Genomic DNA, 72,089 nt, shown 5'->3' with positions numbered 1-72,089 from the left:
AGGCTGAAGGTTTATTTAAAAAAAGGATGCCCCTTACTGGTGAACTAGCGGTACCCCCCTGATGGCCATGAGAGCTGCTAGTGACCTACTGCTGCTAGGGGGGCACAAGGGGGGGCCAATCATGATGTAGGGGGGGCTGTGGCCCCCTCTGCCCCCCCCCCCCCCCTAGCGACGCCACTGAACACGTGCCTCAAGCTGTTGCATAACTAGAACTCCCAGCATGCGCTTTAGCCATCAGTGCATGCTGGGAGTTGTAGTTTTGCCACAGCTGGAGGCACACTGGTGAGGAAACACAATTAGGTAACAGAACCTAACTCAGTGGTTCCCCACCAGTGTGCCTCCAGCTGTTGCAAAACTACAACTCCCAGCATGCACTGACAGACCGTGCATGCTGGGAGTGTTCGTTTTGTAACAGCTGGAGGCACCCTGGTGAGGAAACACAGTTAGGTAACAGAACCTAACTCAGTGGTTCCCCACCAGTGTGCCACCAGCTGTTGCAAAACTACAACTCCCAGCATGCACTGACAGACCGTGCATGCTGGGAGTGTTCGTTTTGTAACAGCTGGAGGCACCCTGGTGGGGAAGCACTGAGTTTGTCTGTTCCCTAACACGGTTTTCCTCACCAGTGGGCCTCCAGCTGTGGCAAAACTACAACTCCCAGCATGCACGGTCTGTGAGTCCATGCTGAGAGTTGAAGTTTTGCAACAGCTGGAGGTTTGACCCCCCCCCCCCCTAATGTGAACGTACAGGGTACATTCACACGAGCTGGGGTTTACAGTAAGTTTCCCGCTACAAATTTGAGCAGCAGAAAATTTTCCACCGCAGCTCAAACTCCCAGCGGAAAACTCACTATGAACCCCCGCCCGTGTGAATATACCCTAAAAACCCTACACTACGCTACCACAAAATAAAGAGTAATACACTACATATACCCTTACACAGTGTAAACCCCCCCTATAAAAATTCAAAACGTCTGGTACGGCACTGTTTGCAAAAAGGAGCCTCCGGCTGTTGCAAAACAACAACTTCCAGCATTGCCGGACAGCCATTGACTGACCAGGCATGCTGGGAGTTTTGCCACAGCTGGAGGCACCCTGTTTGGGAAACACTGCTGTAGGGTATTTATGGTAGCAGAGTCAATTGTAATGCTTGCATCCGGGTCCTCCCCTATGCAAATCCCTAATTTAGTCCTCAAATGCGCATGGCGCTCTCTCAGTTTGGAGCCCTGTCATATTTCAAGGAAACGGTTTAGGGACACATATGGGGTATTTCCGTACTCGGGAGAAATTGCGTTACAAATTTTGGGGGCTTTTTCTAATTTTACCACTTATAAAATGGAAAAGTTGGGGTCTACACCAGTATGTTTTTTTACACTAACATACTGGTGTTGTCTCATACTTTTTATTTTCAAAAAAGACCCCCAAAATTTGTACAGAAATACCCCATATGTGGGCGTACAATGCTCTGCGGATGCACAACAAGGCTCAGGAGTGAGAGCGCACTATGTACATTTGAGGCCTAAATTGGTGATTTGCACAGGTGGCTGATAGTTGCAACGGTTCTGACATAAACACACAAAAAAAAAAAAAACACATGTGACCCCATTTTGGAAACTGCATCCCTCATGGAACATAACAAGGGGTATAACAATCTAATTTTTCACTTTCAAGTCCAACTTCAATGCAAACCTGTCAAACACCTGTGAGGTGTTAAGGTTCGCTGTACCCCTTGTTACGTTCCTGGAGGGGTGTCGTTTCCCAAATAGTGTGCCATGTGTTTTTTTTTTTGTTTTTTTTTGCTGTTCTGACACCATGGGGGCTTGCTAAATGCAACATGCCCCCCAAAATCCATTTCAGCAATATTCACCCTCTAAAATCCCACAGTTGCTCTTTCCCTTTTGAGCCATGTTGTGGGCCCACAGAGCACTTTGCGTCAATATATGAGGTATTTCCATACTCAAGAGAAGTTGGGCTACAAATTTTGTGGGACTTTTTCGCCTAAGAACCCTTACAAAAATGTAAAAAAAATTTGGGCTACATGAACATGTTAGTATAAAAAATGGAAATCTTAATTTTTCTCCTCCACTTTGCTGCTGTTCCTGTGAAACACCTAAAGGGTTAACAAACTTTGTTAATGGCATTTGAATACTTTGAGGGGTGCAGTTTCTACAATGGGGTCATTTGTGGTATATTTCTCACAAAAAGGCCCCTCAAAATCCACTTCAGACTTGACTGGTCCCTGAAAAATTCTGATTTTTAATTTTTCGTGAAAATTTTGTAAAAATGCTGCTATACTTTGAAGCCCTCTAATGTCTTAAAAAAGTTAAAACATGAAAACTTTACGATGCAAACATAAAGTAGACATATTCGGGGACATTTATCATTGTTGCTTTGGTAATCGAGTTCTGTTGGCATTTTTTTCTTGCTTTTGGTTTTGCTTTTGTGTGACACATTTATTAAACTACCACAGGGGGTTGATAAATTTGGCTTACATAAGCAAAAACCAATAAATCACTTTTAAATACCATTTTTTTTTTGCACACATAAGCAAAAACCGATAAATGACTACAGAACACAATTTTTCAGCTTTGAATTTTTATATATATATATATATATATATATATATATTATATATATATATATATATATATATATATATATATATACACACACACACACACACACACACACACACACACACACACACACCGTATATACTCGAGTATAAGCCGACCCGAATATAAGCCGAGGCCCCTAATTTCACCCCAAAATCCCAGGAAAAGTTATTGACTCAATACATCATCCCCCTGTCATCATCCAGACCCCCGTCATTAACACCCCCTTCATCATCACCGCCTGTCATCATCCCCCCTTCATCATCACCCTGTCATCATCCCCCCTTCATCATCACCGCCTGTCATCATCCCCCCTTCATCATCACCGCCTGTCATCATCCCCCCCTTCATCATCACCCTGTCATCATCCCCCCTTCATCATCACCGCCTGTCATCATCCCCCCTTCATCATCACCGCCTGTCATCATCCCCCCTTCATCATCACCCTGTCATCATCCCCCCTTCATCATCACCGCCTGTCATCATCCCCCCTTCATCATCACCGCCTGTCATCATTCAAACTTCATCATCACCGCCTGTCATCATCCCCCCTTCATCATCACCGCCTGTCATCATTCAAACTTCATCATCACCGCCTGTCATCATTCCCCCTTCATCATCACCGCCTGTCATCATCCCCTCCTTCATCATCACCGCCTGTCATCACCCCCCCTTCATCATCCCCTTGTCATCATCCCACACCCCCCCCTTCATCATCCCCTTGTCATCATCCCCTTGTCATCATCCCCACCCCCTTCATCATCCCCTTGTCATCATCCCCTTGTCATCAGCCCCCCCCCCACCTTCACCATCACCGCTTGTCAAAGTCTGATACAGTGGTCTTCTGCGGACCTCCAGAGGTTTCAAAACAACAACTCCCAGCAAGCCCGGGCAGCCATCGGCTGTCCGGGCTTGCTGGGAGTTGTAGTTTTGAAACCTCTGGAGGTCCGCAGGTTGAAGACCACTGCGGCCTTCAATATCATCTAGCCCCCCCTCTCACCCCCTTTAGTTCTGTACTCCGGGCTGCCATCTTCACCGGGGGGGCCTCTTTTCCGCGCTTCGGGCCCGAAATAGAGGCGTTGCCTTGATGACGACGCAGACGGACGTTGGTAATGAACGTCCCCCTGCATTGTCGTCAAGGCAATGTGACTATTCCGGGCCCGAAGCGCGGAGAAGAGGCCCCCCCCCCGGTGAAGATGGCAGCTCGGAACCACTATCCCACCGGACGACCTCCCACCGGACAGTCCTGCAGCACCGGACCAGCGGAGCACCGTCCCGCCGAGCGGAGGTGAGTACAGAACTAAAGGGGGTGAGAGGGGGGCTGGATGATGTCGAAGGCCGCAGTGGTCTTCAACCTGCGGACCTCCAGAGGTTTCAAAACTACAACTCCCATCAAGCCTGGACAGCCGATGGCTGCCCGGGCTTGCTGGGAGTTGTAGTTTTGAAACATCTGGAGGTCCGCAGGTTGAAGACCACTGAGGGCGGAGAGGTCACTCGAGTATAAGCCGAGGGGGGTGTTTTCAGCACGAAAAATCGTGCTGAAAAACTCGGCTTATACTCGAGTATATACGGTATGTATGTTTTTTTTTTTACCCTTTTTACCACTTTTTTTTTTACCCTAAATGTACTAATTCATTTTTTTTCTTCTCATTTCAGATCCGTGTATCTTGTGGATTACTTTAGATTCAGGGGAGTGCAGTGATTAGCATTTTTTTGGTTTAATGTTAATAAAATGGTGAATGAGGACTTTTGGGGGAGTGTTTTTTTGGAATACATTTTTTTTTAAATGTGTTGTTTTTTTTAATTTACTTGGCAGGCTTAGTAGTGGAAGCAGTATTATAGACAGAGTCCATTATTAAGCTGAGGCTTAGCATTAGCCCCCAAAACAGCTAGCGCTAACCCCCAATTATTTCCCCGTTACCCACCACCACAGGGGTGCTGGGAGGAGCCGGTACCACCAGGCCCAGAGGCTCAAATATGGCGCTCCTGGGCCTAGGCGGTAACAGGCTGGTGTTATTTAGGCTTGGGAGGGCCAGTAACAATGGTCCTTGCCCACCCTGGTAACATCAGGCTGTTGCTGCTTGGTTGGTATTTGGATAAAAATAGGGGGAACCTTATCTTTGTTTTGCATGAATAATTATAAAAAAAATAAAATAAACGCATAGGGTTCCCCCTATTTTTATTTTCAGCCAAATACCAACCAAGCAGCAACAGCCTGATGTTACCAGGGTGGGCGAGGACCATTGTTACTGGCCCTCCCCAGCCTAATTAATGCCAGCCTGTTACCGCCTAGGCCCAGGAGCGCCATATTTGATGCTCCGGGCCTATTGGTACCGGCTCTTCCCGGCACCCCTGTGGTGGTGGGTACCGGGGTAATAATTGAAGGTTACGCTAGCTGTGTTGGGGGCTAACACTAAGCATAGGCTTAGTAATGGATTCCGTCTATTAGACTAAGCCTTTCAAGTAATTAAAAAAAAAAAACACAACACGTTTCAAAAAATTTTATTCCAAAAAACACTCTCATTAACATTAAACAGGTTTAAAAAAGACGCTGGTCATTGAAGCAGTCCACCAAATCCGAAATAGTCCACAGGATACATGGATCTGAAATGAGGAGAAAAAAAGAAAAATAGGTTAATACATTTATTGTCACCCGTCCGCGCCTGACTACAACTCCCAGCATGCCCTTACAGTAAGAGCATGCTGGGAGTTGTAGGGGGGGGGTGACAATCTCCCGCACCACATGACTACAACTCACAGCATGCCCTTACAGTAAGGATATGCTGGGAGTTGTAGTCATGTGGTGCGGGAGATTGTTACCCCCGCCCCCCCCCCCCCCACACACACACACACTACAACTCCCAGCATATCGTTATTGTAAGGACATGCTGGGAGTTGTATTTGTGCGGCAGAGGGCAGATGACAGGCTTGTCACCCGCCCCCCTACAACTCCCAGCATGCCCTTACAGTAAGGATATGCTGGGAGTTGTAGTGTGTGTGTGGGGGGGGGGGCAGGGGTAACCATCTCCCGCACCACATGACTACAACTCCCAGCATATCCTTACTGTAAGGGCATGCTGGGAGTTGTAGGGGGGCAGGTGAAAAGCCTGTCACCTGCCACACAACTACAACTCCCAGCATGTCCTTACAGTAAGGGCATGCTGGGAGTTGTAGTCATGTGGTGTGGGAGATTGTCATCCCCCCCCCCTACAACTCCCAGCATGCTCTTACTGTAAGGGCATGCTGGGAGTTGTAGTTGTGCGGCAGGGGGGCAGGTGACAAGCTTGTCACCCCCCCCCCCCCCAACTCTCCCAGCATGCCCTTCCTGTAAGGACATGCTGGGAGTTGTAGTCGTGCCAGCCAGGGAAGAGGGTGGTAATGAGCTCCGCTCCTTGGCTGCAGTGATCAGAGAATCACTGTAATTTCATATTTCCTGCCGGGTGACGTGACACGGGACTCAGCGGGAAATTTGAAATTACAGCAAACTCTGTGGCGCTGTAGTAAGGAGCCCGGGCTGACATAACACTGCAGCCGCCCGGGACTCCCTCAGCCAGGCAGGGAGATGTGCAGAAGCCGTCCCTGCCATCTCTCGGTGTGTACCGCAGTGCTGAGGGATGACAGGGACGGCACCTACACATCTCCCTGACGGCTGTGGGAGTCCCGTGGGGGGCTGCTGAGTGAGGTTAGCCCGGGCTCCTTACCACGGTGCCGCAGGATATCTGAGGAGCCCGGGAGGGTGCAGACTGATGCCAGCCCGGGCTCCTTTTAACATCTAGCGGAACCGCGCAGCTTTTAGTCCCTAATGTAATATCAAATTTCCCGTGATTGGCTGCTCGGTCCTGGCCAATTACGGGACCCAGCGGGAAATATGAAATTACATTAAGGGAAATAGAAACTCCACTGCGCCGAGGTTTGTTAAAAGGAGCCCAGGCTGGAATCAGTCTTCAGCCGCCCGGGTTCCTCCAATTCTATCCCCGCTACCCTAATACAATGATGGGGATGGGGACACTGCTTTATATAACCCCCACCCCCCTTGTCTTCCACCCGCCCGCGCCGCACATTGTCCGCCCGCTACAATACTACAACTCCCAGCATGCCCTCACTGTATGGACATGCTGGGAGTTGTAGTCTTGCAACAGGTAGCAGACAGATGGCAGATATATTGAGTGACGCCATTGTTATCTCCTTATCTCACACATTTTCCACATTGTTGAGACTTTCTATATATATGAAGTTCTCCTGATGACGCTCTAGACTAGGGCAGAAACGCGTAGAGAACGATATATATCTGAGAACGGTATATATTCATATAAATCCACCGGATTGGTGGCGCTCTGAATACTGGTAAATCCACCATACGGGTGGTAACCTAGAGTGGATCCTGTGTATCAGTTTTTAAGATGGTATTGGTCCACAATAACTTCAGTGGTGTATTTTAAAATTATTATATTAAAAGTTATATTTTAGTAGCACTCCCCTCACACTTTTTTCTAAAAAAGTTTTTTTTTTTGCATTTCTGATGCTGGGAGATGATATGACCCCTTGTAGGTCAGCTAAATCATTCTACATACAAAATTTTTGGAATCTGTTTATGTGATGGCTAGTTTGGTCACTGGATCACCAAATTTGGCAGATTGGCTCACGGAAGCAAAAGAAGTGTTTTCGGAGCGAATGTACTCACAGCCTAAATACACACCCTCTCTGAAAGTAGCCCTTAGGGACCTTGTCTCTTGTTATAAAGATTATGCAGTTTCATTCTGGGAAATCCAAACATTTGAAAACTACTTAAGACATAACATAGTTCCCCGAGGTCTGAGAATTCCGGTGTTACCGGCACCCAGACTTAGAACAACAACAGTATTAAAAAAGTGGGAAACTGAAGCTACAGCCACCTCGCTGAAATTCATTCAAATATTGTTGGAGGAAGAAAAAACTAGACTAACGGTAGCAGAAGCTAAATTGAATGAGCAACGAGATACTGTATTAAGATTTAAGGACGACCCAGAATTTAATAACAAAGAAACACATACCAAAAATATATTGGAACGTTTTCAGTATCAATTAAAAGAAAGGAAACACTTACAATTCATCAGGGACTTACAGGAATTCAGAGATAATAGAGCTTACACCGTATTGTCCAGAGTACCCACACCTCGGGAGACTGAGACTGAGATTTCCTCCTCGGATACCGAGCCTGGTGAAGGAGACAGAGCTCCAGCACGCGGTAAACGAGGAGGAGCACCCTACCGCGCGCGAGGTACGCGGGGTAACTCCCGTGGACGTGGGAACTATAAAAAGAAATCTAACCACAATCAGGAATGGTCGGATACGGGCTCTTTGCCTTCATCCTCTGCTGGGCATTTTTTAGGGGGGGAATACAAGGACCAGAGTCGAGATCCTTACCCCACCCGAACCAGAGAACCCAGAGTCTAAATACAGGAGTTGATAGATCCTCATTACAAGTGGTGAATCTATCCAAACAACAACTATCCCAGGAACAAATCGGGGTCCTTGCACAGGGTCTCTCATTTGTACCCACGGTCACATTTGACCAATTCAATTTGATTAAGGACCTCCATCTGTTTGGGCGTAGACTAAAATGGCAAAAATTCTTTAAAACACGAGACAGAAAGGAATGTTTGGAGTTAGGTATCGGTATAAATGATCTACCAGCCACAAGAGATCTAGCATCATTATTAGATGACAACCATAGATCAAGAGGTGAAGGACCATTTACTACCTGTAAGTTAAAAAGTAAAGTATTCCCTCCTACAGGCGAAACATCCTGTATAGATGTGTTTCTGGATTTGGTGATCAGAGATATAGAGGACCTGAATCTTCCCTCCATACCTCAGGATCGGACCAACTTCTCATATCAAGAGAAGTTGGCTATCAAACAACTACAGAAGAATGATAAATTGGTCATCAAAGCCGCAGATAAGGGGGGTAACATTATAGTCATGGATCGTACACAATACATAGATATGTGCAATAGACTATTAAAAGATAGCCTTACTTATGAAACATTATCGGGAGACCCTACTTCCAAATATAAAAAAGAACTTACTAAAATACTATCTATAGCTAAGGAACGAAAACTCATCAGTGACTCGGAATTTCAATTTTTGCTGCCCAAATCCGTTACTGTCCCCACCTTCTATGCCCTCCCAAAGGTCCACAAAGGGACTAACCCTCTAAAAGGGAGACCCATAGTGGCGGGCATAGGAGGTCTGGTACAGAATCTCGGGATATATATTGATCAAATTTTTAGAGAATTCGTATTAGCCCTCCCTTCATACACGAGAGACACGATGGATCTCCTTAATAAAATGGAAGGAATAGAGGTGGAACAGGATGTGTTGCTGGCTAGCATTGACGTGGAGTCGTTATATTCATCTATCCCGCATGATATTGGACTAGCAGCAGTCTCGCATTACTTATCCCAACGGGGCATACAGATGAGATTACACAATGAATTTGTCCTGGAAATATTGAGGTTCACACTCACACATAATTATTTTCTCTTCGACAGGACTTACTTCCACCAGCTCAGAGGGACCGCAATGGGGAGCCCTAGTGCCCCCAGTTATGCTAATCTCACTCTGGGCTGGTGGGAGGCCACCCAAGTCTTTGTCGAAGAAAGGGAATATTTTAGTGAACGTGCCCTAGTTTGGGCGCGTTTTATAGATGATATTTTTATATTGTGGCAGGGCAGCACTGATGAGTTTAAAGAATTCCTGAGATTACTGAACCATAATAGTCTAGGACTTGCATTTACATATGAATACCATGACTCACATATCCCATTCTTGGACATCTCAATCCAAAAAACTCCTAAGGGTAAACTGCGGACCACCATACATAGAAAAGTGACGTCCACGAACAGCCTCCTGAGGTGGGAAAGCTGCCACCCGGGACCCCTCAAAAGGGGTATCCCGAGGGGGCAGTACCTCCGCCTCAGGAGGAACTGTTCTGACAAACAGGATTTCCTGAGGGAAGCAATGGATCTCAGACAGAGATTCAGAAATAGAGGGTATCCGGACTACATCTTAAGATCAGCTTATCAAAATGCCCTTAAAACTCCCAGGGAAAACCTGTTGACCCCCAAACAGACAGACCAGATGATACAGCCTACACGTGTGATTGCCACCTTTGATCATGCTTCTCCAATGATACGAGGAATACTTGAGAAACATTGGAGGATTCTACGGATGGATCCTGATCTGAGGGACACAGTATCGGACAAACCCCAGATCACATATCGGAGAGGTAGGAATATAGGGGATTTAGTAACACATAGCCATCTCCCCCCTATACCATCTAAAGGGAGCACTTGGCTTAATAAAACACCTATAATTGGTAACTTTCCCTGTGGACATTGTAAGGCGTGCCCTAACATGATAAAAACTAAAGAAATTCTCTATGAGAGGACAGGTAAAATACATACCATTCGTAGCTTCATTAACTGTAGCACTTGTGGTATAATTTACTTGGCAATTTGTCCATGCCATAAAAGATACATAGGGAAAACATTCCGACCTTTTAAGAAAAGAGTGTTAGAACATCTGGGAGATGTCAGAAACAATAGAGATACCTCCCTGGCTCGCCATATGAATTCCGTACATAGTGGCTGCTATGATCATCTTATGTTCATTGGATTAGAACAAATTCATCCATCTCCAAGAGGGGGTGATTTTGATAAACTTTTACTCCAGAAGGAGTGCAGACTTATATACGAAATGGGTACGATGGAACCTATAGGTCTCAATGACCAATTAAGTTTTGCTCCCTTTTTATAGGTCAGGCCATGTGGGGATGATACTGGTTATGGTGACCAGTAGGCAGTAAGTGGAGATCTTAGTAGATCTATCAGCTAGTGTCACCAAACTAGTAAGGGAGTGACAGGACAAGTAGGAGGTACGAGAGCAGGGTCCGCCCTTATTACGGCGATAACACTGCCTAGGGATCAGGGCATCAGTTAGCATAGGGTAAGATCAGGTTCCCTAGGCCCAGTTTTAATGCCACTCCATTATTCCCTGATAGCCTCCCCAACTGTATCATCCCCACTTTGTCAGGTCAATACCTAACTGTATCTTCCCCCCTTTATAATACAATTTTCTAAATTTATCTATTATTGCTTAGTTGGCTAGGAACACAATTCTTTCTCAGTTGGCTAATTGTATACTCTGGTCTGTTTTGGAGGTTCACAGATATCCACTTAAGAATAGGGGCATTCCCTGGGAATTTTAGTGAACTGAAACAGGGGCCTCACAACCCCTTGCCTTTTTGTTCAAAGAGAGGGGGGTTTGGAGATGAGCCATTCTTTAGGGAATCCCTTTGAGAATATTACATCAGTGGATTTGTCCGGGTTGTTTTCAAAGATTGAGGGACCCAGTGCCTGTATTATTAAATTAGGCACCTTAGCGTCCCGGTCCTCTCCACTGATGTTTATTTATTTATTAACCTAAATATAATATCTACCCCTCAAAGATGTATTCCGTATGGCTCCAACATTAAACCCCACCTCTCCACCATATAGGGCCACTTAGAGGTGCTTAGTAGCAATGAATTTATATATATTTGGGTAGCATCTCCTAATAAGCTCCAATTTTAGGCTGTCCAGTATTCTAGCATGTGATCATAATTGGTGCCGGTCACTGAGGAGTTAATGTATTTACTCCTCTAGCCGCAAATCACATTCTAACATACCTGGCCCCGAATACAGAAGTGACGAGCGGTACTTAGTCCCGCCCCCTATGGGCGTCAGAGAGAGGCGGGGACGGATGACGTCACGCTGGGGTGCCAGGATATGACGCCAGACGCCAAGGATCGCGGCATGGCAGCGCATAGAAGCCGGTCGGACTTTTACTGGCTCCCCGCCATTGCGGGTTTGCGCACCTTCCGGGATCCTGTAATTGGCGGTTACATCAGCGGACTGTGAGTAACGAGTGGCGGCGATACCGCTATTTTTTTGCAGGTGCCGCGCAGCAACTCCTTACAGGGATATTTGTTGTATTCTTTCTTTAGGTACTGGGAGACGGACCACGGACTGTGAGTGAGAGCCCTATACATGAAAGGATATTATATTGTACCTGATCATATGGTCTGACTGGCTTTATGTATCTTCTTTATAGGTTATCTCCTTTGGATCCGCTGTAATTACACCCGCATAGTGGCACCTAGTATCGGGGTGCCACATGCAGATCAATTACACCAGCATAGTGGCACTTATTACAGGGGTGCTACATGCATTTATCTATGTTTATATATTGAGTGACGCCATTGTTATCTCCTTATCTCAAACATTTTCCACATTGTTGAGACTTTCTATATATATGAAGTTCTCCTGATGACGCTCTAGACTAGGGCAGAAACGCGTAGAGAACGATATATATCTGAGAACGGTATATATTCATATAAATCCACCGGATTGGTGGCGCTCTGAATACTGGTAAATCCACCATACGGGTGGTAACCTAGAGTGGATCCTGTGTATCAGTTTTTAAGATGGTATTGGTTCACAATCACTTCAGTGGTGTATTTTAAAATTATTATATTAAAAGTTATATTTTAGTAGCACTCCCCTCACACTTTTTTCTAAAAAACGTTTTTTTTTTTCCATATGATGGCTTATTTTTTGCACGTATACCATTGACTGTGCGGTTTAATTAACTATATATTTTTATAATTCCGACATTTCTGTATGCGGCGATACCATATATGTTTATTTACACAGTTTTTGGATTTTTTTTTTACGGGAAAAGGGGGGTGATTCAAGCTTTTTTCACTTTTTTTTTCCAATGTTATAGCTCCCATAGGGACCTATAACACTGCACACACTGATCTTTTACATTGATCAATGGTTTCTCATAGGAAACCATTGATCAATGATTCTGCCGCTTGACTGCTCATACCTGGATCTCAGGCACTGAGCAGTCATTTGGCGTTCGGACAGTGATCAAGTTGAACGCTGCATCTAAAGGGTTAATAGCGCGCGAAACCACGATCAGTGCTGCTCGCTATTAGCCTCGGCTCCCGGCTGTTGTTAGGGGCCTGGCCCGACCCGCTATGATGCTGTGCCACGGCGTGGCCCCGCATTATAGAAAGGTGGTGGGCGGAGGGCGTATAGGTATGCCCTCCGTCCCCAACAGGTTAAAGGAGATCTTTAGTGCTTATAACTTATACCCCAACCTAAGGATAGGGGATGAGTTATAGATCGCGGGGGGGTCCGAGCACTGGGGTCCCCCGCGATCTCCTGTATGGGGCCGTGGCAATGAACAGGAAAGGGGGCATTCTGTTCCCGCATGACGCGGCAGCCGGCACGCCCTTCCATGACTTCCATAGAAATACATGGAGGGGCGTGCCCGCTGCCGCGTCAAGCGGGAACGGAATGCCCCCTTTCCTGTACATAACTGTGGCCCCGTACAGAAGATGGCGGGGGGCCCGATCGCTCGGACCCCCCCCCCGTGATCTATAACTTATACCCTATCCTTAGGATGGGGGATAAGTTATAAGCACTACAGATCTTCTTTAAATGTGAGTGCAGGTGCAGTGACCATGCCGGCGTATAAGATGACTTGGCGTATAAGACGACCCCCAACTTTGCCGTGCTGGGAGTTGTAGTTTCACAACAGCTGGAGGCACCCTGGTTTTTAGTATACAGTATTAGTTTTTACTTGCTCTGGCCGGCCCCCGCCTGCAGCTACACACAGGAGCCGGCCCGGGCAGATAATCAGAAGTTTTCCTATCCCGGACCTCAATACACGGCGTATAAGACGACCCCCGGCTTTTCAGAAGAAAATTTGGGGTTAAAAAGTCGTCTTATACGCCGGGATATACGGTATTTATATATTTTTAACCCCTTCAGGACAGTTTTTTTCATTTTTGCACTTAGTTTTTTCCTCCTCACCTTCTTAAAATCATAACCCTTTCAATTTTCTACATACACAGTCCTATAAGGGCTGTTTTTTTGTGCCAACTATTGTACTTTGTAATGACAACAATAATTTCACCACAAAATCTACGGCAAAACTAGGGAAAAAAAAACAACTCCATTCTGATTTTTTTTTTTAGGGGGTTCAGATTCTACACAGTGCACTTTTCGGTAAAAATTACACCTTATATTTATTCTGTAGATCCATACGATTAAATTGATACACAGCTTATTAAGGTTTGATTTTGTTTTACTTCTGTTAAAAAAAAATTATTACTTTTACACCAAAATTAGTACGTTTAAAATTGTCCTCTTCTGACCTCTATAACTTTTTTTTAATTTTTCCGTATACAGCAAACAATTAGCCCTCATACAGTTTAAAACATACTTATATTGTTCAAAAAGTTAGATATTTTTTTGAAGCAGTACAAAAAGAGTAAAGCGTTTACCCAAGCATTGACCCGCAGTATAAAAAGAACATGTCAGTGAATAAAAACGAAAACCCTCAAAAGTTGCCAAATTGTGGTTTTCTTTTCAATTTCCAGCCGTAAATAGTATATATATATTTTTTTATAGTACCGTACATTTTATGTTACCGTACATTACAAAGTACAGTTGGTCGCAAAATAAACAACAACTCATATTGGTCTTTGGGTGGAAAATTAAAATATTTATGGCTCTTAGAAGGGGAGGAGGAAAAAATGAAAATGTAAAAATGAAAATTTCCTTTGTCCTCAAGACCAAAATGGGCTGTGACCCTGAAGGGGTTAAAACTGTAATCGTCAAATCCTTTGTAAACCCCCAGTATAACTGTACATAGTGTAAGTAAAGTACAGTACAGCCATTACAATGGATACACATACACGTGATGTCATCTGCTGTGACATCACACATCAAAGAGACTTTCTCCAGGGTAGAATCCAATCCCTAACACTTATTTCCTCGGTTCGGCGGGTGAACACGTTCTCCTACTAGACCTGCGCTTATTTTGCAAATTGAAGAGAATTTTGTCTATTTAGGCAAAAGGATCCTGTAAGGACGGTGACCATGAAGCTAAGAGGTAGGAATAATGAAAACTTCCAAAATTTCAGTTTATAAATGGATTTAACATGAATGTATTAGTGTAAAGTTAATATAGTAGAGTGCAGTAAAGTTACTGATGTTCTCTTGTACAGTCTATCCTGGGTGGCTTTAAAGGGGGGCTTCCCCAGCGTTCGGCACTTTTTGTTCCAAACGCTTGGAGCGGGCGGCGGGGGTTGTGACATTAGGGCCACACCCCCTCAATGTAAGTCTATGGGTAGGTTGTGGTGTGACCTCACGAGGGGCGTGGCCATGAAGTTGCGACCCTGTCGAATGCTGAATGAACGCTGGGTGCTGCACAGAGATCGCTGAGGTACCAGCTGCGGGACCCCTGCAATCAGACATCTTATCCCCTATCCTTTGGGTAGGGGATAAGATGTCTAGAGGCAGAGTACTCCTTTAAGTCTCTTACAGCAATTGAGCAAATGTTTATTCCTGTGAGATAAATGATTTCAGTTTGTGAATCAATGCTTTAAGTATTTTGCCTTCTAAAAGAAAACATGGGAAGCTACTCTGATATTAGTGAAATAATATAATAATAGTAGTAATATAATTATAATAACAATGTTTTAGTCACACACAAGTTTAAAAAAAGCTTCATACAGTGACAATACAGTGATCCATGACATCTAATCTTCTAGCATATAGCCTATAAAATATTTATAGTTTGCTGTATAAATTACAGTTTTAACAAAAAAAGTATATATATATATATATATGTATATATATATACACACATATATATATATATATATATATACATATATATGAACATATGTATTTACATATATATATATACATAAATAAATGAATGAATATAGGTCTAATATATTGTATCCTGTCGCTATTTTGCAGATATCCCAGTTCTCTCGGTGCCTGTCGTGTGTCTCATACATTACGTGACGAGTTTCCTTTGGCGGTATACTAACCTATATCATTATAAGGTCACTCCACCATATTATGAGATCCATAAAATACCTGGGAAGAAGATTAAGCACCGTGGTCAGCGAGCAGATGTGGCTATTGACATGGCTTTAGGTGACAATTCAGACCCACATGAATCCAGGCACAGCGATCATGTGACAGTCACCATGGCGGATAACCAGATGGATTTACCAACAACCTCTGAAGATGCCTCGGAGCCCAAAGTGTCTTGGCTGCAGCGGACTTGGCAATATGCTAAAAGCAAACTGAAGTGGTCCAATTATGTATCCAATGTGTGGGTTGGAGCATGGGCCATGGCCAACCGCACACTAACCGGCATGATGACCACATTCAAGATGCCATTTTACTTCCTACATACAAAGCTAAGAAGTATTACAGCAAAGGCCATTGACGATCAATGTGAACCAGTTTAACAAGATGCTGATTGGGTCACACAAGGTCTGCATATGGTTGGGGGTGGGGGTGGGGAGGAGCCCGAAATGCAGCCACCTCCACGTGGTGGGCTCTGGGTCACTTGATACATTAACAAGTGAGCGAGGAGCTGCATAATTCAAGGCACATTTCCCATATTGGACATACAGCTTGTAATAGAGACAGAAGATATTGTCCACATGGAAACAAATTTTGCACATAAGTGGGAAAACAAGCCCCCCTATTGGATGATTAAGGAATCAGAGATCTGTAGAAGGGGAGAGGTGGATTCCCAGGAATGGAGGATGACAATATAACTTTAGCATAATATCTCTGGATAAGTGGATATGGTAGAAACAGTATCATTATTTTTATTACTATTATTATTATTAACCCCTTAACTCCTTAAGGACCCAGGGCGTATGGATACACCCTGGTTTTTTTTATCGTTAAGTATCCAGAGCGTATACATACGCCCGTGGGAATTCAGGTCCCCGCCGCGCACCGGTTGGGGACTGGACTGGGATGCCTCCTGAAATCATTCAGCAGGCATCCCGTGCAACATGTCGCCAATTCCGGGTCATATGGGTCTATGGTGACCCGGAATATAAGGGGGATATCGGTTGTCCGAGACATCCACGATCCCCCTGAAGGGATAGGAGTGAGGTGGCATGGGTGCCACCCCTCCTATCCCTACTATTGGTCATCAAGAAGCGACGACCAATAGCAAATTGGGGGCGGGGGGGTTAACTTTCGGTTTCCCTGTTCTGCCCACCCACAGTAGGCAGGGCAGAATGGGGAAACTGACAGGGACCGCCGCCGAAGTTTAATTACTCATGGGCGGCGGTAGAAGGCGGTGATCGATGGGGGTGATCGGCGGCAGAAGAGGAGAACGACGATGCGGCTCCTTGGATCCTACGGAAGCTGGTGAGTTGCCTGGCAACATCTGGAGGTCTACAGTCTGAGACCACTATACAGTGGTCTCTAAACTGGAGCCCTCCAGAAGTTGCAAAACTACAACTCCTAGCATGCCTACACAGCAGTTTGCTGTCTGGGCATGCTGGGATATGTAGTTTTGCAACATCTGGAGGGCCACAGTTTGGAGATCACTGTACAGCGATCTCTTAAACTGTGACCCTCCAGCTGTTGCAAAACTACAAATGCCAGCATGCCCAAACAGCAAACAGCTGTCTCGGCAAGCTGGGAGTTGTAGTTGCGTACCTCCAGCTGTTGCATAACTACGTCTCCCAGCATGCCCTTCGGCGATCAGTACATGCTGGGAATTGTAGTCTTGCAAAAGCTGGAGGCACACTGTTTGGAAAGTACTGAGTCAGGTCACAGAACCTAACTGAAGGTTTTCCAACCAGTGTGACTCCAGCTATTGCTAAAGTACATCTACCAGCATGCATGGTCTGTCAGTGCATGCTGGGAGTTGTAGTTTTGAAACAGCTGGAGGTTTAACTCCCCATGTGAATGTACAGGGTACATTCACATGGGCGAGTTTACAGTGAGTTTTCTGCTTCAAGTTTGAGCTGCGGCAAATTTTTCGCCACAGCCCAAACTCCTAGTGGGCAACTCAACGTAAACCTCCGCCAGTGCGAATGTACCCTAAAAACACTACACTACATAATAAAGGGTAAAACACTACATATACACCCCCTTACACTGTCTCCCCCCCCCCAATAAAAATGAGAAACGTATCGTATGGCCGTGTTTCCAAAACAGATCCTCCAGCTGCTGCAAAACAACAACTCCCAGCATTTCCGGACAGCCGCTCACTGTCCAGGCATGCTGGGAGTTTAGCAACAGCTGGAGGCACCCTGTTTGGAATCACTGGCGTAGAATACCACTATGTCCACTCCTATGCAATCCCTAATGTAGTCCTCAAATGCGCAAGGCGCTGTCTCATTTCGGGGCCCAGTCGTATTTCAAGGAAACAGTTTAGGGCCACATAAGGGGTATTTCCGTACTCTGGAGAAATTGCACTACAAATTTTGGGGGGCTTTTTCTCCTTTTACCCCTTATGAACAGGAAAAGTTGGGGGTTACACCAGCCTGTTAATGTAAAAAAATAAAAATGTTTACACTAACATGCTGGCGTTGCCCCCTACTTTTTATTTTCACAAGCAGGTAAAGGAAAAAAAGACCCCCAAAATTTGTAATGCAATTTCTCCTGAGCATGGAAATACCCCATATGTGGACGTAAAATTCTCTGCGGACGCACAGCAGGGCTCAGGAGTGAGAGCGCACTATGTACATTTGAGGTCTAATTTGGTGATTTGCACAGGGGTGGCTGATTTTACAGCGGCTCATTTTGGAAACTACACCCCTCACGGAACGTAACAAGGGGTACAGTGAGCCTTAATACCCCACAGGTGTTTGAAAATTTTTCATTAAATTTGGATGGGAAAATGAGAAAAAAAAAACTAAACATAATATGCTGGTGTTAACCTAAATTTTTCATTTTCACAAGGGAAAATATGAAAAAGCCCCCCAAAATTTGTAACCCCATTTCTTCTGAGTAAGAACATACCCCATATGTGGATGTAAAGTGCTCTGCGGGTGAACTACAATGCTCAGAAGAGAAGGAGCACCATTGGGCTTTTGAAGATAAATTTTGTCCGGAATTGAAGGCCACGTGTGTTTACAAAGCCCCCATAGAGCCAGAACAATGGACCCCTCCCACATGTGACCCCATTTTGGAAACTACACCCCTCAAGTAATGTAATAAGGGGTACAGTGAGCATTTACGCCCCACAGGTGTCTGACAGATTTTTGGAACAGTGGTCCTTGAAAATGAAAAATGTAATTTTTCATTTGCACAGCTTACAGTTCCAAAGATCTGTCAAACGCCAGTGGGGTGTAAATACTGGGTCTTCAATTTTCTCCTTAAACTTACTGCTATTCCTGTTAAACACCTAAAGGGTTAACAAACATTCTGAATATAATTTTGTATACTTTGATGGGTGCAGTTTTTATAATGGGGTAATTTATGGGGTATTTCTAATATGAAGACACCTCAAATCCACTTCAAATCTGAACTGGTCCCTGAAAAATTCAGATTTTGAAAATTTTGAGAAAAATTTGAAAATTGCTGCTGAACTTTGAAGCCCACTGATGTCTTCCAAAAGTTAAAAAAAAACATGTCAACTTTATGATGCAAACATGAAGAGATTGTATATGTGAATCAACATATAATTTATTTGGTATGTCTATTTTCCTCACAAGCAGAGAGCTTCAAGGTTAAAAAAAAAGCAAAATTTTAAAATTTTTGAATTTTTTACCAAGAAATGATGCAAGTATTGACGAAAACTTACCACTATGATAAAGTAGAATATGTCACGAAAAAACTATCTCGGAATCAACTTCATAAGTAAAAGCATCCCAGAGTTAGTAATGCTTAAAGTGACAGTGGTCAGATGTGCAAAAAATGCTCTGGTCCTTAAGGCCAAAATGACCTCGATCCTTAAGGGGTTAAAGCAGAAAAGTTTTCCCTTATGTAAATAGCTGAAGTTCTTTATCTACCCTTTATTACCAGTAGCATTGCTAGAGAGTGACAGGGGGGGGGGGGGTACCGCATCTGGTGACACCCTAACTAGCCTGCCTGGCACTAAATAGCTGCACTCCAACTATCCCGCAAAAACCCATCCACCGTCCTCAGAAATAAAAAAAGTATTAAAAACATACTATGCCGCACCATGAATATCCGTACTCTGGGGGCTTTTTTGCTCAATTTTGAGCCCACATTTTGTGACGTTGGCAGACCAGAGAAGTAGATTGTCGATATTACCGATCAGTATTAATTGATCGTCCTAATCAGCGAGTACTTGCCGCGTTAGATGAGCCGGCTCGTCCTGAAGCTAAACTGTCACAGCATGTAAACATGGAAACATGCTGTGACATTGAAGTGACTTCAGCTTTCATAGACAGCTGATCATCACAGACATCGTCCGCGGGTCTCCCCATGGCTGGCCTGGCCCCCTGATTGTTGTGATTGGTCAATCAATCCAGATTGACCAATCACAGCAGAGGCAGTTGAAAAAAACTGCCTTTCACAGCTCCGATCTCCTCAGTGTAGGGAGATCTGTGAGGAGATTGGAGCTGTGTGAGCTCTGTGTGAAATAAAACATCAAACAGACCCCTATAACCCCCCCATACCCATCCTAGTGCTCCTGTCTAGGGGACATCAGCTGTCTTGGACATCTGATTGTCACCATGCAGTGATTTCTGTAAACTGTAAGCCTCCTTATGTTGCTAAACTACAACTCCCAGCATGCCCAGACAGCTGTTGGCTGTCAGGGCATGCTGGGATTTGTAGTTTTGCAACATCTGGAGGGCCACAGTTTGGAGATCACTGTGCAGTGATCTCTAAACTGTGGCCCTCCAGATGTTGCAAAACTACAACTCCCAGCATGCACAAACAGCAAACTGCTGACTTGCCATGCTGGAAGTTATCGTTTATACATCTGCCATCTTCACCGGGGGGCCTCTTCTCCGCGCTTCGAGCCCGAAATAGAGGCGTTGCCTTGACGACGACGCAGACGGACGTTGGTAATGAACATCCCCCTGCGTTGTCGTCAAGGCAACGTGACTATTCTGGGCCCGAAGCGCGAAGAAGAGGCCCCCCCGGTGAAGATGGCAGCCCGGAACCACTATCCCACCGGACGACCTCCACACCGGACAGTCCTGCAGCACCGGACCAGCGGAGTACCGTCCCGCCGAGCGGAGGTGAGTACAGAACTAAAGGGGGTGAGAGGGGGGGCTGGATGATGTTGAAGGCCGCAGTGGTCTTCAACCCTTCGGACCTCCAGAGGTTTCAAAACTACAACTCCCAGCAAGCCCGGACTATACAAAAGGACCCCGACGTCCTAGGGACTCTGGCTATGGCTATGGGGACCTATAAACAGGCACCACACGTGCCTCAAGCTGTTGCATAACTACAACTCCCAGCATGTCCTTTGGCCATCAGTGCATGCTGGGAGTTGTAGTTTTGCCACAGCAAGAAGCACACTGGTGACGAAACACAGTTAGGTAACAGAACCTAACTCAGTGTTTCCCCACCAGTGTGCCTCCAGCTGTTGCAAAACTACAACTCCCAGCATGCACTGACAGACCGTTTATGCTGGGAGTGTTCGTTTTGTAACAGCTGGAGGCACTCTGGTGGGGAAGCACTGAGTTTATCTGTTCCCTGACACGGCTGTCCTCACCGGTGGGCCTCCAGCTGTGGCAAAATTACAACTCCCAGCATGCACGGTCTCTGAGTCCATGTTGAGAGTTGAAGTTTTGCAACAGCTGGAGGTTTGACCCCCATAAAAATTTAAAACGTCTGGTACGGCACTGTTTGCAAAAAGGAGCCTCCGACTGTTGCAAAACAACAACTTCCAGCATTGCCGGACAGCCATTGACTGTCCAGGCATGCTGGGAGTTTTGCCACAGCTGGAGGCACCCTGTTTTGGAAACACTGCTGTAGGGTATTTATGGTAGCAGAGTCAATTGTAATGCTTGCATCTGGGTCCTCCCCTATGCAAATCTCTAATTTAGTCCTCAAATGCGCATTGCGCTCTCTCACTTTGGAGCCCTGTCATATTTCAAGGAAACGGTTTAGGGACACATATGGGGTATTTCCGTACTCGGGAGAAATTGCGTTACATATTTTGGGGGCTTTTTCTAATTTTACCCCTTATGAAATGGAAAAGTTGGGGTCTACACCAGTATGTTTTTTTACACTAACATGCTGGTGTTGTCCCATACTTTTTATTTTCAAAAAAGACCCCCAAAATTTGTACGGAAATACCCCATATGTGGGCGTACAATGCTCTGCGGATGCACAACAAGGCTCAGGAGTGAGAGCGCAATATGTACATTTGAGGCCTAAATTGGTGATTTGCACAGAGGTGGCTGATAGTTGCAACGGTTCTGACATAAACACACAAAAAAAATACCCACATGTGACCCCATTTTGGAAACTGCATCCCTCATGGAACATAACAAGGGATATAAAAATCTAATTTTTCACGTGAGGTGTTAAGGTTCGCTGTACCCCTTGTTACGTTCCTGGAGGGGTGTCGTTTCCCAAATAGTGTGCCATGTGTTTTTTTTTGTGTTTTTTTGCTGTTCTGACACCATGGGGGCTTGCTAAATGCAACATGCCCCCCAAAAACCATTTCAGCAATATTCACCCTCTAAAATCCCACAGTTGCTCTTTCCCTTTTGAGCCATGTTGTGAGCCCACAGAGCACTTTGCGTCAATATATGAGGTATTTCCATACTCAAGAGAAGTTGGGCTACAAATTTTGTGGGACTTTTTCTCCTAAGAACCCTTACAAAAATGTAAAAAAAAATTGGGCCACATGAACATGTTAGTATAAAAAATGGAAATCTTAATTTTTCTCCTCCACTTTGCTGCTGTTCCTGTGAAACACCTAAAGGGTTAACAAACTTTCTTAATGGCATTTGAATACTTTGAGGGGTGCAGTTTCTACAATGGGGTCATTTGTGGTATATTTCTCACAGAAAGGCCCCTCAAATCCACTTCAGACTTAACTGGTCCCTGAAAAATTCTGATTTTTTATTTTTCGTGAAAAGTTTGAAAAAATGCTGCTATACTTTGAAGCCCTCTAATGTCTTAAAAAAAAATAAAAACATGAAAACTTTACGATGCAAACATAAAGTAGACATATTCGGGGACATTTATCATTGTTGCTTTGGTAATCGAGTTCTGTTGGCATTTTTTTATTGCTTTTGGTTTTGCTTTGTGTGACACATTATTAAACTACCACAGGGGGTTGATAAATTTGGCTTACATAAGCAAAAACCAATAAATCACTTTTGAATACCATTTTTTTTTTTGCACACATAAGCAAAAACCAATAAATGACCACAGAACACAATTTTGCAGCTTTGACATTTTTTATCTATATATATATATATATATAATATATATATATATATATTATATATATATATATATAAATATATATAAATATATATATATATATATATATATATATATATCTATCTCGTATGTACTCGAGTATAAGCCGACCCGAATATAAGCCGAGGCCCCTAATTTCACCCCAAAATCCCAGGAAAAGTTATTGACTCAAGTATAAGCCTAGGGTGGGAAATACATCATCCCCCCTGTCATCATCCAGACCCCCGTCATTAACACCCCCTTCATCATCACCCTGTCATCATCCCCCCTTCATCATCACCGCCTGTCATCATCCCCCCTTCATCATCACCCTGTCATCATCCCCCCTTCATCATCACCGCCTGTCATCATCCCCCCTTTATCATCACCGCCTGTCATCATTCCCCCTTCATCATCACCGCCTGTCATCATCCCCCCCTTCATCATCACCGCCTGTCATCACCCCCCCTTCATCATCCCCTTGTCATCATCCCACACCCCCCCTTCATCATCCCCTTGTCATCATCCCACACACCCCCCTTCATCATCCCCTTGTCATCATCCCCACCCCCTTCATCATCCCCTTGTCATCATCCCCTTTTCATAATCCCCACCCCCCTTCATAATCCCCTTGTCATAATCCCACACCCCCCCTTCATCATCCCCTTGTCCTCATCCCCTTGTCGTCATCCCCACTCCCTTCATCATCCCCTTGTCATAATCCCACACCCCCAAAACATCATCCCCTTGTCATCATCCCCTTGTCATCATCCCCACTCCCTTCATCATCCCCTTGTCATAATCCCACCCCCCCCTTCATCATCCCCTTGTTATCATCCCACACACCCCCCTTCATCATCCCCTTGTCATCATCCCCTTGTCATCATCCCACACCCCCCCCTTTATCATCCCCTTGTCATCATCCCCTTGTCATCAGCCCCCCCCCCCACCTTCATCATCACCGCTTGTCAATGTCTGATACAGTAGTCTTATGCGGACCACCAGAGGTTTCAAAACTACAACTCCCCGCAAGCCCGGGCAGCCATCGGCTGTCCGGGCTTGCTGGGAGTTGTAGTTTTGAAACCTCAGGAGGTCCGCAGGTTGAAGACCACTGCGGCCTTCAATATCATCTAGCCCCCCCTCTCACCCCCTTTAGTTCTGTTCCGCTGGTCCGGTGCTGCAGAACTGTCCGGTGGGGAGGTCGTCCGGTGGGATGGTGGTTCCGGGCTGCCATCTTCACCGGGGGGGGGGGGGGGCCTCTTCTCCGCGCTTCGGGCCCGAAATAGAGGCGTTGCCTTGATGATGACGCAGACGGACGTTGGTAATGAACGTCCCCCTGCGTTGTCGTCAAGGCAATGTGACTATTCCGGGCCCGAAGCGCAGAGAAGAGGCCCCCACGGTGAAGATGTCAGCCCGGAACCACTATCCCACCGGACGACCTCCCACTGCACAGTCCTGCAGCACCGGACCAGCGGAGCACCGTCCCGCCGAGCGGAGGTGAGTACAGAACTAAAGGGGGTGAGAGGGGGGGCTGGATGATGTCGAAGGCCACAGTGGTCTTCAACCTGCGGACCTTCAGAGGTTTCAAAACTACAACTCCCAGCAAGCCCGGACAGCCGATCCCCTTGTAATCATCCCCTTGTCATCATCCCCACCCCCTTCATCATCCCCTTGTCATCATCCCCTTTTCATAATCCCCACCCCCTTCATCATCCCCTTGTCATAATCCCACACACCCCCTTCATCATCCCCTTGTCCTCATCCCCTTGTCGTCATCCCCACTCCCTTCATCATCCCCTTGTCATAATCCCACACCCCCCTTCATCATCCCCTTGTCATCATCCCCTTGTCATCATCCCCACCCCCTTCATCATCCCCGTGTCATAATCCCACACCCCCCTTCATCATCCCCTTGTCATCATCCCCTTGTCATCATCCCCACTCCCTTCATCATCCCCTTTTCATAATCCCACACCCCCCTTCATCATCCCCTTGTCATCATCCCACACCCCCCCCTTTATCATCCCCTTGTCATCATCCCCTTGTCATCAGCCCCCCCCCCCACCTTCATCATAACCGCTTGTCAATGTCTGATACAGTGGTCTTCTGCGGACCTCCAGAGGTTTCAAAACTACAACTCCCAGCAAGCCCGGGCAGCCATCGGCTGTCCGGGCTTGCTGGGAGTTGTAGTTTTGAAACCTCTGGAGGTCCGCAGGTTGAAGACCACTGCGGCCTTCAATATCATCTAGCCCCCCCTCTCACCCCCTTTAGTTCTGTACTCACATCCGCTCGGCGGGACGGTGCTCCGCTGGTCCGGTGCTGCAGTACTGTCCGGTGGGGAGGTCGTCCGGTGGGATAGTGGTTCCGGGCTGCCATCTTCACCGGGGGGGCCTCTTCTCCGCGCTTCGGGCCCGAAATAGAGGCGTTGCCTTGCCTTGAGATGGCAGCCCGGAACCACTATCCCACCGGACGACCTCCCACCGCACAGTCCTGCAGCACCGGACCAGCGGAGCACCGTCCCGCCGAGCGGAGGTGAGTACAGAACTAAAGGGGGTGAGAGGGGGGGCTGGATGATGTTAAAGGCCGCAGTGGTCTTTAACCTGCGGACCTTCAGAGGTTTCAAAACTACAACTCCCAGCACGCCCGGACAGCCGATGGCTGCCCTGGCTTACTGGGAGTTGTAGTTTTGAAACATCTGGAGGTCCGCAGGCTGAAGACCACTGAGGGCGGAGAGGTCACTCGAATATAAGCCGAGGGGGGTGTTTTCAGCACGAAAAATCGTGCTGAAAAACTCGGCTTATACTCGAGTATATACGGTATGTATGTTTTTTTTTTACCCTTTTTACCACTTTTTTTTTTCCTCTAAATGTACTAACTCATTTTTTGTCTTCTCATTTCAGATCCGTGTATCTTGTGGATTACTTTAGATTCAGGGGAGTGCAGTCATTAGCATTTTTTTGGTTTAATGTTAATAAAATGGTTAATGAGGACTTTTGGGGGAGTGTTTTTTTGGAATACATTTTTTTTAAATGTGATGTTTTTTTTTTAAATATACTTGGCAGGCTTAGTAGTGGAAGCAGTATTATAGACAGAGTCCATTATTAAGCTGAGGCTTAGCATTAGCCCCCAAAACAGCTAGCGCTAACCCCCAATTATTTCCCCGGTACCCACCACCACAGGGGTGCTGGGAGGAGGCGGTACCACCAGGCCCAGAGCCTCAAATATGGCGCTCCTGGGCCTAGGCGGTAACAGGCTGGTGTTATTTAGGCTTGGGAGGGCCAATAACAATGGTCCTTGCCCACCCTGGTAACATCAGGCTGTTGCTGCTTGGTTGGTATTTGGATAAAAATAGGGGGAACCTTATCTTTGTTTTGCATGAATAATTATTAAAAAAAAAAACGCATAGGGTTCCCCCTATTTTTATTTTCAGCAAAATACCAACCAAGCAGCAACAGCCTGATGATACCAGGGTGGGCGAGGACCATTGTTACTGGCCCTCCCCAGCCTAATTAATGCCAGCCCGTTACCGCCTAGGCCCAGGAGCGCCATATTTGATGCTTCGGGCCTATTGGCACCGGCTCTTCCCGGTACCCCTGTGGCGGTGGGTACTGGGGTAATAATTGGAGGTTAGCGCTAGCTGTGTTGGGGGCTAACACTAAGCATAGGCTTAGTAATGGATTCCGTCTATTAGACAGCTTCCACTACTAAGCCTTTTAAGTAGTTAAAAAAAAAACACGTTTCAAAAAAATTTATTCCAAAACAACACTCTCATTAACATTAAACAGGTTTAACCCCTTCAGGACCAAGCCCATTTTGGCCTTAAGGACCAGAGCGTTTTTTGCACATCTGACCACTGTCACTTTAAACATTAATAACTCTGGAATGCTTTTAGTTATCATTCTGATTCCGAGATTGTTTTTTCGTGACATATTCTACTTTAACATGGTGGTAAATTTTTGTGGTAACTTGCATCCTTTCCTTGTGAAAAATCCTAAAATTTGATGAAAAATTTGAAAATTTTGCATTTTTCTAACTTTGAAGCTCTCTGCTTGCAAGGAAAATGTATATTACAAATAAAAAAAAAATTTTATTCACATATACAATATGTCTACTTTAAGTCTGCATCATAAAAGTGACAAGTTTTTACTTTTGGAAGACACCAGAGGGCTTCAAAGTTCAGCAGCAATTTTCCAATTTTCACAAAATTTTCAAACTCACTATTTTTCAGGGACCAGTTCAGGTTTGAAGTGGATTTGAAGGGTCTTCATATTAGAAATACCCCACAAAAGACCCATTATAAAAACTGCACCCCCCAAAGTATTCAAAATGACATTCAGTCATCATTTTAACCCTTTAGGTGTTTCACAGGAATAGAAGCAAAGTGAAGGAGAAAATTCACAATCTTAATTTTTTACACTCGCATGTTCTTGTAGACCCAATTTTTGAATTTTTACAAGGGGTAAAAGGAGAAAATGTATACTTATATTTGTAGCCCGATTTCTCTCGAGTAAGCACATACCTCATATGTCTATGTAAAGTGTTCGGCGGGCGCAGTAGAGGGCTCAGAAGGGAAAGAGCGATAAGGGAATTTTGGAGGGTAAGTTTTTCTGAAATGGTTTTTGGGGGGCATGTTGCATTTAGGAAGCCCCTATGGTGCCAGAACAGCAAAAAACCCTCACATGGCATACCATTTTGGAAACTAGACCCCTTGAGGAACATAACAAGGAATAAGGTGAGCCTTAATACCCTACAGGTGTTTCACGACTTTTGCATATGTAAATTTTTTTTTAGATTTTTCACTAAAATGTGTGTTTCCCCCCAAATTTCACATTTTTCCAAGGGTTAATAGCAGGAAATACCCCCCAATATTTGTAACCCCTTCTCTTCTGAGTATGGAGGTACCCCATAAGTTGACCTGAAGTGCACTATGGGCGAACTACAATGCTCAGAAGAGAAGGAGTCATATTTGGCTTTTTGAGAGCAAATTTTGCTCGGGGGGCATGTCGCATTTAGGAAGCCCCTATGGTGCCAGAACAGCAAAAAAAAAAAAAAAAAAACACATGGCATACCATTTTGGAAACTAGACCCCTTGAGGATTGTAATAAGGAATAAAGTGAGCCTTATTACCCCACAGGTGTTTCACGACTTTTGCATATGTAAAAAAAATATATATAATTTTTCCACTAAAATGTGTGTTTCCCCCCAAATTTCAAATTTTTGCAAGGGTTAATAGCAGGAAATACTCCCCAATATTTGTAACCCCTTCTCTTCTGATTATGGAGGTACACCATAAGTTGAACTGAAGTGCACTATGGGCGAACTACAATGCTCAGAAGAGAAGGAGCCATATTTGGCTTTTTGAGAGCAAATTTTGCTCGGGGGGCATATCGCATTTAGGAAGCCCCTCTGGTGCCAGAACAGCAAAAAAAAAAACAAATGGCATACCATTTTGGAAACGAGACCCCTTGAGGAACGTAACAAGGGGTACAGTGAGCATTTGCCCCCCACTGGTGTCTGACAGATCTTTGTAACAGTGGGCTGTACAAGTTTTCATTTTCACGGACCACTGTTCCAAAGATCCGTCAGACACCTGTGGGGGGGGGGGGTAAATTCTCACTGCACCCCTCATTACATTTCGTGAGGGGTGTCGTTTCCGAAATGGGGTCACATGTGGGGTTTTGTTTTTTTTGCGTTTGTCAAAACCGCTGTAACAATCAGCCACCCCTGTGCAAATCACCTCAAATGTACATGGTGCGCTCTCCCTTCTGGGCCTTGTTGTGCGCCCCCAGAGCACTTTGCGCTCACATATGGGGTATCTCTGTAGTCAGGAGAAATTGCGTTACAAATTTTGGGGGGCTTTTTTCCCTTTTACCTCTTCTGAAAATGTATAGGGCAACATCAGCATGTTAGTGTAAAAAATCAAAAATTTTTACACTAACATTCTGGTGTAGACCCCAACATTTCCTTTTCATGAAGGGTTAAAGAAGAAAAAGCCCCCCAAACCTTGTAACGCAATTTCTCCCGAGTACGGCGATACCCCATATGTCGCCCTAAACTGTTGCCTTGAAATACGACAGGGCTCCAAAGTGAGAGCACCGTGGGCATTTGTGGCCTAAATTAGGGATTTGCATAGGGGTGGACATAGGGGTATTCTACGCCAGTGATTCCCAAAAAGGGTGCCTCCAGCTGTTGCAAAACTCCCAGCATGCGTGGACAGTCAACGGCTGTCCGGCAATACTGGGAGTTGTTGTTTTTCAACAGCTGGAGGCTCTGCTTTTGAAACAGTGGCGTACCAGAGGGGGAGGGGGGGCTTATTGGGGGAGGGGGGCTGTGTAGGGGTATGTGTATATGTAGTGTTTTTAACTTTTAATTTTATTTTGTGTTAGTGTAGTGTAGTGTAGTGTTTTTAGGGTACAGTCACATGCGCGGGGGATTACAGCGAGTTTCCCGGCGCAAAATTTGCTGCATCTCAAGATGCGAGAAAACCACTGTAAAGGCCTCGCCCATGTGAATGTACCCTGTACATTCACAGGGGGGGGGGGGGGGGGGTGCACCAGCTGTTGCAAAACCACAACTCCCAGCATGCATGGTCTGTTAGTGCATGCTGGGAGTTATAGTTTTGCAATAGCTGGAGGCACACAGGTTAGGAAACACTGAGTTACAAACAGACAATGTTTCCCAACCAGTGTGTCTCCAGTTGTTGCAAAACTACAACTCCCAGCATGCCCAGACAGCTGAAGGGCATGCTGGGAGTTGTAGTTCGGCAACATCTGAAGGGCTAGATGTTGCTGAACTAAAACTCCCAGCATGCCTGGACAGTCAGTGCATACTGGGAGTTGTAGTTTTGCAACAGCTGGAAGAGCACAGATTGGAGACCATTATACAATGGTCTCCAAACTGGGGCCCTCCAGATGTTGCAAAACTACAACTCCCAGCATGCCCAGACAGCCAAAGGCTGTCTAGGCATGCTGGGAGTTGTAGTTTTCAGACTCCTAGAAGCAGCAGTGAAGATCTTCACTGCTGCTTCTGAGGACCATATACTTACCTGCCGGTCCCGTCGCTGCTTGTCCACGTGGCCGGTCCTGCCGCTGCTCCTCGGTCCCGCCAGGTAAGGCCGCCGGTCCCCTGATGTTCCCCCCCTATGCCGCAGGTCCCCGCGAGCCCCCGCAGCCATCGTCCCCCGTTCTGCCCGACTTCCATGGGCGGGCAGTGCGGGGGATCTGAACTTTCACCCCAGATCACTGTGATTGGTCCACAGGGACCAATCACAGTGATCGCTGACCAGGACCATCAATGGATGGTCCTGGGGGTGAAGCAGAAGTTGTCCCCTGCTGGAAACAGCGGGACTTCTGCCAGTTAACTCGTGCGATGCTGCGCATCGCCGGGTTAACTGATTGTCATTTATAAACGCCGGGATGCGCGGACGCACTGCACAACCCGGCGTTTATATATGACATTCTGCGGGAAGGGGTTAAAAAAGACGCTGGTCATTGAAGCAGTCCACCAAATCCGAAGTAGTCCACAGGATACATGGATCTGAAATGAGGAGAAAAAAAGAAAAATAGGTTAATACATTTATTGTCACCCGTCCGCGCCTGACTACAACTCCCAGCATGCCCTTACAGTAAGAGCATGCTGGGAGTTGTAGGGGGGGTGACAATCTCCCGCACCACATGACTACAACTCACAGCATGCCCTTACAGTAAGGATATGCTGGGAGTTGTAGTCATGTGATGCGGGAGATTGTTACCCCCCCCCCCCCCCACGCACACACTACAACTCCCAACATATCGTTATTGTAAGGACATGCTGGGAGTTGTATTTGTGCCGCAGAGGGCAGGTGACAGGCTTGTCACCTGCCCCCCTACAACTCCCAGCATGCCCTTACAGTAAGGATATGCTGGGAGTTGTAGTGTGTGTGTGTGTGGGGGGGGGGGGGTGCGGGGGTAACCATCTCCCGCACCACATGACTACAACTCCCAGCATATCCTTACTGTAAGGGCATGCTGGGAGTTTTAGGGGGGCAGGTGAAAAGCCTGTCACCTGCCACACAACTACAACTCCCAGCATGTCCTTACAGTAAGGGCATGCTGGGAGTTGTAGTCATGTGGTGTGGGAGATTGTCACCCCCCCCCCTACAACTCCCAGCATGCTCTTACTGTAAGGGTATGCTGGGAGTTGTAGTTTTGCGGCAGGGGGGCAGGTGACAAGCTTGTCAACCCCCCCACGCACACAACTCTCCCAGCATGCCCTTCCTGTAAGGACATGCTGGGAGTTGTAGTCGTGCCAGCCAGAGAAGCGGGTGGTAATGCGCTCCGCTCCTTGGCTGCAGTGATCAGAGAATCACTGTAATTTCATATTTCCTGTCGTCACGTGACACGGGACCCAGCGGGAAATTTGAAATTACACCAAACTCTGCGGCGCTGTAGTAAGGAGCCCGGGCTGACATAACACTGCAGCCGCCCGGGACTCCCTCAGCCAGGCAGGGAGATGTGCAGAAGCCGTCCCTGCCATCTCTCGGTGTGTACCGCAGTGCTGAGGGATGACAGGGACGGCACCTACACATCTCCCTGACGGCTGTGGGAGTCCCGTGGGGGGCTGCTGAGTGAGGTTAGCCCGGGCACCTTACCACGGTGCCGCAGGATATCTTAGGAGCCCGGGAGGGTGCAGACTGATGCCAGCCCGTCTCCTTTTAACATCTAGCGGAGCCGCGGAGCTTTTAGTTCCTAATGTAATATCAAATTTCCCGTGATTGGCTGCTCGGTCCTGGCCAATTACGGGACCCAGCGGGAAATATGAAATTACATTAAGGGAAATAGAAACTCCACTGCGCCGAGGTTTGTTAAAAGGAGCCCAGGCTGGAATCAGTCTTCAGCCGCCCGGGTTCCTCCGATTCTATCCCCGCTACCCTAATACAATGATGGGGATGGGGACACTGCTTTATATAACCCCCACCCCCCTTGTCTTCCACCTGCCCGCGCCGCACATTGTCCGCCCGCTACAATACTACAACTCCCAGCATGCCCTCACTGTATGGACATGCTGGGAGTTGTAGTCTTGCAACAGGTAGCAGACAGATGGGAGATGTGCAGCGCAGGCGGGTGGGAAACAAGGGGGGGATGTCATTATGTTAGGGTAGCGGGGTTAGAATCAGACAGAGCTGGGCGGCTGCAGAGTGATGCCAGCCCGGGCTCCTTTGTACAGTTGCAATATATTTCCCGCTGGAGCTGTGATCACGGCTGCCAGCGGGAAATATAAAATTTGCTCTCAAAAGCCGTTTTGTGTGCCAGCTCCGAGCTGGCTTATATTTATGCAGTTTTTGAGGGCTTGCGACTTTTTATGCGACTTTCGCACTTGATAAATCCCTGACCACTGAAAAGTAAAAAAAAAAATTTACTTTCGTATGCTTTTTTGTAGCTTTTTGCTTACAGCCAAAAGTCGCACAAAAAATTGCTTAAGTGCTAATGCGACTTTTTCTGCGACTTTTGTAAGCAAAAAAAGAGCTCTAAATCCCTTGATAAATGTCCCCCATTGTATTTGTGAATCAATATATAATTTGGAATGTCCATTTTCCTTACAGGCAGAAAAATGCTAAATTTTCTATATTTTGGGATTTTTCAACAAGAAAAGATTCAAGTAACGACAAAAATTACCACTATGTTAAAGTAGAATATGTCACGAAAAAACAATCTCAGAATAAGAATGAAAAGTAAAAGCATCTCAGAGTTATTCATATATAAAGTGACAGTGGTCAGATTTGCAAAAATTTTATTTTATTTAAAAAAAAATTTTTTTTTTGTAAAATGGGAAAAGAGGGGGAATTCATTTTTTTAAACATATTTGGTAGAATAGTCTGAATGACTAAAATATAACGTTAATGACTCCATACGGTGAACGACATAAAACATAAAAATAACAAAGTCCAATGCTGAATTGTGATCACATCCCGGAAAAAAAAAAAAAAAGGAATAAAAAGTCATCAAAAATCACATATACACAAATGTGGTACCGATGAAAACAACAAATCACAGATTAAGTGCCCATACAAGCCCGTACGTTTTCAGAAAAACGTACTCTCCAAAATCCCCTTGTCGCTCTTTCCCTTCTGAGCCCTCTACTGCGCCCGCCGAACACTTTACATAGACATATGAGGTATGTGCTTACTCGAGAGAAATTGGGCTACAAATATAAGTATACATTTTCTCCTTTTACCCCTTGTAAAAATTCAAAAATTGGGTCTACAAGAACATGCGAGTGTAAAAAATGAAGATTGTGAATTTTCTCCTTCACTTTGCTTCTATTCCTGTGAAACACCTAAAGGGTTAAAATTATGACTGAATGTCATTTTGAATACTTTGGGGGGTGCAGTTTTTATAATGGGGTCTTTTGTGGGGTATTTCTAATATGAAGACCCTTCAAATCCACTTCGAACCTGAACTGGTCCCTGAAAAATAGTGAGTTTGAAAATTTTGTGAAAAATTGGAAAATTGCTGCTGAACTTTGAAGCCCTCTGGTGTCTTCCAAAAGTAAAAACTCGTCACTTTTATGATGCAAACATAAAGTAGACATATTGTATATGTGAATAAAAATTTTTTTTATTTGTAATATACATTTTCCTTACAAGCAGAGAGCTTCAAAGTTAGAAAAATGCTAAATTTTCTAATTTTTCATCAAATTTTAGGATTTTTCACAAGGAAAGGATGCAAGTTACCACAAAAATTTACCACCATGTTAAAGTAGAATATGTCACGAAAAAACAATCTCGGAATCAGAATGATAACTAAAAGCATTCCAGAGTTATTAATGTTTAAAGTGACAGTGGTCAGATGTGCAAAAAACGCTCTGGTCCTTAAGGCCAAAATGGGCTTGGTCCTGAAGGGGTTAAAGATCACAACCCCACAAAATCCATATGATGGCTTATTTTTTGCACGTATACCATTGACTGTGCGGTTTAATTAACTATATATTTTTATAATTCTGACATTTCTGCATGCGGCGATACCATATATGTTTATTTACACAGTTTTTGGATTTTTTTTTTACGGAAAAAGGGGGGTGATTCAAGCTTTTTTCACTTTTTTTTTCAATGTTATAGCTCCCATAGGGAGCTATAACACTGCACACACTGATCTTTTACATTGATCAATGGTTTCTCATAGGAAACCATTGATCAATGATTCTGCCGCTTGACTGCTCATACCTGGATCTCAGGCACTGAGCAGTCATTTGGCGTTCGGACAGTGATCAAGTTGAACGCTGCATCTAAAGGGTTAATAGCGCGCGAAACCACGATCAGTGCTGCTCGCTATTAGCCTCGGCTCCCGGCTGTTGTTAGGGGCCTGGCCCGACCCGCTATGACGCTGGGCCACGGCGTGGCCCCGCATTATAGAAAGGTGGTGGGCGGAGGGCGTATAGGTATGCCCTCCGTCCCCAACAGGTTAAAGGAGATCTTTAGTGCTTATAACTTATACCCCAACCTAAGGATAGGGGATGAGTTATAAATCGCGGGGGGGTCCGGGCACTGGGGCCCCCCGCGATCTCCTGTATGGGGCCGTGGCAATGAACAGGAAAGGGGGCATTCTGTTCCCGCATGACGCGGCAGCCGGCACGCCCTTCCATGACTCCCATAGAAATACATGGAGGGGCGTGCCCGCTGCCGCGTCAAGCGGGGATGGAACACCCCCTTTCCTGTACATAACTGTGGCCCCGTACAGAAGATGGCGGGGGGCCCGATCGCTCGTACCCCCCAGTGATCTATAACTTATACCCTATCCTTAGGATGGGGGATAAGTTATAAGCATTACAGATCTTCTTTAAATGTGAGTGCAGGTGCAGTGACCATGCCGGCGTATAAGATGACTTGGCGTATAAGACGACCCCCAACTTTGCCGTGCTGGGAGTTGTAGTTTCACAACAGCTGGAGGCACCCTGGTTTTTAGTATACAGTATTAGTTTTTACTTGCTCTGGCCGGCCCCCGCCTGCAGCTACACACAGGAGCCCGCCCGGGCAGATAGTCAGAAGTTTTCCTATCCCGGACCTCAATACCCGGCGTATAAGACGACCCCCGGCTTTTCAGAAGAAAATTTGGGGTTAAAAAGTCGTCTTATACGCCGGGATATACGGTATTTATATATTTTTAACCCCTTCAGGACAGGTTTTTTCATTTTTGCACTTAGTTTTTACCTCCTCACCTTCTTAAAATCATAACACTTTCAATTTTCTACATACAGAGTCCTATAAGGGCTGTTTTTTTGTGCCACCTATTGTACTTTGTAATGACATCAATCATTTCACCACAAAATCTACGGAAAAACTAGGGGGGAAAAAAAAACTCCATTCTGATTTTTTTTTTTTAGGGGGTTCAGATTCTACACACTGCACTTTTCGGTAAAAATGACACCTTATATATATTCTGTAGATCCATACGATTAAATTGATACACAGCTTATTAAGGTTTGATTTTGTTTTACTTCTGTTAAAAAAAAATCATTACTTTTACACCAAAATTAGTACGTTTAAAATTGTCCTCTTCTGACCTCTATAACTTTTTTTTTATTTTTCCGTATACAGCAAACAATTAGCCCTCATACAGTTTAAAACATACTTATATTGTTCAAAAAGTTAGATATTTTTTTGAAGCAGTACAAAAAGAGTAAAGCGTTTACCCAAGCATTGACCCTCAGTATAAAAAGAACATGTCAGTGAATAAAAACGAAAACCCTCAAAAGTTGCCAAATTGTGGTTTTCTTTTCAATTTCCAGCCGTAAATAATATATATATATTTTTTTATAGTACCGTACATTTTATGTTACCGTACATTACAAAGTACAGTTGGTCGCAAAATAAACAACAACTCATATTGGTCTTTGGGTGGAAAATTAAAAGATTTATGGCTCTTAGAAGGGGAGGAGGAAAAAATGAAAATGTAAAAATGAAAATGTCCTTTGTCCTCAAGACCAAAAAGGGCTGTGACCCTGAAGGGGTTAAAACTGTAATCTTCAAATCCTTTGTAAACCCCCAGTATAACTGTACATAGTGTAAGTAAAGTACAGTACAGCCATTACAATGGATACACATACACGTGATGTCATCTGCTGTGACATCACACATCAAAGAGACTTTCTCCAGGGTAGAATCCAATCCCTAACACTTATTTCCTCGGTTCGGCGGGTGAACACGTTCTCCTACTAGACCTGCGCTTATTTTGCAAATTGAAGAGAATTTTGTCTATTTAGGCAAAAGGATCCTGTAAGGACGGCGACCATGAAGCTAAGAGGTAGGAATAATGAAAACTTCCAAAATTTCTGTTTAAAAATGGATTTAACATGAATGTATTAGTGTAAAATTAATATAGTAGAGTGCAGTAAAGTTACTGATGTTCTCTTGTACAGTCTATCCTGGGTGGCTTTAAAGGGGGGCTTCCCCAGCGTTCGGCACATTTTGTTCCAAACGCTTGGAGCGGGCGGCGGGGGTTGTGACATTAGGGCCACACCCCCTCAATGTAAGTCTATGGGTAGGTTGTGGTGTGACCTCACGAGGGGCGTGGCCGTGAAGTTGCGACCCTGTCGAATGCTGAATGAACGCTGGGTGCTGCACAGAGATCGCTGGGGTACCAGCTGCGGGACCCCTGCAATCAGACATCTTATCCCCTATCCTTTGGATAGGGGATAAGATGTCTAGAGGCAGAGTACTCCTTTAAGTCTCTTACAGCAATTGAGCAAATGTTTATTCCTGTGAGATAAATGATTTCAGTTTGTGAATCAATGCTTTAAGTATTTTGCCTTCTAAAAGAAAACATGGGAAACTACTCTGATATTAGTGAAATAATATAATAATAGTAGTAATATAATTATAATAACAATGTTTTAGTCACACACAAGTTTAAAAAAAGCTTCATACAGTGACAATACAGTGATCCATGACATCTAATCTTCTAGCATATAGCCTATAAAATATTGATAGTTTGCCGTATAAATTATAGTTTTAACAAAAAAAGTATATATATGTATATATATATATATATATATATATATACATATATAGGAACATATGTATTTACATATATATATATACATAAATAAATGAATGAATATAGGTCTAATATATTGTATCCTGTCGCTATTTTGCAGATATCCCAGTTCTCTCGGTGCCTGTCGTGTGTCTCATACATTACGTGACGAGTTTCCTTTGGCGGTATACTAACCTATATCATTATAAGGTCACTCCACCATATTATGAGATCCATAAAATACCTGGGAAGAAGATTAAGCACCGTGGTCAGCGAGCAGATGTGGCTATTGACATGGCTTTAGGTGACAATTCAGACCCACATGAATCCAGGCACAGCGATCATGTGACAGTCACCATGGAGGATAACCAGATGGATTTACCAACAACCTCTGAAGATGCCTCGGAGCCCAAAGTGTCTTGGCTGCAGCGGACTTGGCAATATGCTAAAAGCAAACTGAAGTGGTCCAATTATGTATCCAATGTGTGGGTTGGAGCATGGGCCATGGCCAACCGCACACTAACCGGCATGATGACCACATTCAAGATGCCATTTTACTTCCTACATACAAAGCTAAGAAGTATTACAGCAAAGGCCATTGACGATCAATGTGAACCAATTTAACAAGATGCTGATTGGGTCACACAAGGTCTGCATATGGTTGGGGGTGGGGGTGGGGAGGAGCCCGAAATGCAGCCACCTCCACGTGGTGGGCTCTGGGTCACTTGATACATTAACAAGTGAGCGAGGAGCTGCATAATTCAAGGCACATTTCCCATATTGGACATACAGCTTGTAATGGAGACAGAAGATATTGTCCACCTAGAAATTTTTTTGTACATAAGTGGGAAACAAGCCCCCCTATTGGATGATTAAGGAATCAGAGATCTGTAGAAGGGGAGAGGTGGATTCCCAGGAATGGAGGATGACAATATAACTCTAGCATAAAATCTCTGGATAAGTGGATATGGTAGAAACAGTATAATTATTATTATTATTACTATTACTTTTATTAACCCCTTAACCCCTTAAGGACCCAGGGCATATGGATACGCCCTGGGTTTTTGATCGTTAAGGACCCAGGGCGTATCCATACGCCCCTGGGAATTCCGATCCCCACCACACGCTGGGCGGGGACCGGACCGGGATCCCAGCCGAAATCATTCAGCAGGCGTCCCGTGCAACATGTCGGCGATCGCTGCAAATCGCCGGTGTATTTACACCGGCGATTTGCGCCGATTCCGGGTCATACACATAGGCGTGCGCACGGGGTGTGCCGGGTGTGCCTGGGCACACCCTAATCAAGCCCAGGCTCAGGGGCGTCACTAGGTCATTTTATTCGGGGCCTGGGCCCCGGATGTCAGCTGCTCCGGCTTTTTTTAAAATCTTCCTCCATTTTTTAAATATATTTGTAAAACAGTGGGGCCACTCTGGCACGCAGAAAGGGACCCCACTCAGGGCAGGTCCTCCGGTCCCAAGTTCCTTAGGCCGGGCCGGGGACACTGCTACTTTAGGAGTAGCACACTTCCGTGCGCAGGCACGCCCCCCTGCCCCGGCTGCTCCGAGCAGGACGGAAGCTCGGAGCTTAAACCACTGCAGAAGGCAGCAGCCAGGCGTGACCAGGAGGGGGGGTGGTTGTTGGGGTCAGGGATCAAAAGATTGTGAAGGAGGGGGTCTGTGGAGGGACAGTCACAGAACAGTGCGAAGAAGTGGTGGCAGAGGGGGCTGGGAAGGAGCAAATGTACAGGAGGAGGGGACAGAGGGGCAGGGGGCAGAGGAGTCTAAAGTAGGGTGCCACCTGGCCGGTATTTATATAACCAATCCACCAACTACCAGAATGTTGCACCATATACTATACCAGTGTTTCCCAACCAGAGTGCCTCCAGCTGTTGCAAAACTACAACTCCCAGCATGCCTGGACAGCTGTTGGCTGTCCGGGCATGCTGGGAGTTACAGTTTTGCAACAGCTGGAGGCACCTCTGGTTGGGAAACACTGATCCATACTATATTCTACTATATAGTCCAACATGCTGCTGAGCCACAGGCTGTATCAAGGCATGCTGGGAGTTGTAGTTAGTAACTAACTGCAACTCCAGAATTTAATCAAAAAGACAAAAGAAAGCAATCAAAAGGTCCCATCGAAACAAAAACGGAACCGTTAAAAATCACAGATCGGTGCGCAAATAAATGCCCCTCATACAGGACATATAAGGAGAAATAAAAAATAGGGGTCAGAATAGGAGAAAATATCCCCCGCATATGTGTATCCTGTGATGTCACGCATATATAATTAATTGTGTGTATATTTTGTGTGTTTTTATACACTGTTTTTGCCCTTTATATGGAGTTTATCCTGAGAGACTACTTATACTCAAGTGCAATAAGATAAATGTGTCCTAATCCATAGGTGATCGGTGGCAGCCTGTATATTTTGTAGTGTAAGTCGATATTTTATTGGAACATAATAAAAGGTATATTTAATTGTATGGAAGGTCCCTATTCAAATCAGTGTCTATATTATTAATGTACTGGGAAACCCATCATTTTAACCTGAAAAGTGTTAATTCCTACCTGCCAATCTAGCTAACAACCTACCTACCTGGTTTCCTACTTCCCTGGCTATCTAACTACCTGGCTACCTACATAGCAAGCTGGCTACCTGACTATCTACCTGGCTATCTAGCAACCTGAATATCTACCTACCTAACTATCCATCTACCTAACTACTTGGCTACCTACCTAGCTATCTATCTACCTAGCAACCTAACTACATGGCTACCTAGCTAGCTAACAACCTACCTAGCTAATTGCCTACCTGGCTACCTAGCTAGCTACCCACCTATGTTGCTAAGAACCAACCTTGCTACCTACCTAGCTATTTACCTAGCAACCTAACTACCTACCTGTATGGCTATCTACTTAGCTAGCTAACAATCTACCTAGACACTTAACAAGCTATCTAGCTAACAACCAACCTAGCTATGAACATACCTAGCTACCGACATAGTTGCAACCTACCCATGTAGCTAGCTACCTACTTACCTGCCTACCTACCTATCTAGATAGCTAACAACCTACCTACTTTCAGACGTATTTATCTAATGAGGGGGTCTATGGTGGGGGAAAGGCCTACTTAATGGGGTACCTACTATTCCTTATTATGAGAGGGCATTGCACTGGAAAAATGCAGAGTCTAACATGTTTTTCCTGCAGATGCTAAAGAGATGGTTTTTACCTGGAAGAAGTTGACATGTCAATCTGATCCAGATACACAAGAAAAGGAAAGAGGACATCGCTGATCAGAAATTATGTTACCTGTGAGTCCCTAGATGTAACTATAATCCCCTATATGGTATACAGATCCTGTGTACAGCTGGTATCTACCTTTATATGATCCTGGATACAATTACTTATATGGTATACAGGTTTGCAACAAAGTCCAAGACCACAGCACCAAAAATTATAAACTGATACGTGCAAAAGAACTGTAGTTTATTAGTTCCCCAAAAGTTTTTTTGAGGAACCAATAAATAATAGCTCTTTTTTTCCAATTTTGGTGCTGTGGTCTTGGACTTTCTTGCATGTTTGGTATCTGTATTGGCTATCTGGATGACTACGGGGACAATGGATTTATCTAGTGGTGTCTTCTCTGTTTATGTATGTGTGCATGCAAGCAAGAGTGTATTTGTGTGTTTGTATGTGTGTGTGTGTGTATGTATATGTATGTATATATATATTTTTATAGGTTCTGTCAGCTACTCCGTAGTAATGGTGCTGTAACTTTTTTACGATTTTTTTATATTTGTCACTTACACTATGCCTCTTTATGTTTCTAGATACTCACCATCTGGGTCCGGAGATGAGCTGGCGTTACACCTGTGACCACCACAAGGATTCTGCTGAATATATAGGGTAATTTAGGATGTCAAACATCCCACATCACTTTGTGATTGCAGCTTTATGGGATCTTGGATATAGTATTGGGGATGACCTAGTTTAGAAAAGGGCTTGAGATATTTATTTAATCACATTGTATTAGGGAGCGCATAATGGGGGTTATGCATGTCCCAGTGGGCAGCTCTGCCGAACTATATATGGAACCACATAGTGAAGGAGTCCTAGTTGTGGGACCAGAACACGGAGATGGTTCCTTGAGAACAGGCTTTAGACCTGATATGTAATTGGTCAGAATAGGCTGCCGACACCACTGGTTTCTGTCCATAGGACAGACCCCTTCAAAATGAGCCATGGCCGCAAACCATATACAATGTAGGGTGTTATACCTTATGAGCTGAATATATGATACATTTATTTAAAAATGGTTCTTGCCCTTATTTATAGGTTAGTATGGTCATCCTCAGTACTTTACCTTGCCCTTAAACTTGCCAGTACTCAACATGGCGCCCGTACTGTAATTGTTGATGTGCGCGTGCGCACAGAATATTGACACATGCGCTGTGGAGATATGGACATCTTACCCGGCAACTGGTGACGACTTCCGGCGACGACCGGAAGTAACGAAACGGCACCTGCGCACTGACTTTGTGTACAAACACACTGCTTTCAACGGAAGTTGACCCTGATTGGACATCTATGCTGCTGTCAACAGGTGAACGCCGCCTCTTGAACCGGACCTCAGATGAATTCATTAGTATTTATATGCACGGTACACTATTGAATCACTGTATTATATGAACAATATGTAAGCACTATATATGATTGTATACCGCTGTATTTATAACACATGTATATGAGACCGATGATGGTCTATTGGAGTACTTTTCTAGTTTGTTTTGATTTTTGTTTGGGCACACCCCCCTCATTTGTGTATCCAATTGGAGGGCCTATATATACACATGCTTGTATAATGTTTGATATGCTTGAGAAAGGCTCTATTGTCGAGCCGAAACGTAGCTTTTCTGCACAGATGTGTGAATAAACCCACGCTTTCACGGGTAAACTGGTGTGCCGCTTCTACTTGATTCTACATATTACTTGGGAATTGGTCGGTTCCTGAAGCTTGGCACCCGGGCGGATCTGGAATCCTGGTGCACGGTGCTCCCCTTGACCCATTATTTCTATATATATATATATATATATATATATATATATATATATATATATACGCATGCGTGCGGCGTGAGTTTGTACTTTAGGATGCACACCCTAATGCAATAGGCTGCGCACGCCTATGGTCATACAGGTCTATGGTGACTGGTATATAAAGGGGATCGCGGTTGTCAAAGAAACCCACGATCCCCCTGAAGGGATTGGAGTGAGGTGGCAGGGGTGCCACCCCTCCTATCCCTGCTAATGGTCATCAAGAAGCGACAACCAATTGCAGATCGGGGGCAGGGGGGTTAACTTTCAGTTTCCCCTTTCTACCCACCCACAGTAGGCTGGGCAGAACGGGGAAACCGACAGGGTCCGGCACCGAAGCCCAATCACTAACCGGCGGCGGCAGCAGGCGGCGATCGGCAGGGGTGATCGGCGGCAGAAGAGGAGGACGGCGATGCGGCTCCCTGGATCCTACGAAAGCCGGTGAGTTGCCTAGCAACATCTGGAGGTCTACAGTCTGAGACCAATATACAGTGGTCTCTAAACTGTAGCCCTCCAGATGTTGCAAAACTACAACTCCTAGAATGCCCACAAAGCAGTTTGCAGTCTGGGCATGCTGGGATTTGTAGTTTTGCAACATCTGGAGGCCCACAGTTTGGAGATCAATGCACAGTGATCTCCAACCTGTGACCCTCCAGCTTTTGCACAACTACAAATCCCAGAATGCCCAAATAGCAAACAGCTGTCTTGGCATGCTGGGAGTTGTAGTTGCGTACCTCCGGCTGTTGCATAACTACATCTCCCAGCATGACCTTCGGCGATCAGTACATGCTGGGAATTGTAGTTTTGCAACAGCTGGAGGCACACTGGTTAGAAAGTGCTGAGTTAGGTAACAGAACTTAACTGAAGGTTTTCCAACCAGTGTGCCTCCAGCTATTGCAAAAGTACAACTCCCAGCATGCACGGTCCATTAGTACATGCTGGGAGTTGTAGTTTTGAAACAGCTGGAGGTTTGCCCTCCCATGTGAACATACAGGGAAAATTCACACGGGCGAGTTTACAGTGGGGTTTATGTTTCAAGTTTGAGCTGCGGCAAATTTTTCGCCACAGCGCAAACTCCTAGCGGGAAACTCGCTGTAATCCGCCAGTGCGAATGTCCCCTAAAAATACTACACTAACACATAATAAAGGGTAAAACACTATATATACACCCCCTTAAACTGTTCCCCCCCAATAAAAATGAAAAACGTATCTTACGGCAGTGTTTCCAAAATGGAGCCTCCAGCTGTTGCAAAACAACAACTCCCAGCATTTCCAGAGAGCCACTGACTGTCCAGGCATGCTGGGAGTTTAGCAACAGCTGGAGGCACCCTGTTTGGGAATCACTGGGATAGAATACCCCTATGTCCACCCCTATGCAATCCCTAATTTAGTCCTCAAATGCGCATGGCGCTCTCTCACTTCGGAGCCCTGTCATATTTCAAGGAAACAGTTTAGGGCCACACATGGGGTATTTCCATAATTGGGAGAAATTGTACTACATATTTTGGGGGGCTTTTTCTCCTTTTACCCCTTATGAAAAGGAAAAGTATGGGGCTGCACCAGCCTGTGTAAAAAAATAAAAATGTTTACACTAACATGCTGGTGTTGCCCCATACTTTTTATTTTCACAAGCAGTAAAAGGAAAAAAATACCCCTAAAATTTGTAACGCAATTTCTCCTGAGCACGGAAATACCCCATAGGTGGGCGTAAAATGCTCTGCGGACGCACCACAACGCTCAGGAGGGAGAGTGCACTATGCACATTTAAGGTCTAAATTGGTGATTTTCACAAGGGTGGCTGATCTTACAGCGGTTCTGACATAAACGCAAAAAAAGAAATACCCACATATGACCCCATTTTGGAAACTACACCCCTCAAGGAATGTAACAAGTGGTATCGTGAGCCTTAACACCCCACAGGTGTTTGAAGAATTTTTCATTAAAGTTGGATAGGAAAATAAAAAAGTAAAAAAAACTGAAAATAGGAAAAAAGCCCCCCAAAATTTGTAACCCCATTTCTTCTGAGTAAGAACATAGCTCTGCGGGCGAACTACAATGCTCAGAAGAGAGGAGCACCATTGGGCTTTTGAAGATAAATTTTGTCCGGAATTGAAGGCTACGTGTGTTTACAAAGCCCCCATAGTGCCAGAACAATGGACCCCGCCCCACACATGTGACCCCATTTGGGAAACTACACCCCTCACATAATGTAATAAGGGGTACAGTGAGCATTTACACCCCACATGTGTCTGACAGATTTTTGGAACAGTGGTCCTTGAAAATGAAAAATGTAATTTTTAATTTGCACAGCCCACTGTTCCAAAGACCTGTCAAACACCAGTGGGGTGTAAATACTCACTGCACTCCTTATAAAATTCTGTGAGGGATGTAGTTTCCAAAATGGGGTCACATGTGTGGGGTCCATTGTTCTGGCACCACGGGGGCTTTGTAAATGCACATGGCCCCTGACTACTACTCCAAACAAATTATCTCTCCAAAAGCTCAATGGCGCTCCTTCTCTTCTGAGCATTGTAGTTCACCAGCAGAGCACTTGACATCCACACATGGGGTATTTCCACACTCAGAAGAAATGGGCTTACAAATTTTGGGGGTCATTTTCTCCTATTACCCCTTGCAAAAATGTAAAATTTGGGGGGAAAACAGCATTTTAGTGTAAACATTTTTTTTCACTTACACATCAGACTTTTTTTTTTTCAAACAAGTTTTTATTTTATTTTAAAGTCATTAACGCACAATACAAAGAGATAAGGAACAAAGGTAGGCGAGGGGGTCGCTGTCGCAGCAGCGCCTTCTCCATCATAGTATAGATAACAGTACAGATCTGGCATCAAAACATTGACCTGCACTTATAAACATCTGAGTTTTTCCTACCCAGGTTTTTCCTACCCATCCATAGGATCAGGGGAAGATCATATCCAGCCAATGTCTCTTTAATCTCTGCTAGTAGGGGTTTGAAGTTAAGTTGAAAAATGCTTGTGAGCGAGCTAGGTATTTTAACCCCTAGATACGTGAGTGACGATTTGGCCCAGGGGAAAGGGGACAGGGAGCCGATCTCCTTAATCTTAGCTGCAGATAGAGTAATGTTTAATAATTCCGACATAGAAACATTTACTTTAAAGTACGACAGCGAGCCAAATTCTCCGAACAGGTCTAATAAACTAGGCAGTCCGTGTGCAGGGTCACTTAAGAGAAATAGTAAATCATCTGCGAAGGCTAGTGCTTTAAGCTCTCCCCTCGGGGTTTTGTATCCTGAGATACTGGTCAACTGTCGAACTCTCTGTAAAAGCGTTTCCATTGTTAGTATAAAAATGGTTGGGGACAGGGGGCATCCCTGCCTGGTCCCGTTTGTGATCCAGAACGGGGGGATATGTCATCGTTGACCATCAACGAAGCATACGGTTGTGTGTAAAGGGACATAAGAGCTGTTATAAACTGCAGGGGAAATCCGAAGCAGTGTAGCGTCTCCTTCATATACTCCCAATTGACCCTATCAAATGCCGTCAATGCCAAGAAGGACAAGGGGCAGTCTTTTCATGTGAGCATGTTGGATCGCAGTTAGCAGTCTCAATGTGTTCGTGCGACCCTCCCTACCTGGTACAAATCCCGACTGGTCCACGTCTACTAAGTGGGGAAGATGACTCTTGATTCTCAAGGAGAGCAGTTTAGCCCAGATTTTGAGGTCTAAGTTCAGAAGTGATATTGGTCTGTAGCTCCCACAGTCTTCTGGGTTCTTGCCTTCCTTGTGAATGAGAGTGACATGTGCTTCAAGGGACTGTTTAGGGAGAGGAGACCCACGGAATAAAGCCTCGCAAACAGAGGTGAGGTGGGGGATCAGAACGTCCGCAAATTTACGGTAGTATTCCAGTGGAAGACCGTCCGGGCCCAGACTCTTCCCCGGTGGGAAAAAAGAGACCACTCTCTGCACTTCTTCTGGGGTAATAGGTAGCATGAGTTCTCTCTGCATGTGTTCGTCCAAAGTAGGGAGGTTTAGTGATGTCAGAAATCTTTTCGTCGCCTCTCTACGTCCGGAAGCAGAGTCCGGGGACTCTCCCTCTGATAAATTATACAGAGAGGTGTAAAACGTCTGGAAAGCTTTAGCAATGGAGGGCGTGTCTGTATACCGGTGGCCTCTCTCATCTCTCACTGCATGAATGTGTTGTTTTGTTCTCGCCTTCTTTATAAGTGTGGACATGAGCTTACCTCCCTTGTCCCCGTGTGCATAAATACGGTGCCTGTGGTGGAGGTAGGCCTCCGCTGATTTTTCGGTGAGGAGAGTATTAAGGGTGGTGCATAGGGATTTAAGTGTCTCCTGAATCGCTATCGCCCCGGTACACTTGTGTATCCTCACCAGGGTGGAGATTTCAGACAGAATGTCAGTGATCTTGCGCTGCCTCTCTTTCTTCAGTTTGGAACCCCAGGAAATGAATATCCCTCGCATGAAGGCCGTTCCCGACTTAGAGTTTAAATCAAAGTATAAGGATAACTGTTGCGTAATGTCAGCTAGAGCAGTCTGATTAGAAAGGATGCCTTCATTCAATCTCCAGCGCCAAGAATTGGAGGGGAAAGGGGACAGAGACAAAGAAAGATGTACAGGAGCGTGATCGGAGATAGTAATAGAGTCAATACCTGTGGTCATGAGCGCCGGGAGGTCGTGGGCGCAATGTCCTGGTACAGTGTAACTTCTAGACATGTGCAATTCAGTTCAGCACGAATGTCTAATTTACCGAATTTTACCGTTTTCGGGCATTCGGACCGATCCGAATGCACGAAAACATATTTTGAACATTCCCGAATAGCCACGATAATACGAATAGCTGTAAATAACGAATGCATTCGTTATCCCTAAATGACGTAAAGAATTCATTCTGATAACAAAGATAATAAAAAGGATAAAGATGCAATTTGATTTTTCGGATACATTCGGTATTCGGGTACATTCGGTAAATCTTTTTATTCTTTTTTTGGACTTTAGCGATCCTAAAAAATTATGGAGATACCTTTTTTATTAAAATTTCGTAGGGTACCATAAAAAAAATCATAATAAAATAGATACAGTAGTGATGGAAAAAATTGTATCTAACGAAATGTATCTTTTTTATTATGAAATGTTTATTCATTTTTAAACAGGGATCAATTTATGTGAGCGGGTAAAGCACTAAAAATGTAGCCGACAATAATAAAAATGTAGTGTGTGCGTGTTTTTCACTTTTCTAAAAAACATTTTTTAGGTAGTACTATACTCCCAGCATGGAACACACTCTTCCATGATGGGAGTAGTAGTTACCTGTACTAATTGACAGATCGCAGGGGTCCCTTGCAATCCTCTTGTATAAGGTATAGATGCGGTGGCCGCTCTTCTATGGTCCCCTGCACTCACGTATATATACACATATTCATATTTCCCGCAGAGCTGTGATTGGCCAGATGGTTCCAGCCAATCACAGCTCTCTGTGAGAAATAGGAATATGTGTATATATACGGCCGTGCAGAGGACCATAGGAGCGCGGCCGCCGCATCCATACATTATACAGGAGCATCACAGCGGGTGTCAGGAGTGATACCTGCAGTGATCTTTCCTTTACTACAAGTACTATTACTCCCAACGTGGAGCACACTCTGCCTCATGCTGGGAGCTGTAGTACCTGCATTAATAGACAGATCGCAGTGGGTGTCAGAAGTTACACTCTGCTGCGATATGTCTATTAATGCAGGTACTACAGCTCCCAGCATGGAGAAGAGTGTGCTCCATGTTGGGAGTATTAGTACCTGCAGTAAGGAACAGATCCCAGGGATGTCACTTCTCCTGACACCCGCTGCGATCCTCCTGATGTGAATGTCGGGATCAGCTGTTCTCAGGGCTACATAGCCGGGAGAACAGCTGACGCTGAGCCGTAGGTATACATCGTATATCTACTGCCCAGCAAGAACTTACAGTGAGCCTGCAATGTGTATACAGTATACACATTGCTGGCTCACTTAACCCCTTGCTGAGCTGTGCGCTATGTGCAAGCCCAGCAAGGGAAGATTTAACTTACACTGCTGGACAGTGTAGGTTAACCCTTTGGGCGTTATACACTATATACAGCTATCTCTAGATAGAAGACCTATATCGCAGTGAGTTAGGCCTGAGCCTTGCGGCAACGGCTGAATGATCTAAATTATAGAGTGTGTCATCCCCTAAGCACTCTGCAGTATCACCGGACCCAATATTTCCCCTAAATCCGGACGGATCTGCACATCACTCCCTAAATTCAGAAACTACAAGTTTAATGCAAGGTCCGCAACTTCTGCCAGTCGCTAAGCAACCTAAGAACTGTTATATGAGACTGTTACTACGCATTGGATATTGCAAGCACTGCAGTAAAGTTATTCAAGTTCAAGGTAAATCTGCTTGTGGACCTTCAGTCATTTCATTGCACCTATCGTTTCTGGGAAGGGCGGTGATAGGCCGGAACATGGATTCAGCAAACCACCCCTCACCCTGGCGTCACGAGTGGCTGGGTTAATATTAACCCCTCATATACCAACATTATACCATCCCTACCATACACCCCCCAAGGGCTACCACATGTATGTAGTGTATACAGAAGACGAAGTCCGCTTACTTCCCTCGAGTACCGGGCAGGTCCGTGTAGCTCCACCCCCTAGTGATGACGTCATTAGAGGGCGGAGCTACAGAAGGGAACAAGGCTAGTTAATCTGAAGCTCTGTTCAAATTGTCCGTTTTGCATAATGTTAACAGACCCTTCTGGCAGTGTCTACCCAGACAGGGAGACTCCAGCTGTTGCTAAACTACAACTCCCAGCATGCCCAGATAGCCAAAGGCTGTCTGGGAATGCTGGGAGTTGTAGTTTTGCACCAATTGGTGGCTCCCTGTTTGGGTAGACATTGCATCATGGGTGCTCTCCCCAGCGGACAGCGCCAAAAATGTCATAACCAATTTTTTGTGTTGTTTTTCTTTCTTCTCGTTTCAGATGCGTGTATACAGAGGATTACTGCGGATTTGATGGATTACGGCGGATTATTATTTTTTTCTTTTAATAAAATGGTTAACGAGGGCTGTGGGGGAGTGTTTTTTAAATAAAATAATTTTTCCAATGTCTTGTGTTTTTCTTTATTGAATTTTCAGGCTTAGTAGTGGAAGCTGGTCTTATTGACTGACTCCATTACTAAGACAGGGCTTAGTGCTAGCCCCAAAAACAGCTAGAGCTAACCCCCAATTATTACCCCGGTACCCACCGCCACAGGGATGTCGGGAAGAGCCAGTACCAAAAGGCCCGGAGTGTCAAAAATGGTGCTCCTGTTCCTAGGCGGTAACAGGCTGGCGTTATTTAGGCTGGGGAGGGCCAGTAACAATGGTCCTCGCCCACCCTGGTAACATCAGGCTGTTGCTGTTTGGTTGGTATTGTGCTGAGAATGAAAATACGGGGAACCCTATATGTTTTTTATTTTATTTAAATAAAAAAAACGTAGAGGGTTCCCCGTATTTGCATTCTCAGCACAATACCAACCAAACAGCAACAGCCTGACGTTACCAGGGTGGGCGAGGACCATTGTTACTCTCCCTCACCAGCCTAAATAACGCCAGCCTGTTGCTGCCTAGGCCCAGGAGCGCCATTTTTTGACGCTCCGGGCCTGTTGGTACCAGCTCTTCCCGGCACCCCTGTGGCGGTGGGTACCGGGGTAATAATTGGGGGTTAGCACTAGCTGTTTTTGGAGCTAGCACTAAGCCCTGGCTTAGTAATGGATTCAGTCAATAAGACCGGCTTTCACTACTAAGCCTGAAAATTCAATTAAATAAAAAACACACATTGGAAAAATTATTTTATTTAAAAAAACACTCCCCCACAGCCCTCGTTAACCATTTTATTAAAATAAAAAAAGTAATCCGCCATAATCCATTGAATCTGCAGTAATCCTCTGCATACATGGATCTGAAACGAGAAGAAAAAAACACAAAAAATTGGTTATGACATTTTTGGCGCTGTCCGCTGGGGAGAGCACCCATGATGCAATGTCTACCAAAACAGGGAGCCACCAATTGGTGCAAAACTACAACTCCCAGCATGCCCAGACAGCCTTTGGCTGTCTGGGCATGCTGGGAGTTGTAGTTTAGCAACAGCTGGAGTCTCTTTGTCTGGGTAGACACTGCCAGAAGGGTCTGTTCACATTATACAAAACGGACAATGTGAACAGAGCTTCAGATTAACTAGCCTTGTTCCCTTCTGTAGCTCCGCCCCCTAATGACATCATCACTGGGGGCGGAGCTACACGGACCTGCCCGATACTCGAGGGAGGAAAGCGGACTTCATCTTCTGTATACACTATATACAGCTATCTATAGATAGCTGTATATAGTGTATACTGCCCAAAGGGTTAACCTACACTGTCCAGCAGTGTAAGTTAACTCTTCCCTTGCTGGGCTTGCGCATAACGCACAGCTCAGCAAGGGGTTAAGTGAGCCAGCAATGTGTATACTGTATACACATTGCAGGTTCACTTTAAGTTCTTGCTGGGCAGTAGATATACGATGTATACCTAAGGCTCAGCGTCAGCTGTTCTCCCGGCTCTGTAGCCCTGAGAACAGCTGATCCCGACATTCATATAAGGGCGATAGCAGCGGGTGTCAGGAGGAGTGACATCCGCTGGGATCTGTCCCTTACTGCTGGTACTAATACTCCCAACATGGAGCACACTCTGCTCCATGCTGGGAGCTGTAGTACCTGCATTAATAGACATATCGCAGCGAGTGTAACTTCTGACACCTGCTGCGATCTGTCGATTAATGCAGGTACTACAGCTCCCAGCATGGAGCAGAGTGTACTCCATTGTTGGGAGTAGTAGTACTTGTAGTAAAGGAAAGATCACTGCAGGTATCACTCCTGACACCCGCTGTGATGCTCCTGTATAATGTATGGATGCGGCGGCCGTGCTCCTATGGTCCCCTGCACGGCCGTATATATACACATATTCCTATTTCTCACAGAGAGCTGTGATTGGCTGGAACCATCTGGCCAATCACAGCTCTGCGGGAAATATGAATATGTGTATATATACGTGAGTGCAGGGGACCATAGAAGAGCTGCCGCCGCATCTATACAAGAGGATCGCAAGGGACCCCGGCGATCTGTCAATTAGTACAGGTAACTACTACTACCATCATGGAACAGTGTGTTCCATGCTGGGAGTAGTAGTACTACCTAAAAAATGTTTAAAAAAAAATGAAAAACACGCACACAATACATTTTTATTATTGTCGGCTACATTTTTAGTGCTTTACCCGCTCACATAAATTGATCCCTGTTTAAAAATTTATAAACATTTCACAATAAAAAAGATACATTTCGTTAGATACAATTTTTTCCATCACTTCTGTATCTTTTTTATTATTATTTTTTTATGGTACCCTACGAAATTTTAATAAAATCTCCATAATTTTTTAGGATCGCTAAAAAAGTCCAAAAAAGAATAAAAAGATTTACCCGAATGTACCGAATACCGAATGTCCGAGACAGCACCAATCACAATTGCCCAGCAGGAGTGAGGTGGCACTGGTGCCACCTCACGATCATGGTGATTGGTCGGCTGAGACCGGCTGATGAATCACTGCGTCTTCTGGGCTGTCCTGACGGCACCCGTTCTGCCCCTAGTCTGGAGGGCGAGAGCGGGTACCGACCATGTAGTGTGCAGCGGCGGGGAAAGCTTACTGTTGGGGGCAGGAAATGACTGGCAGCAGGAGGTGAGGCCTGTGTGCCTCCTACTGTTTCATAACTACAACTCCCAGCATGCACAGCCAAAGGGCATGCTGGGAGTTGTAGTTATGTAACAGGTGGAGACACCCTGGTTGGGAAACACTGTGCTGTACAGATGCAGTGGGGCCGGTATGAGAATAGCTCTTAGTGTAAGATTATATGGGAATGGTCCTAACCTTTGAAGTGGGAACTTGCACTTAATGCAGATTCCATTTCTTTGGAGCCAAAAGCAACACGAGTTGTGTGTCTCATCTTGCTCCTCCGCTGCTGCAGAAGCCATCTCCAGAGTTTTTGTGATCTGGAGTATTGTTATTGGAAGTCTCCTTGGCAGCTCTGGAAGACGGATATCATGGTAGAGACGTCTGTGCCGAGAAACGAAGTTCCAGAAAAAACTTTTTGAAGGAGATTTATCATTCTTTTCAAACGTACGGCTTTTATATGACAATTGTTTTTTAACTTACTTTTGCTTATGTGTGACCTATTTATCAAAAAGTCGCACGACTTTGAAAAATAAATCGCACGGAAGCAAAACCTGGGAAACCCACTTGCAAAAGCCTTTTTTTAAAATAGAAAAGTTTTCCCTTATGTTAATAGCCGAAGTTCTTTATCTACCCTTTATTACCATTAGTGTTACTAGAGAGTGACTGGGAGGGGGTGTACTGCATCAGGTGACACCCTGACTGGCCTCCCTGGCACTAAATAGCTGCACTCCAACTATCCCGCAACATCCCATCCACCCTCCTCTGAAATTAAAAAAGTATTAAAAACATACTATGCCGCACCATGAATATCCGTACCCTGGGGGCTTTTTTGTTTAATTTTGAGACCACATTTTGTGACGTTGGTGGGTGGAGACATGCGTCACCGTGCTGAGGACGGAGTTTACATCAGGAAGGAAGGCAGCGCAGCACCAACAGGCACATAAACAATAGTGAAGCCACACAAAAAAAAAGCGGCTCGGTACATTACCCACCCCAAAATGTGCATGAAGCTGCATTACTATGGATTTTTTATTTTTTTTTTAATGGAAAATTTTAGTGCCACATATGGGTTATTTACGTAGTCTGTAAAAATCTTACACAATTATTTTGTGCCTTATTCTATTTTTTACACAACATTTTCAAATTTAGTGGGTACGCCAGCATGTACGTGTCCTACAATTAACAAGGTGTGCAGTGTGTATTTTTAACCATAAAATAATAGAGTTGTTATATAATTGTTTCTATAATTAACATTAAGCTTTGTGGTGTCCCGGTATAGGACCTATCCTGTACCATCCTTAAGTCCCCTCAGGAAGAGTCCCTTAGGTTCATAGGGCTCTCCTGCAGGGCTCCCCCCTTGTCTTATAAATGCAGTGTATATTCATTATGTGTATTAATTGTTCATATGTATAAATTTGTACAGTTTGTATAAAATGTATAGGACCTTCCTTGGTCATGTGATCTACTGTCATGTGATATACCCAGAGTTCCATCGGCACAGGAACCCCAGGCATTAGCAACCAATGGGCTTTAGTCCAGCCCCCTAGTATATAAGTGGCTGTAGTCTCTATACTCTCTTATTTCTTGGACTCAAAAGGAAGCACAAAGTCCTGTATACTGCAAATTCATCTCATCTAGACCAAAGCCAAAAGAAACACAACCACTTCTAAAACATGAGTTACAATTCTCTCTACAAATCCAGTGACTACTCCTCAGCTAAGGAATATATCAGTAGCACAGTGGTCTACCTAAATATCTCAATAATAACAAGTCCAAGCAAACCTGTGAGGTATCCTGTGTCCCGGTTGCCTCTGAAGGAACTGCATAATTGTAAAGACTGTTCCCTAAACAAGTAAACGTTCCAGTTTATTTAGAATCCTTGCTGTGGACATTCCTTTATTACAAACCGTTCTTGGGTTGATTGATGGCGGTTACCATACCAGAATAACCACATCCTGGCGTCACGAACACTAAGGGGTTAACAACATCTTGCCCCCAGGGTTTATACAACCAGACCCTGTTACATACTGCTACACCCCAGTCACCACATCTCAATGTAGTAGCAGCAACAGTGAGATAATGTCGAGTATGTATAACCATTGCAGACATCATGCATACCATACAGTGGGGATCAAAAGTTTGGGCACCCCAGGTAAAAATTTGTATTAATGTGCATAAAGAAGCCAAGGAAAGATGGAAAAATCTCCAAGAAGCATCAAATTACAGATTAGACATTCTTATAATATGTCAACAAAATTTAGATTTTATTTCCATCAATTACACTTTCAAAATAACAGAAAACAAAAAAATGGTGTCTGCAAAAGTTTGGGCACCCTGCAGAGTTAATATCTTGTACTGCCCCCTTTGTCAAGTATCACAGCTTGTAAACACTTTTTGTAGCCAGCCAAGAGTCTTTCAATTCTTGTTTGAGGTATCTTTGCCCATTCTTTCTTACTAAAGTTTTCCAGTTCTTTGAGATTTCTGGGCTGTCTGTCACGCACTGTTCTTTCAACATCTATCCATACATTTTCAATTATGTTGAGGTTGGGAAATTGTGAAGGCCATGGCAAAACCTTCAGTTTACGCCTCTTGATGTAATCCCCCGTGGATTTCGAGGTGTGTTTAGGATCATTATCCATTTGTAGAAGCCATCCTCTATTTAACTTCAGCTTTTTCACAGATGGCATCAAGTTATCATCCAAAATTTGCTGAAGTTTTATTGAATCCATTTTTCCTTCTACTCGTGAGATGTTCCCTGTGCCACTGGCTGCAATACAACCCCAAAGCATGATTGATCCTCTCACCCATGCTTAACAGTTGGACAGAGGTGCTTTTCATTAAATTCTGTTCCCCTTCTTCTCCAAACGTACCTTTGCTCATTCCGGCCAAAAAGTTCAATTTTAACCTCATCGATCCACAGAACTTGTTTCCAAAACGGTCAAACGCTAATTTTTGTGGTGAGGATGTAAAAGAGGTTTTCTTCTGATGACTCTTCCATGAAGACCATATTTGTACAAGTATGTTTTTATAGTGGAATAGTGTACCACAACTCCAGTGTCTGCCAGATCTTTCTGGGTTTTGAATTGTTTTTCTCACAATCCTGCGAGCTGTTCTGTTTGATATTTTTTTGGTCTTCCAGATCTTGTTTTAACTTCCACTGTTCCTGATGACTGCCATTTCTTAATTACATTCCGAACAGAGGATATTGACACCTGAAAATGTTTTGCTATCTTCTCATAGCCGTCTCCAGCTTTGTGAGCATCAACTATTTTCAGTTTCAGATTTCTAGACAACTGCTTAGAAGAACCCATGGTGCTGATTGTTGGGGCAAGGTCAGATCAGTCTGGGCATTTAAAACCTTTGAGATTCACATCACCTGGTCTTCCCAGATGATGATTGAGAACAATCCATGACACTGGCAGGTCTCAGCTGTGCAAAGGGGGCAGTGCATGCTATAAATTCTGCAGGGTACCCAAACTATTGCAGACGCCATCTTTTTGTTTTCTGTTATTTTGAAAGTGTAAATGATGGAAATAAAATCTAACTTTTGTTGACGTATTATAAGAATGTCAAATCTGTAATTTGATGCCTTTTGGAGATTTTTCAATCTTTCCTTGGCTTCTTTAATACAAATTTTTACATGGGGTGCCCAAACTTTTGATCCCCACTCTATATAGCAGTCAAATGTCAGTAAGATTGTCAGTCAGTCAAATGTGATAGTACTAATAATATGTGCATAGTCATTAGAGATGCATAATAATATGTAGGTATATCTCTATAAAAAAAACAATAATAAAAATAAATAAAGGTATTGTTGTAAAATGTAAAAGTATTGTTACCATATTCATGGCTGTGTTCTTAAAGGGGTACTCCGCTGCCCTGTGTCCGATGCTCCGCTTCCCAGCATCCGGAAGTTTATTGTTCCGGACGCTGTGTGCGGGCTTCCGTGTTCAGGGCTGCCCCTCGTGACGTCACGCCCGCCCCCTTCGTGATGTCACGCCCTCCCCCTCAGCGAAAGACTATGAGAAGGGGCGCACGATGGCCATCATGCCCCCTTCCCATAGACTTTCATTGAGGGGGCGGGCATAACATCATGAAGGGGGCGGGCGTGATGTCACGAGGGGCAGCCCTGAACACGGAAGCCCGCACACAGCGTCAGGAACAATAAACTTCCGGACGCTGGGGAGCGGAGCTTCCGACACAGGGCAGCGGAGTACCCCTTTAAGGAACCTTGTCTCAACCATTAAATGGTAAATTATATCCAGCAAGTACTAAAGTTAACCAATATCCTCCTGTTCCCAAGTTACAGAGCATGTATGGACATTTTAATGTGTACTGAAATTGGACGTTATAGTTAAATGCTTCAGAACTACATTCGGCCCAATGGCCATTTCGCTCCTCTCCCTAAGGGGACAGACGTTGAGGGCGACTTTCATTAAACAAGGGGATTTGAGGTGTCCCGGTACAGGACCTGTCCCTTCAGGAAGAGTCTCTTAGGTCCATAGGGCTCTCCTGCAGGGCTCCCCCCTTGTTGTCTCATATAAATGCAGTGTATATTCATTATGTGCATCTATTATTCATATGTATAAAGTTGTACAGTTTGTATAAAATGTATAGGACCTTCCTTGGTCATGTGATCTACTGTCATGTGATATACCCAGAGTTCCATGGGCACAGGAACCCCAGGCATTAGCAACCAATGGGCTTTAGTCCAGCCCCCTAGTATATAAGGTGCTGAAGTCTCTATTCTCTCTCTCTTATCTCTTGGACTTAAAAGGAAGCACAAAGTCCTGTATACTGCAAATTCATCTCATCTAGGCCAAAGCCTAAAGAAACACAGCCACTTCTAAAACGTGAGTTACAATTCTCTCTACAAATCCAGTGACTACTCCTCAGCTAAGGAATATATTAGTAGCATAGTGGCCTGCATAAATATCCTCAAAACTACAAGTCCCAGCAAGCCTGCAAGGTATCCTGTGTCCCGGTTGCCTCTGAAGGAACTGCATAATTGTAAAGACTGTTCCCTAAACATTTCAAGTAAAAGTTCCAGTTTATTTAGAATCCTTGCTGTGGACATTCCTTTATTACAAACCATTTCTGGATTGGTTGACGGCGGTTACCATACCGGAATAAACACATCCTGGCGTCACGAACACTAAGGGGTTAACAACATCTTGCCCCCAGGGTTTATACCACCAGACCCTGCTACATACTGCAACACCCCAGTCACCACATCTCAATGTAGTAGCAGGTAAACTCAGACTTACAAGTGGGTTGAGTTCAGTTCACATTGGGTGAGATATCAAAAAATTACTGTCATTTCTGTTCCAGCGATATTAATCACACCATTTTTTTTCTCCTCACATTTTTAAAGGTCTCTTGTGCTGCTTTTAATATATTAACCCCTTAAGGACGCAGGGCGTATCCATATGCCCCCATTTCCGAGTCCTTAAGGACTCAGGGCGTATAGGTATGCCCTGCGTTCTTCCAGCTCCTGCCGTTCGCTGGGCATGGACCGGGATGCCTGCTGATATCGTTCAGCAGGCATCCCGGCATATTGCCCATGGGGGGTCCAGAGGTCCATTCAGATGTGCGATTTGTGGTTATTCCGTGTCAATTGGGTCTCTGGTGACCCGGTGACCCGGAAAAAAAGGGTGAATGGGGCTGTCCGAGACAGCCCCATTCCCCCTTACTCAGCAGGAGTGAGGTGGCATGGGTGACACCTCACGATCACGTGATTGATCGGTCGAAGCAGCAGCAGGATTGGGCCCGGCGGCAGGATACAGTGCGGCGGTCCCGGCGGCAGGATACAGCAGGAGGTGAGGCCTGTTCACCTCCTGATGTTGCTTAGCAACAACTCTCGGCATGCAAAGCCAAAGGGAATGCTGGGAGTTGTAGTTTTGCAACAGCTGGAGTTCCAACTACAACTCCCAGCATGCCCTTTGGTAGTCTGTGCATGCTGGGAGTTGTGGTAATGCAACAGCTGGAGGCACATTTTTTCTATGAAAAAGTGTGCATCTAGTTTTTCATAACTACACCTCCCAACATGCACAGACTACCAAAGGGTATGCTGGGAGTTGTAGCAGTGTGCCTCCAGCTGTTGCAAAACTACAACTCTCAGCATGCCCTTCGGCTGTCAATGCATGCTGATTGTTGCAGTTTTGCAACAGCTGGAGACACATTGGTTGTGAAACAGAGTTTGTTACCTACCTCAGTGTTTTGCAACCAGTGTGCCTCCAGCTGTTGCAAAAATACAACTCCCAGCATGCACTGAGACTGTACATGCTGGGTGTTCTAGTTTTGCAACAGCTGAAGGCACAATGGTTGCGAAACACTGAGTAAAGTAACAAACTCTGTGTTTCCCAACCAATGTGCCTCCAGCTGTTGCATAACTACAACTCCCAGCATATATGGTCTGCCAGTGCATGCTGGGAGTTTTTCCAAATTTTCCATCGCAGCTCAAACTTACTGTAAATCTCCGCCCATGTGAATGTACCATAAAAACACTACACAACCAATGCCGTTACTGAGACATGGTTTAATGAAGGGAATAACTGGGACATATCCATACCAGGGTACTCTTTATACAGAAGAGAAAGAGAAGGCAAGAAAGGAGGAGGAGTGGCCCTGTATGTGAAAGATAGCATAAAATCTAACCTAATACAAGTTAGTGAGGAAACCACAGAGTCAGTTTGGGTTACGTTGCAGTTTGGTAACCATGCAGTAACTCGTGTAGGTGTGATATACAGACCACCTGGCCAAGTTAAAGAAGTAGATGATCTACTAGTTGAAAAAATATCTAAAATGACAATGAAAGGAGAAGTTATCATTATGGGAGACTTCAATCTTCCGGATATAAACTGGAAAACCAAAATAGCTGATTCGGCCAGGAGTACAAATATTCTAAATTCCCTACTGGGATTATCTCTACAACAAGTGGTTGAGGAGCCAACGCGGAAGGAGGCCATTTTGGATTTGGTATTCACATATGGGGATTTGGTATATGATGTTATTGTAGGCGAAAGCTCTGGATCTAGTGATCACCAGTCAGTGTGGTTTAATATAAGAACAGTGAAGGAGTCACACCACACAAAAACAAAAGTTTTAGATTTTAGAAAAACAGAATTTTCAAAAATGAAATTAGTCATAAATGAGTCCCTATCAGACTGGAACAAATTACATGGAGTTCAGGAGAAATGGGACTACTTAAAAGACGCTTTATTGAAGGCAACAGAAAATTGCACAAGACTTGTCAGTAAAAGCAGAAAAAGGAAGAGACCACTGTGGTACTCAGCAGAAGTGGCCAAAATCATAAAAAACAAAAAACTAGCATTTAGTAATTATAAAACAACCAGAGCAATGAAGATAGGCAGAAAGAGACCAAGCAAGTTATAAGAACTTCTAAAGCACAGGCAGAAGAAAAACTAGCTCAGTCTGTGAATAAAGGGGATAAGACATTCTTCAGATATATAAATGAAAAAAGGAAATCAAAAAAAGGAATAACTAAATTAAAAACAAAGGAAGGAAGGCATGTAGAAGAGAATAAGGGGCTAGCCGACTGCCTTAAGTGAAGACAAATAAATCACAGGGGCCTGATGGGATACACCCAAAATTATTAAAAGAGTTTAGTGGTGAGCTAGCAAAACCGTTAGCAGATTTATTTAACCAATCAATGGTAACAGGAGCCGTCCCGGAAGATTGGAAATTAGCAAATGTTGTGCCCATTCACAAGAAAGGTAGTAAGGAGGAATCAAGCAACTATAGGCCAGTAAGTCTGACATCAATAGTGGGGAAATTAATGGAAACCCTACTAAAGGATAAGATTGTGGAACATCTAAAATCCCATGGATTGCAAGATGAAAAACAACATGGGTTGACTTCAGAGAGATCATTTCAAACAAATCTTATAGATTTTTTTGACTGGGTGACTAAACTAATAGATGGCGGAGGGGCAGTAGACATTGCATATCTAAATTTTAGTAAGGTTTTTGACACTGTCCCACATAGAAGACTTATCAATAAACTACAGTCATAGAGCTTGGACTCCAATATTGTTGAGTGGATTAGGCAGTGGCTGAGTAACAGACAACAGAGGGTTGTAGTCAATGGAGAATATTCAGAGCAAGGTCTTGTCACCAGTGGGGACCTCAGGGATCTGTACTGGGACCAATATTGTTTAATATCTTCATTAGCGATATTACAGAAGGTCTCGATGGTAAGGTATGTCTTTTTGCTGATGACGCAAAGATATGTAACAGGGTTGATGTTCCTGGAGGGATCCGCCAATTGGAAAAGGATTAAGGCAAACTAGAAGAATGGTCAGAACTCTGGCAACTGAAATTAAATGTGGATAAGTGCAAGATAATGCACCTGGGGCGTAAAAACCCTCAGGCAGAATATAGATTATTTGACACTGCCCTGACCTGAGTATCTGAGGAAATTGATTTAGGGGTAATTATTTCAGAAGACTTAAAGGTAGGTAGACAATGTAAAAGAGCAGCAGGAAACGCTAGCAGAATGTTTGGCTGTATAGGGAGAGGTATAAGCAGTAGAAAGAGAGAAGTGCTCATGCCGCTGTACAGAACACTGGTGAGACCTCAATTGGAGTATTGTGCGCAGTACTGGAGGCCGTATCTCCAGAAGGATATAGATACTCTAGAGAGAGTTCAGAGAAGAGCTACTAAACTAGTACATGGATTGCAGAATAAAACTTACAAGGAAAGGTTAACCCCTTAAGGACCAAGGGCGTACAGGTACGCCCTTGGTCCTGCTCTCCTGATATAACGCGGGGTTACACAGTAACCCCGCGTCATATCACGGCGGGCCCAGCATCATAGTGAAGCCAGGACCCGCCTCTAATAGCGCGCAGCGCCGATCGCGGCGCCGCGCGCTATTAACCCTTTAGCCGCGCGCTCAGAGCTGCATCGCGGCATCCCGAACAGCTGACAGGACAGCGGGAGGGCCCCTACCTGCCTCCTCGCTGTCCGATCGCCGAATGACTGCTCAGTGCCTGAGATCCAGGCCTGAGCAGTCATGCGGCAGAATCGTTGATCACTGGTTTCTTATGAGAAACCAGTGATCAATGATGAAGATCAGTTTGTGCAGTGTTATAGGTCCCTATGGGACCTATAACACTGCAAAAAAAAAAGTGAATAAAGATCATTTAACTCCTCCCCTATTAAAAGTTTGAATCACCCCCCTTTTCCAATAAAAAAAAAAAAAACACAGTGTAAATAAAAATAAACATATATGGTATCACTGCGTGCGGAAATGTCCGAATTATAAAAATATATCATTAACTAAACCACTCGGTCAATGGCGTGCTCGCAAAAAAATTCCAAAGTCCAAAATAGTGCATTTTTGGTCACTTTTTATATCATTTAAAAATGAATAAAAAGCGATCAATAAGTCCTATCAATGCAAAAAATGGTATCGTTAAAAACTTCAGATCAGGGCGTAAAAAATTAGCCCTCATACTACCCATACACAGAAAAATAAAAAAGTTATAGGGGTCAGAAGATGACAATTTTAAACGTATTAATTTTCCTTCATGTAGTTATGATTTTTTCCAGAAGTCCGACAAAATCAAACCTATATAAGTAGGGTATCATTTTAATCGTATGGACCTACAAAATAAAGATAAGGTGTCATTTTTACCGAAAAATGTACTACGTAGAAACGGAAGCCCCCAAAAGTTACAAAACTGCGGTTTTTTTTTCAATTTTGTCGCACAATGATTTTTTTTTCCGTTTCACCGTAGATTTTTGGGCAAAATGACTGATGTCATTACAAAGTAGAATTGGTGGCGCAAAAAATAAGCCATCATATGGATTTTTAGGTGCAAAATTGAAAGAGTTATGATTTTTTAAAGGCAAGGAGCAAAAAACGAAAATGCAAAAATGGAAAAAACCCCGGTCCTTAAGGGGTTAAAGGACCTTAACATGTATAGTTTGGAAGAAAGAAGAGACAGAGGGGATATGATAGAGACTTTTAAATACATAAAGGGAATCAACAAGGTAAAGGAGGAGAGCATATTTTAAAGAAGAAAAACTACCACAAGAGGACATAGTTTTAAATTAGAGGGGCAAAGGTCTTTGCAGTAATATCAGGAAGTATTACTTTACTGAGAGAGTAGTGGATACATGGAATAGCCTTCCTGAAGAAGTGGTCGCTGCAAATACAGTGAAGGAGTTTAAACATGCATGGGATAAGCATAAGGCTATCCTTCATATAAGATAGGGCCAGGGACTATTCATAGTATTCAGATTATTGGGCAGACTAGATGGGCCAAATGGTTCTTATCTGCCGACACATTCTATGTTTCTATGGTTCTGCAAGAACATACGAGTGTAAAAAATGAAGATTTTGAATTTTCTCCTTAACGTTGCTGCTATTCTTGTGAAACATCTAAGGGGTTAACACACTTTCTGAATGTCAGTTTGAATACTTTGGGGGGTGCAGTTTTTATAATGGGGTCATATATGGGGTATATCTAATAAGAAGACCCCTCAAACGCACTTCAAAACTGAACTGGTCCCTGAAAAAATTTTGTGGAAAATTGGAAAATTGCTGCTGAACTTTGAAGCCCTCTGATGTCTTCCAAAAGCAAAAACATATCAACTTCATGATGCAAATATAAAGTAGACATATTGTATATGGGAATCAATATATCATTTATTAGCAATATCCATTTTCCTTAAAAGCAGAGAGTTTCAAAGTTAGAAAAATGCAAAATTTTCATGAAATTTGGGGATTTTTCACCAAGAATGGATGCAAGTAACGATGAAAATTTACCACTGTGTTAAAGTTGAATATGTCGCGAATAAACAATCTCGGAATCAGAATAATCAGTAAAAGCATCTTAGAGTTATTAATGTATAAAGTGACAGTGGTCAGAATTGCAAAAAAGGGCTGAATCCTTAAATGGGTACTCCGCCCCTACACATCTTATCCCCTATCCAAAGGATAGGGTATAAGATGTCCGATCGCCGGGGTCCCTCTGCTGGGGACCCCCGGGATCGCCGCTGCGGCACCGCACTATTATTACTGCACAGAGCGAGTTCACTCTCTGCGTAATGACGGGTGATACAAGGGACGGAGCAGCGTGACGTCACAGCTCCGCCCCTTGTGACATCACGGCCCACCCCCTTAATGCAAGTCTGTGGCAGGGGGTGTGGCAACCGCCATGCCCCCTCCCATAGACTTGTATTGAGGGGGCGGGTCGTGACGTCACGAGGGGGCGGAGCCTGACATCACGATGCTCGGTCCCCTGTATCACCCGTCATTACGCGCAGAGCAAACACGCTCTGTGCAGTAACAATAGAGGTGTGGCGCAGCAGAGATCCTTGGGGTCCCCAGCAGCGGGACCCCGGCAATCTTCCATCTTATCCACTATCCTTTGGATAAGGGATAAGATGTCTAGGGGCAGAGAACCCTTTTTAGGTGAAAAAGGGCTCTGTCCTTAAGGGACTAAAATATGTGAGAGTTCTTTTTCGCAACCCTTTTTTTTCCGTCAAAATTGCTGAGTTTGTCACCAAATTTTGAATCATGGAAAATTCTGGCGGAGCATCTCATATAATATTCCATGATTACCAGTGCCCATACAAGCAATTACTATATGAATACAACATGTCGTGGGGTTAAATGTGAGTGCAAGTGCAGTGACCATAAAACATTTATTTATTTATTTTTAGCAGTTTGGGGACAGGGGGGGGGGGGTTAACTTTCGGTTTCCCCATTCTGCCCAGCCACAATAGGTGGGTCAGAACGGGGAAACCGCCAGGGACCGTCACCGAAGTCCACTTACCCATCGGTGGCAGCAGCGGGCAGCGATCGGCGGCAGAAGAGGATGGCGGTACGGCTCCCTGGATCCTACGGAAGCTGGTGAGTTGCCTAGCAATATCTGGAGGGCCACAATTTGGAGATCACTGTGCAGTGGTCTCTAAACTGTAGCCCTCCAGATGTTGCAAAACTGCAAATCCCAGCGTGCCCAAACAGCTGTCTTGGCATGCTGGGAGTTGTAGTTGCGTACCTCCAACTGTTGCATAACTGTAGGGTGGGCCATTTATATGGATACACCTTAATAAAATGGGAATGGTTGGTGATATTAACTTCCTGTTTGTGGCGCATTAGTATATGTGAGGGGGGAAACTTTTCAAGATGGGTGGTGACCATGGCGGTCGTTTTGAAGTTGGCCATTTTGAATCCAACTTTAGTTTTTTCAATAAGAAGAGGGTTATATGACACATCAAACTTATTGGGAATTTCACAAGAAAAACAATGATGTGCTTGGTTTTAACGTAACTTTATTCTTTCATGAGTTATTTACAAATTTCTGACCACTTACATAGTGTTCAATGTGCTGCCCATTGTGTTGGATTGTCAATGTAACCCTCTTCTCCCACTCTTCACACACTGATAGCAACACCGCAGGAGAAATGCTAGCACAGGCTTCCAGTATCCGTATACACTGCTATATACTACTATATACACCGCAGGAGAAATGCTAGCACAGGCTTCCAGTATCCGTATACACTGCTATATACTACTATATACACCGCAGGAGAAATGCTAGCACAGGCTTCCAGTATCCGTAGTTTCAGGTGCTGCACATCTCGTATCTTCACAGAATAGACAATTGCCTTAAGATGACCCCAAAGATAAAAGTCTAAGGGGGTCAGATCGGGAGACCTTGGGGGCCATTCAACTGGCCCACGACGACCAATCCACTTTCCAGGAAACTTTTCATCTAGGAATGCTCGGACCTGACACCCATAATGTGGTGGTGCACCATCTTGCTAGAAAAAACTCAGGGAACGTGCCAGCTTCAGTGCATAAAGAGGGAAACACATCATCATGTAGCAATTTCGCATATCCAGTGGCCTTGAGGTTTCCATTGATGAAGAATGGCCCCACTATCTTTGTACCCCATATACTACACCATACCATCAATTTTTGTGTTCCAACAGTCTTGCAGGGATCTATGCAATGTGGGTTAGTGTCAGACCAATAGCGGTGGTTTTGATTGTTAAAGGGGTACTCCACCCCTAGACATCTTATAGCGAGATGTCTGATCGCGGGGGTCCCGCCGCTGGGGACCCCCGCAATATAGCATGCGGCACCCACCTTTTTTTCTGCTCGGGAAGCACTGGAGGGTCTGAGTCCCGACCATGGGAACAGAAGTTTGTGATGTTATGACTCCTCCCTCATGTGACGTCACGCCCCGTCCCCTCAATGCAAGTCTATGGGAAGGGGCGTGAGGCTATCAGGCATCTTATCCCCTATCCTTTGGATAGGGGATAAGATGTCTAGGGGTGGAGTACCCCTTTAACTTCACCATTCACATAAAAGTTTGCCTCATCACTGAACAAATCTTCTGCGTAAACTGAGGGTCCTGTTCCAATATTTGTTTTGCCCATTCTGCAGCACCTGAAACTACGGATACTGGAAGCCTGTGCTCGTATTTCTCCTGCGGTGTTGCTATCAGTGTGTGACGAGTGGGAGAAGAGGGTTGCATTGACAATCCAACACAATGGGCAGCACATTGAACACATTTTAGAAGTGGTCAGAAACTTCTAAATAACTCATGAACATTAAAACCAAGCAAATCATTGTTTTTCTTTTGAAATTCGCAAAAAGTTTGATGTGTCACATGACCCTCTTTCTATTGAAAAAACAAAAGTTGGATTCAAAATGGCCAACTTCAAAATGGCCGCCATGGTCACCACCCATCTTGAAAAGTTTCCCCCTTCACATATACTAATGCGCCACAAACAGGAAGTTAATATCACCAACCATTCCCATTTTATTAAGGTGTATCCATATAAATGGCCCACCCTGTACATCTCCCAGCATGCCCTTTGGCGATCAGTACATGCTGGGAGTTGTAGTTTTGCAACAGCTGGAGGCACAATGGTTGGAAAATACTGAGTTAGGTAACAGAACCTAACTGAAGGTTTTCCAACCAGTGTGCCTCCAGCTGTTGCAAAAGTTCAACTCCCAGCAGGCACGGTCTGTACAGGGTACATTCACACGGGCGAGTTTACAGTGAGTTTTCCGCTTCAATAAAGAAAAATGTATCGTATGGCAGTGTTTCCAAAACGGAGCCTCCACCTGTTGCAAAGCAACGACTCCCAGCATTTCCAGACAGCCAAAGACTGTCCAGGCATGCTGGGAGTTTAGCAACAGCTGGAGGCACCCTGTTTGGGAATCACTGGCGAAGAATACCCCTATGCAATCAATAATTTAGTCCTCAAATGCACATGGCCCAGTCGTATTTCAAGGAAACAGTTTAGGGACACATATGGGGTATTTCCGTTCTCGGGAGAAATTGCACTACAAATTTTGGGGGGCTTTTTCTCCTTTTACCCCTTATGAAAAGGAAAAGTTGGGGGCTACACCAGCCTGTTAGTGTAAAAAAATTAAAATTTTTACACTAACATGCTGATGTTTCCCCATACTTTTTATTTTCACAAGCGGTAAAAGGAAAAGCACGGAAATACCCCATATGTGGGTGTAAAATGCTCTCAGACGCACAACAAGGCTCAGGAGTGATAGCCCACCATGACCATTTGAGGCCTAAATTGGTGATTTGCACAGGGGTGGCTGATTTTACAGTGGTTTTGACATAAACGCAAAAAAATAAATACCCACATGTGACCCCATTTTGGAAACTACAACCCGCACAGAACATAAGGGGTATAGTGAGCCTTAACACTAAATAATTTTCATTAAAGTTGGATGGGAAAATGAAAAAAAAAAAAAAATCACTAAAATGCTGGCATTACCCTAAATTTTTCATTTTCATAAGGGAAAATAGGAAAAAAAGCCCCCCAAAATTTGTTCTTCAGATTAAGAACATACCCCATATGTGGATGTGAAGTGCTCTGCGGGTGCACTACAATGCTGAGAAGAGAAGGAGTGCCATAGGGCTTTTGAAGATAAATTTTTTCCGGAATTGAAGGCCACGTGTGTTTACAAAGCCCCCATAGTACCAGAACAATGGACCCCCCCCCCCACATGTAATCCCATTTTGGACACTACACCCCTCATGTAATGTAATAAGGGGGTACAGTGAGCATTTACACCCCACAGGTGTCTGACAGAATTTTGGAACAGTGGCCCTTGAAAATGAAAAATGCATTTTTTCATTTGCACAGCCCACTGTTCCAAAGACCTGTCAAACGCCAGTGGGGTGTAAATGTTCACTGCACCCCTTATTAAATTCTGTGAGGGGTGTAGTTTCCAAAATCGGTTCACATGTGGGGGGTCCACTGTTCTGGCACCACGGGGGCCTTTGTAAACGCACATGGTCCCTGACTCCCATTCCAAACAAATTCTCTCTCCAAAAGCTCAATGGCGCTCCTCCTCTTCTGAGCATTGTAGTGCGCCATCTCCAGAGATCTTGAGACCAGAGAAGTAGATTGTCGATATTACTGATCAGTATTAAAAATCAAAAGATAGCTATTAACTGTTATAATTTAATAATGGGAATAAGTATCTCCTCCAATAAAAAAATTAATTCCCCCTCTTCCCATTTTACAAATAAAAATTTGTAAAAAAAAAAAAAAATTTATCAACATATTTGGCATAACAATGTCCAGAAAAGTCAGAATTATTAAAATATAGTGTTAATGATTCCATATGGTGAACGGCATAAAACGTAAAAATAAAAAAAGTCCAATGCTGAATTGTGATCACATCCCAGAAAAAAATAAAATAAAAAAAAGTCATCAAAAATCACATGTACGCAAATGTGGTACCGATAAAAACAACAAATCACAGATTAAGTGCCAATACAAGCATAACCATATGAATAAAACATGTCCAGGGGTTAAATGTGAGTGCAGGTGCAGTGAACATGAAAAATAAAGGACAACAGGTTTTCATTTTTGTGCTTAAGTTTTTTCCTCCTCACCTTCTTAAAATCATAACACAGACTCCTATAAGGGCTGTTTTTTTGCGCCACTTATTGTACTTTGTAATGACATCAATCATTTCACCACAAAATCTACAGCAAAACGAGAAAAAAAATATTAGTGGGGCAAAATTGAAAAAAAAACAAACACCATTTAGAATTTTTTTTTAGGGACTTCCGATTCTACACAGTGCACTTTTTGGTAAAAATGACACCTTGTTCTTTAGATCCATACAATTAAATTGATATCCAGCTCATTAAGGTTTGATTTTGTTTTACATTAAAAGTTATAACTTTTTGCACCAAAATTAGTACCTTTAAAATTGTCCTCTTCTGACCTCTATGACTTTTTCCGTATGCAGGGATGTATACGGAAAAAAATTAGCCCTCGTACAATTTAAAACGTACTTACAATGTTCAAAAAGTTTGATTTTTTTTTTTAAACAGTACAAAAAGAGTAAAGCGTGTACCCAAGCATTGACCCACAGTATAAAAAGAACATGTCAGTGTTATCATACACTTCACTGTGTAAAAATAAAAACTATCAAAAGTTGCAAAATTGCGGTTTACTTCTCAATTTACTGCCGCAAATAATATATATACATTTTTATAGTACCATATATTTTATGTTAAAATTAAAGGTTTCATTACAAAGTACAGTTGGTCGCAAAAGAAACAAACCCTCATATGGGTCTTTAGGTTGAACATTTTAAGATTTATGGCTCTTAGAAGGGGAGGAGGAAAAATTTTAAACATAAAAATGAAACTGTCCTTTCTCCTCAAGACCAAAATGGGCTGTGACTTCTAAAGGGGTTAAAACTGTAATCTTCAAATCCTTTGTAAACCCCCAGTATATAACTGTACATAGTGTAAGTAAAGTACAGTACAGCCATTACAATGGATACACATACACGTGATGTCATCTGCTGTGACATCACACATCAAAGAGACTTTCTCCAGGGTAGAATCCAATCCCTAACACTTATTTCCTCGGTTCGGCGGGTGAACACGTTCTCCTACTAGACCTGCGCTTATTTTGCAAATTGAAGAGAATTTTGTCTATTTAGGCAAAAGGATCCTGTAGGGACGGCGACCATGAAGCTAAGAGGTAGGAATAATGAAAACTTCCAAAATTTCTGTTTAAAAATGGATTTTACATGAATGTATTAGTGTAAAGTTAATATAGTAGAGTTCTGAATGCTTGGAGCGGGCGGTGGGGGTCGTGACATCACAGCCACGCCCCCTCAATGTAAGTCTATGGGAGGGGGTGTGGTGTGATGTCACGAGGGGCGTGGCTGTGACGTTACGACCCTGTCACCCAGTGTTCTGAATAAAGGCTAGGTGCTGCACAGAGATCACTGGGGTCCCAGCTGCGGGACCACGGCGATCAGACATCTTATCCCCTATCCTTTACATAGGGGATAAGATGTCTAGGGGCAGAGTACCCTTTAAGTCTCTTACAGCAATTGGGTAAAGGTTTACTCCTGTGAGATAAATGATTTTGTGTGAACATACACACAGACATATATATATATATATATATATATATATATATATATACATAAATAAATGAATGAATATAGGTCTAATATATTGTATCCTGTCGCTATTTTGCAGATATCCCAGTTCTCTCGGTGCCTGTCGTGTGTCTCATACATTACGTGACGAGTTTCCTTTGGCGGTATACTAACCTATATCATTATAAGGTCACTCCACCATATTATGAGATCCATAAAATACCTGGGAAGAAGATTAAGCACCGTGGTCAGCGAGCAGATGTGGCTATTGACATGGCTTTAGGTGACAATTCAGACCCACATGAATCCAGGCACAGCGATCATGTGACAGTCACCATGGCGGATAACCAGATGGATTTACCAACAACCTCTGGAGATGCCTCGGAGCCCAAAGTGTCTTGGCTGCAGCGGACTTGGCAATATGCTAAAAGCAAACTGAAGTGGTCCAATTATGTATCCAATGTGTGGGTTGGAGCATGGGCCATGGCCAACCGCACACTAACCGGCATGATGACCACATTCAAGATGCCATTTTACTTCCTACATACAAAGCTAAGAAGTATTACAGCAAAGGCCATTGACGATCAATGTGAACCAGTTTAACAAGATGCTGATTGGGTCACACAAGGTCTGCATATGGTTGGGGGTGGGGGTGGGGAGGAGCCCGAAATGCAGCCACCTCCACGTGGTGGGCTCTGGGTCACTTGATACATTAACAAGTGAGCGAGGAGCTGCATAATTCAAGGCACATTTCCCATATTGGACATACAGCTTGTAATAGAGACAGAAGATATTGTCCACATGGAAACAAATTTTGCACATAAGTGGGAAAACAAGCCCCCCTATTGGATGATTAAGGAATCAGAGATCTGTATAAGGGGAGAGGTGGATTCCCAGGAATGGAGGATGACAATATAACTTTAGCATAATATCTCTGGATAAGTGGATATGGTAGAAACAGTATCATAATTTTTATTACTATTATTATTATTAACCCCTTAACTCCTTAAGGACCCAGGGCGTATGGATACACCCTGGTTTTTTTATTGTTAAGTACCCAGGGCGTATACATACGCCCGTGGGAATTCAGGTCCCCGCCGCGCACCGGTTGGGGACTGGACTGGGATGCCTCCTGAAATCATTCAGCAGGCATCCCGTGCAACATGTCGCCAATTCCGGGTCATACGGGTCTATGGTGACCCGGAATATAAGGGGGATATCGGTTGTCCGAGACATCCACGATCCCCCTGAAGGGATAGGAGTGAGGTGGCAGGGGTGCCACCCCTCCTATCCCTACTATTGGTCATCAAGAAGCGACGACCAATAGCAAATTGGGGGCGGGGGGGGTTAACTTTCGGTTTCCCTGTTCTGCCCACCCACAGTAGGCAGGGCAGAATGGGGAAACTGACAGGGACTGCCGCAGAAGTTTAATTACTCATGGGCGGCGGTAGCAGGCGGTGATCAATGGGGGTGATCGGCGGCAGAAGAGGAGAACGACGATGCGGCTCCTTGGATCCTACGGAAGCTGGTGAGTTGCCTGGCAACATCTGGAGGTCTACAGTCTGAGACCACTATACAGTGGTCTCTAAACTGGAGCCCTCCAGAAGTTGCAAAACTACAACTCCTAGCATGCCTACACAGCAGTTTGCTGTCTGGGCATGCTGGGATATGTAGTTTTGCAACATCAGGAGGGCCACAGTTTGGAGATCACTGTACAGCGATCTCTTAAACTGTGACCCTCCAGCTGTTGCAAAACTACAAATCCCAGCATGCCCAAACAGCAAACAGCTGTCTCGGCAAGCTGGGAGTTGTAGTTGCGTACCTCCAGCTGTTGCATAACTACGTCTCCCAGCATGCCCTTCTGCGATCAGTACATGCTGGGAATTGTAGTCTTGCAAAAGCTGGAGGCACACTGTTTGGAAAGTACTGAGTCAGGTCACAGAACCTAACTGAAGGTTTTCCAACCAGTGTGCCTCCAGCTATTGCTAAAGTACATCTACCAGCATGCATGGTCTGTCAGTGCATGCTGGGAGTTGTAGTTTTGAAACAGCTGGAGGTTTAACTCCCCATGTGAATGTACAGGGTACATTCACATGGGCGAGTTTACAGTGAGTTTTCTGCTTCAAGTTTGAGCTGCGGCAAATTTTTCGCCACAGCCCAAACTCCTAGTGGGCAACTCAACGTAAACCTCCGCCAGTGCGAATGTACCCTAAAAACACTACACTACATAATAAAGGGTAAAACACTACATATACACCCCCTTACACTGTCTCCCCCCCCCCAATAAAAATGAGAAACGTATCGTATGGCCGTGTTTCCAAAACAGATCCTCCAGCTGCTGCAAAACAACAACTCCCAGCATTTCCGGACAGCCGCTCACTGTCCAGGCATGCTGGGAGTTTAGCAACAGCTGGAGGCACCCTGTTTGGAATCACTGGCGTAGAATACCACTATGTCCACTCCTATGCAATCCCTAATGTAGTCCTCAAATGCGCAAGGCGCTGTCTCATTTCGGGGCCCAGTCGTATTTCAAGGAAACAGTTTAGGGCCACATAAGGGGTATTTCCGTACTCTGGAGAAATTGCACTACAAATTTTGGGGGGCTTTTTCTCCTTTTACCCCTTATGAACAGGAAAAGTTGGGGGTTACACCAGCCTGTTAATGTAAAAAAATAAAAATGTTTACACTAGCATGCTGGCGTTGCCCCCTACTTTTTATTTTCACAAGCAAGTAAAGGAAAAAATAGACCCCCAAAATTTGTAACGCAATTTCTCCTGAGCACGGAAATACCCCATATGTGGGCGTAAAATTCTCTGCGGACGCACAGCAGGGCTCAGGAGTGAGAGCACACTATGTACATTTGAGGTCTAATTTGGTGATTTGCACAGGGGTGGCTGA

Source organism: Hyla sarda, chromosome 2 (assembly GCF_029499605.1).
Source record: "Hyla sarda isolate aHylSar1 chromosome 2, aHylSar1.hap1, whole genome shotgun sequence".
NCBI classification, from domain to species: domain Eukaryota; kingdom Metazoa; phylum Chordata; class Amphibia; order Anura; family Hylidae; genus Hyla; species Hyla sarda.
This window is presented reverse-complemented; position numbering follows the sequence as displayed.